The sequence below is a fragment of the Colias eurytheme genome, chromosome 15, assembly GCF_061535395.1.
Source record: "Colias eurytheme isolate Ceu_HAF_F1 chromosome 15, ilColEury1 Martin Lab GWU primary, whole genome shotgun sequence".
NCBI lineage: Eukaryota > Metazoa > Arthropoda > Insecta > Lepidoptera > Pieridae > Colias > Colias eurytheme.
Window position 1 is genome coordinate 1,532,231 of NC_142994.1, and position 56,454 is coordinate 1,588,684.

At 32.6% G+C, this 56,454-nt stretch overlaps 1 protein-coding gene across 1 annotated transcript; it reads right to left on the minus strand.

Moving 5' to 3' along the window:
- Positions 1-25,439: 25,439 nt before the first annotated feature.
- LOC149902126 (uncharacterized) lies at positions 25,440-47,737 on the minus strand. The gene is made up of 7 exons (XM_090110426.1): positions 47,490-47,737; positions 36,226-36,431; positions 35,479-35,632; positions 30,811-30,928; positions 27,193-27,359; positions 26,648-26,710; positions 25,440-25,691 (listed from the first exon to the last, which is right to left on the minus strand). The coding sequence occupies exons 1-7, from the start codon at positions 47,524-47,526 to the stop codon at positions 25,618-25,620; spliced, it is 819 nt and encodes a 272-aa protein (XP_089966552.1). The 5' UTR covers positions 47,527-47,737; the 3' UTR covers positions 25,440-25,617.
- Positions 47,738-56,454: the final 8,717 nt, after the last annotated feature.

Consider the following 56,454-nt stretch of genomic DNA (forward strand, 5'->3'; position numbering starts at 1 on the left):
GAGTGCGTTAGGAAAAAAGGATTGCCAGGAAAGGTGTTGCCAATATAAATGTACCATAGATTACAAATAACTATGACATAATTATTAATATTTAAATAATAACCTCTTGAAAAAAGGTTATGCAGATCATCAAACCAAAGTGTTGAATTTATAATAAACTATCGGTCCGCCCCGGATTCGCCCGTGGTACCTACATGTAACTATCTCTCAAGTTGGATCGAACTGCACATGGTGTGCGAATCTATACATCTATACAAATATTATAAAGAGGAAAGGTTTGATTTTTTGTTTGTTTGTTTGTTTGTATGAATTGAATAGGCTCCGAAACTACTTGGCAGATTTGAAAAATTCTTTCACTCTTGGAAAGCTACATCATTTCTGAGTGACATAGGCTAGGTTTTATCCCGGAAATCCCACGGGAACGGGAACTATGCGGGTTTTTTTTTAATCGGTGCTAGTTTTAGTGGTTTAGGAGTCCATTGAGGACAAACATTGTGACACGAGATTTATATATTATTAAGATTTTGCAAGCGTAGAACTGAAATAGGGAAAATTTTGTGTGCACATTGATTAAGCATAAAAAGCTGTTGTTAGGCATAGCAAGTAACCCAGTTGTAACCTTCGAAAAGATATGCTATTATAAATTTACGACTCCAAGCACTCGTTGCAAAATTAGGGCATTTGTTAAAGAGGGTTCGTGGTTGCTATGAAATTTTAATACCTTCTATAAATTGAAGTATATACTCTTGTTCCAGCATTGATTTTAACGACTTGATAAATAAAGCTCGTAATAGGGGTTTGTGATTTAGTAAACACGTTGTTTACAATTGTAAAATACGGAAAGTACATACTGTATTCATGGTTGTTGCGTTATTATATTGTAATTTAGTGTGAAATTAAAACATATTATTAATAAAAAATGTTGTGTGGTTTTATGAAACCACGGTAAAAGTGAAACTGTTCGAACGGTTCCGAACACTGCTTTGTGTAGCGCATGTCGCGTGACGGTCGGCTGCCGAGTAGGTATACCTACTCGGCAGCCGCGATACACGCGACATGCGCTACACAGACCAAAATGTTTGAGACGATGTAATAAAAGTTTCACTTTAAAATATGTATTTGTTCATTATTATCTACAAAATATGTGATACAGTTTCATAGACAAAAATGCTTTGCTATCTAAGTAGGTACGTCTCTCCGTTGGATTTAGTTTAACCCTGAATGAATTAACATAAATGGAATTCTAACTTTATAGCTTATAATTTGTACAAATAAAACACGAAAAATAAACACTTCTATGTTTTCATTCAATTTTAGTTATTGGCATTAAATTATATATTCAAGCAAAATTATTATATTAAAAGTTTCGAAACATTACAACCAGTATTAAATTTTTGATATTCCCTAAACATTTAAGATACAAATCCGTTCAACGTTATTGTAAAAAAAACAAACAAGCCTCTTCCAACAAAGGGGATTAAAATTCTAATTTTCGACGAGTCATCGTTACTGTGTTTCCCATTCTAGATTTTATAATAGTCCACGGAAATGCGCCGGATTAATCGAGAACCCATCTCCTCGATCCTTACATTGAAATAAAAAGAGAAATTTAATAGCGTTCCTTGTTTTTGCGATATTTTAAAGAAGAAGTTAGTGCGCAAATTAAGTTGAAAATATCGTTATTGTTTTGTTTTTAGCTGTTTACTTCGCTGAAAGTACAATGTGAAGGCAATAATTGCTACTATTCGTAAAAAGTTAATTATAAAATTATTAACTTTTCATTTATCTGATAATGCGTGTAATTTTAATGTGAAATATTTTCAGTTCTACCCCTTTAAGCGACTTTCAAAAAGCGTGGTTCTATGTTTGTATGTTTGTGTATGTAGGAAAGCTACAGTGTACGCCAGTTTTCAATATATTTCCCCTAGATAATTTCTTAATACATCTCTTCTGCAGTTGTTAGCAAAGAGTACTATAATAATACGGGTTGTTAGTCTTCATTGATATTGACCGGTAGGGATGAAAGTCTGTGAGACAAAAAAAAGACAAAAAAAAGGTGACTTCAGTTTGACACAATTTATTTTGGAAAGAAACTTCGTCAAAATAAATGTATTTACTTTGATGGTAATTGCTAGTAATAAAAGAAGAACATTTGTACAACCGAAGTTTTAAAGCTTTGTCCGGATTGACTGTTTTAGGGTATCAAGCACCAGATAAAAGAAAAAAACCTTCATAGGATTACATTACGAATGACTAGCTTAAGTTCGCGTATCAACTTCCTAGGTTTATACGCGATAATTAAATCTATTATTTGATTGAATGACTAGTGCGTTCATTGAATGACGACTTAAAATTGAATGACAAAAGGCCAACTCGTCAAGTTGAACGTTGAGTGGCGCTTGTAAAATCAGCGTTCGGCCTAGTCATTCAATCAATGAACGCGCTAGTCATTCAATCAAATAGCAGATTCAACCAGATAAATGCGACATCGATAATATAATTATAATAATATATAGGTATTATTAGCCTGTGTTAAATTCGGTTTGGTTCTATTTTTGTCTAGGTACTTTCTATACATATAAGTGGCTTCATTTCAACTCCATAATTCGTAAAACTCCAGGAAATCTTATAAAGAATGCAATCAACAAAATTTGCTATTCAAAAGAGGTCTTTAATCATAACCGCACACGATATATTTTCACATGTCACAAACGTAATGTTTGTGTGTAATCAAACTGGAGACACGAAGTCATCAGGGCGAAAAACGCTCAGCACGTGATCTGAAAAACTAATTCTTCTGTTTAATGGCTGATGTTTTTTGCGGGAAATATTGTGACGAGTAATGCCTTGACTTGAGGGATGGTCAATTTATTCTTCTGTGGGCGTTTGTTAATTTGGGTTATGTATGTTTGTTGGTTGACATTTTTATTTATAATGTACGTATGTAGGATTGCTGAATGAAGTAAGAAGTCGCTAAGGTAATGCGTAAAGTTTAGAATTACTTTTTGCTCGATAAAGATTTTAGCAGAAATCATAAAAAATATTACGGCGATATTATTAAAATAATATGATGTCTCCCCAATTCCTTGGAAACAAAGCCCATCAGTAAAAAGGAAAATAAGTTTTATAAGTTTTACATGAGCATTTCTTTGATTGTACTCTTGTGACTTAGCGTATGTAATACTAGCTGTGCCCCGCGGTTTTACCCGCAATGCTCAGCTCCTGTTGGTTTTAGCGTGATGATATTTAACTTTTAGCCTTCCTCGATAATACTGAAAAAAGTTCCTGAGATTAGCGAGTTCAAATATTTCATTTTCATTTTCGCTTTCGCTTTTCATTTTCATTTTCATTTTCACTTCAAACAAACAAATTCTATAGCTTTATAATATTAGAATAGATATAGTTATCGGCACCTACTATCTACATTTCCTATTTTTAGATTTATAGAACTAAAACCAATTGGTTAACGAAAAATCGGTAACCATAAAAAGATGACATGATAGTCAAAGGCAAAAATAACTGAGTTTTTGTCCATGGAATTACAATCCAAATCTAACCCCGGGAACGGAGAATTTTGCCGGAATAAAAGTAGCCTACCACTCTCGGTTTATACATAGTTGATACGTCACGTTATAGTGGATAGGACAGTATAATTTTGAAAATTCTTTTGTAGTACTTTAATTTAGATAATATAAGAGTGTGACAATATTTTACTTGTAGTATATGTAAGTAATGTTTTTGATACTTGTTGCTGCAAATTCATATGCTTTCTGCTTCGATCTACATATTGTAATTGTTTTTAATATTCCTTACTTAAATAATTAAACAAAAACTATGGCTTACGATGTTCGTTTGTTATGAAATAAATTATTTTAAAGCGCCTACTTATTGAAACTATTACTACTACTACTAACTATTACGACTACTATCGTATTCGAAGGTTCAAACCAGAAGGAATAATTATTTTTCTTTGATAATTTTGTTAAATATCCATTTTAATTCTATATTGAAAATAGTTTCATTTGAAATACAAAACCCATAATAATATGAGCATTACACCTTCGATTTTTACAAAAACACAGACATCAAAAGTACATCATAAACAGTGCAAAAGTAAGTCAATACAAGAGATAAGCACCAGCGAATGTAGTACATAACGCGAGTAATTACCACGGCTGGTAAATGAAATTTCGTATGCTAATTGACTAAATACAATTAAGGCAACGAGAGCTAAGATTGCTCAAGAACATCGTGAGTGGATGTAATGTATGCTGGAAGGGACCCTTAGAAAGTATTAGACAGCGTATGGATAAAGGCGATTGTTCGTAAAGTGAATGAATTATTATTAACTAGCGACCCGCCCCGGCTTCGCACGGGTGCAATGCTGATACTAAATACACTACAGAAAAACTGTGAACGTTGTATATAAAAACATAGCGGCCCGTACCGCCGCAAACGCTACGTCCCGCAATTTTTAAATCTGTAATATCTTCGAAAATATTCACTTAAATCATACGGTGTAAAGGGCCATATAGATGATATAGATCTATATTAAATGAACAATGTATTCAAGGTATTTAATTGGTTAAAGATTAATGCTGTATTGATTAAAATCGCATTGAAAATCAGCCATTATTTGTCGTAAAAAGTAAATGACAAAAATAAGTTATTGTGGGTTATCCATAAGAGATAGACATATACCATCGCGGACTTTTCCGTAGACCTTTTCAATGTGTACAATACTTAGTACATTATTTTGATAAAACTCGTAGGGTTCAGCCTGCGTTTGCAATGTAAGCGGAAAATATGTAATTTTTTACGACATCACATTAGAAACCTCAAAAATAACAGTACTTCTCTACTATTTAATGGATGTTATTATACATATAAACCTTCCTCTTGAATCACTCTATCTATTAAAAAAAACCGCATCAAAATCTGTTGCGTAGTTTCAAAGATTTAAGCGTACAAAGGGACATAGGGACATAAGGACATAGGGACAGGGAAAGCGACTTTGTTTTATACTATGTAGTGATTATAAATGAATTATTATGGTGTCATTTTAAAGCAAATTTACGTAAAATCAACCAAAAAAATAATATGTGTGGAAAATGTAAACGAGAGTTTTTAATACACTAAATAATTCGCGTTTAAATCCGCTAAAAGCCTTTGATTTCTAAAATGTCTAATGTATAAAGTCCCGTGTTACAATGTTAGTTACTATACTCCTCCAAAACGGCTGGACCAATTCTCTCTCTCGAATTCTGTGCATCGGGTAGGTCTGAGAATCGGTCAACATCTATTTTGCATACTCCTAAGTGAGTACATAACAACGTTTGCCGGGACAGCTTCTGATTGACCGTCTTTCAATTATTTGAACATTTCATCAAATGGTATATTTAAATAGTAAACTTCAATGTTTTTAATATACATTATTATATGAAGTGTCTCTTCCATATCTCTATGTAAAGGGTCGTTAATTAAATATCGCGTTAGGCGGCGAGCAGGTGGCGTCCGCGGTGAGGCGGTTGCGCTACACCTTTATGTGAACGTGCCTTTATTTAAGGCGCTTTGTTACTTTCATATATTTTATATAAAATATATTTTTTGGAAATATTTTGATGTGATTCAAAACCTGATAAGTTTTTCTATTTTTTTCAAATTTACTAATTTGTGTTCTAGTAAATTTTTATTTCATACATTATTACAATTTCTAGTGAGAACCGAAAGAGGTAATGATTCGGTTTGCGATGCTTTTAAACATTTACCTTAATTTACTAGCTTTTTCATGCAATATGATTACAAATATGACGATAAACAACTTTCCTTCCTAGAACACAAACCCCCTGAAATGAAACAAACGCTTGAATCGCATTATAAAACGGTCAAACAATTTCATACACCAAAATTCCAACGAAAACCCACAATAATTTACCCACGCAGAACTGAACACAAAACCTATCTTTCAGAACTAAACGCGAGCGCAGTCGGGTGCAAAATATAACGAGGAATATAAATAAGGTTTCAGTGTCCATGTTTCCGCCCAGTTGATGAAAATAATAAGCTTCCACTTTTTAATACTTTGACGGATTTTTAGAGCGTGCAACTGTAGTGCTTTGATCATTACGGGATACTTAATATCGTATTTTAAATGTAACTCAAGTAGATTAGTATTTTCTAGTGTTTGATTTTACGCGAGTATTACATTTAGAAATTATGGTCAGACGTTGGGAAAATAATCCCTACTAATATTATAAATGCGAAAGTAACTCTGTCTGTTACGCTTTCCCGCTTAAACATCTCAACCAATTTTGATGAAATTTGGCACAGACAATCTTTAGACCCTGAGAAAGAACATAGACTACTTTTTATCAAAACACCACGCGGGCGAAGCCGCGGGCAGAAGCTAGTATAATGAATAAATCCGTTAAAAATCTTTAATTTTCAAGTAGATTAGTTTGATATCTGTGTTATAAAGATCATGTACTTATGTTATTGCTTGAGCAAAGTATTGTTAACCATGTACTCATTTTAGAAGGAAATGAAAATAATTTTTTCAAATTAATGGTATTCTTGAATCTTTGTGCCTTAATCTGTATTATCGATGATGACAAGGTACGTGCGGAGCACAAAATAAAATAAGATAAATTTATAAAAAAAATAATAGCTTGTGTGCCGAGCACAAGTGTCAGAAGTGAAACTTTTTAGGCAAGATCATCAGGTAGACGTCAAGAGAATCGTCACCTTACTCCATGACGAGACAGTATTGCCGTGACCTTGAAATTTTACTCTCAACGTACCCAATGAAGTTTCACTTCAAAAACATATTTTATTCGTTAGTTAACAAAAAATATAAACAGTTTTTAGTTAATACTGATGAAATAAGAGTAGAAATACTTTTTATTTGCCAGCATGTATCAGTTATCCCTGTATCATAACTATTTGCCATGAAAGTTAGCTCTACAAGTGTTAGCAATGCGGTGAAACTAAACGTCTGGTAAGTTTCAGTGATTGTGGAAACCAGATAGTGTGTGTTTGGCTGAACGTGGTTAAAGACGAAGAAGGTAAACTGAAATGAAACAAAAGAAAATAAGGTTTCTTTTTTTTAATTCCATGACCTGAATAAATAGGTACCTACACAAATCATAGTTGGATTTATCTAACTATTTAGAAACACAAATGGATATTCAAATTTAAGCCACATATAGCCACATATAGCCTACTAGCTGTTCCCCGCGGTTTCACCCGCATTGCTCCGCTCCTGTTGGTTTTAGCGTGATGATGTATTATAGCCTTATAGCCTTCTTCGATAAATGGGCTATCTAACACCGAAAGAATTTTTCAAATCGGACCAGTAGTTCCTGAGATTAGCGCGTTCAAACAAACAAACTCTTCAGTTTTTAAAATATTAGTATAGATGTGGCTTATAAAACCAGGATTATAATTATTGCTAATCAATGTACCTTATTTAATTTTGTTATTTTTAATTTGTTAAAGAAATACTTTTATTTATACTAGTGCAATGCTTAGTAAGTACATGGCAATCATTTATCTATATCTATAGGAACTTATAATACCAAACATGGTTCGAGCGCAAGTGAAAGTATTCTTTCATATTACATTATAGTATGTAGTTATGAAGTACGTCATAATATATATATGTTATACCATCTATAGGGTTACGTTTGATTATTATCAGCAAAGGCATATCAAAGGATTCAATATGAGCAAGTCGCGTACAAGTTATTAGACTTTATCCCGATTCAATATAACGTGATCTGATAACGGCCTTTTGTGAAAATTGGAAGAAATTTGTGCTTCTGACGGGTCTTATCTCTACGTCACTCTTCTTTTGGGATTTTTGTATTTACAAGCGAAATGGGTTAGGTTTATTGGTAAAGGTTTTTCATATAATGGAAAGATGGACGTTGCGAATTATTTGAAATATGTCATGTTTGTAGAGGGTAATATTATAATAAACTAGCAATCCGCCCGGCTTTGTCTAAAATCGAATAAATTATATACTAAACCCTTCCTCTTGAATAACTCTATCTAATAGAAAAACTGCATCAAAATCCGTTATGTAGTTTTAAAGATCTAAGCATAATCTACATACCGACAGCGGCGGCAAGCGACTTTGCTCTACATAAGCATTACTTTTACTATTACAAAAACATTACATTAACCCACAACATACATAAAACATAAATAACATCACGTGATTCTTTATAGAGAATCCTAAGAGCTTAATATTTTTGTTACGACTATCACAATTAAGGTGAAACTAGTCTCTTAAAATACACTCTTTTACATTTCACAGTATGCCAAAGAAATAACCTACTTACACTGGAAAAACATAAGTTTCCTAATGACGCGGTGGAGTAAAAATGCACAAAGCTTTAAAAGAAAAACAACGGATACAAACATGAATACAGAGAGACATTGTTGTCTTTTACAATTATGCGCTAGCAAGGCTGTGGCATACTCGTAATAAGTTGCTTTAATATCATGCACGTCCGACGTCCATATAGGACATAGCTCTCTTGAACTATAATTTTGGATAGAGATTTTTATGCTAAATAATTTTATTACAAAAATCGTCTCATTATCAGTCCAATTTTTTTCCTATTTTAAGGTTAATGGGTTATTAGGCACCACACTGGTGTCCCTTATGTTCCCGTTCTTATATACTTTCACTAACTTTTATTAGCTCGATACTTTTATCATACATCGCCTCATTAGAATAATAACTTTAGTTGAGGGAAATATAATCGAAATCAATCGAATCCGAAAACTAATCGTATATAGTAGTCCAATAGACGTGTTCAACATTATTATACAAAACAATAAAATTACGACCGATTACGTGTTATTAGCCTGAAACCATTGCGATCTGTTTGCATATTAATATCATATAATACCATCAGTCCCGAATAAACACGGGATGTCAATAAATAAAGCAATGAGATGATAGAATCAATCTCGAATGCATAGAATAGTTTAGTCGAATCGCCGCAGGCCCTTGGAAGGGGCCATTACATGTACGATCGTTTATTTTTATGGGAAATATTATTATTGCTTACAGAATTGTGTATTTAAGTAATTAATGTTTATATTATTTTTGTGTGTAGAAATCCATTCTTTAGAAAATTGTTATAAAAAGATAAGTGATACATAAAATAGGCTATCTGTCAGAGAAAACCTCACGAGATAAGCCGGAGAAAAGAGTTCAACAATGGCTGTAAAAGTTAAAATAAAAAGACAGAAATACAATAAAATATTTATTGTTTCTTGGAGTAAAGAACCTACAAGGGATTGTTGAAAATAACTTTATAACATAAATTTTAAATTTGCATTTATTAATATGACCTACTTAAAAAGTTTGGTAAACGACATTTGGTATACATAAAATTAACTGTATAAAGTAATTTATCCCTGTTGAACACTGGCTAATATCTAGCTAACCACCAGCTTAGAATTTCATTATTTCCCACAATACGTGCTAATGTCGCGAAAACTTTTCTTACACATTAAAATCAAACACAAACCGCCCATTCTATAGCCACAGTATAGCGTATTGGCTAGGGATGTTTGCCAATGCGTTATTGTTTAACAACGTAAACACGGCCGGAATAACTATATTTTTCTAGAAAAGAATTCATAATGTCCTTTGTATTGTGCACAAAACCTTTGCTTTGTGATTGCTCTACTTTATTTAATATAATATTCTTTCATTTCTTTAAAACTGTTTAACTAGCTGGATACCCTTTTACTGTGACTGGGTATTAAATGTGAAGGGCATTTAATACCCAGTATGTATTATTTTGTTGTATTATTTTAAAGATTATAAGCATTAATAGTTGAAAATATTGCTCATAAACTTTTTACTTCTAAGCTATCTATAACATTCGTTATTACAGATGCAACATTTTTACAATAGAGTAAAAATATATGTAATTTTATTTCAAAGAATTTAGGACTGAAAAACGACGTTTTGAAGATATTTCAAAGTATTGTTCAAGAAAATGTCAGATTACAAACATTAAAGGTTATTAATTATCGTTGGCTTTTGTTAAATATATGATATTACTTAAGTTTGTCAAATTATTTTTATGAGTATGATTTTAGTTAGTAGGTATTTATCTGTTTGGCTAGATTCTGAAGATTATGCCATAAAAATATTATAAATCTTTATAGATATGTGTTGTTATTAGTATTAGTATATTATGATATTGTTATTTAAGACATAATACTAACAATTCGACATGAAAATATCCTTGAAATAACAGAACTATGATATGAATAAAAACATTTTTTATACTTATACACAAATGATTCAGAACAACATCTAGGAAATATGTTTACATATTATAAACAACTTCAAACCCACAACCACGATCGTAAGCAATACTCAGTTATAAGCGATGTAAATCTTTTGAGCGTCTAAATCACGGGCCATACATATAATTCCGAATATACCATTTTCAAGAGATTTTCCTCAAAATACCATGGGGAATTGTTTCGCGAACTGCGCTCGAATTAGAGGATTTACTGTATGCTTTGCAAAGGTAGGCATGTTACAGTTATACGCAGTTAATTTGTTAAATTGTGTGTAAAATAGCATTAAACATAGACGTTTAGTTGTTATGGGTTGAAAAGAGGCTGGCATTTCGCCTGCATTTTTGGCTTTGTTACCTCAGAACATTCGATTCGGTGAACCGATTTTGATAATTCTTTTTTTAAAGCTGGTGCCTGTCATGTGATTCCATTTAAATTTGGGTTAGGTCTGACAATATGGAGGTGGTTTTTAGTTTTTTATCAATAAATAATTGCCTATTACGCTTCCTAAAAATAAAAATAAAATAATTCTGTGTAAAAAAGTTTCTGCATTGAAAATAGAAATCTTGTTTTTATTTACCTTTGTAGACACTTTTGCGTCAGTCAACTGCTTTGCCTTTTTATTATATTAAAAAAAGTAAAATTAGGTTTGCATAATACAATATGTAATTATAAACTACAGCAATTTCAACGAAGAGTAATTACAGTTTTCTTTGTAAATCACGTGAAGCCAAACAATAAAATTTTTGCGGTCATTCTCATTCCAATGGTTAATAACTACGTTAGTTTTTTCGTATAAAACAGCATTATAATTCTACTTGAAATAAATTATTACATATACCTTCTACTACTTAGTAGGTACGTACTACTACTAACTTTCCACGGCTTCACTCGCCTGGTTGAAGCACGAACAATATGTTATTCACTCGCCTCCTAACCACTTCACACAAAACTCACATTAAAAGTCACTCTTTTGCAACGTGACAGAAAGTCAAACAAACAAACTTCCGCATATAAGGATTTGGTAGCTTTGTATATGCCTACAATCTACATATAGGGGGTGATTTCCACCCTGATCCTCGCTTGAATGGAACATTCCAGAAAATGTGTCGCTTATTAACCGAACCGGGGTATAAATTGTGCAAATTGTGGCTTATCGCCTCTTGAGTTAATGATCACTATAACAGTAATATAAAATAAAAAAGACAATTTTACGAGAAAATCGTATGGAACTTTGCAGTTATTTAATGAGGTAAATTCATAATATTGTGGTATCATCATCATCATCATCATCAGCCCATATATGTTCCCACTGCTGGGACACGGGCCTCCTATGAGGGTACAGGCCATAATCCACCACGCTGGCCAAGTGCGGGTTGGCGGATGACACATATCGTCGAACTTTTGATTCTTCGACATGTCGGTTTCCTCACGATGTCTAAGCTATTATTATAATAACAATTGGTACATCGGGAAAATTAATAACAGATAGAGGAACTACATACTATATTATCACAGTTAATGCAGCAAAAAAATGCAGCCCTAACTGTTGTAGCGTGGAAACAATATATGCGACCGTGTATATCGCGGCGGTAGGCGCAGTACGAGCGTGCCCGTACGCAGTTCACGCGAATGTTTATACACGGCCGATACGCTACGTGTGTGACTATACACACTGAGTGAACGCCTTCGTAGCTGGTTCACGTTCACTCCCGACGCTTCTGCTAGCGTCCGTGGAAACGCGGTGTGCCGTCACAGCCCGTATATAGTACGCGAGGTATTTATTTCGCGAGCAAAGCACGCGGGCTTCGCAATAATAACGCGGCGAAATAAAAGTCAGCGTTACTTCTTCAATGTAGAGCTTTCAAGGGCTGGTGAGATCTTCAATTCCGTACGTAGAGCGCGTTGTGTTCCGTTGACTGCGAGAGCTTGACTGAGCTTGACTCTACTCGACTTATTTTGCCTACGCTCGCCGGAGGGGTTACTGAGGTAAAGTTTTACCGCACGGAGAGCCGGTGCTCTCCGATCAAATCGAACGTTACGTGTACTATCTACCAGCCCTTTTCTTGCTCGTAACTTTATTAAATTCCAACATATGATAACACAAACAATTATTATATAAAACAACCAAAAATACCTTTACAATGGCATACAATTTGTCTTATAAAATAATCATTAACATACACAAATTCGAAGGTTACTACTAAACCTGCACATAGTTTGCACCACACTTTTACTATATTCAAATTAAATACCAATTCTCTTTATCTCACTCGTAAGAAATTATGAAAATTAACACGTAACAAAATTCTCTATTTTTAAGTATAATGAACATTTCCATAATATTTCCTCCTTATTACATTAACTGCTTCTTAAAGCGCACGCATAGTACGAATGCATACATGTAATGTAGCCTCATATGCTGCGCTAATATTTCGTAAAGAATTTTACAAAACTAAAAACTACGTATTATACATAATTCTACATATTAACAATCATTTCAAGAGTAAACCATAACAACGTCATCTTTTAAGTCATCACCGTAATATGTGAGAAGTTTCCATAGTGAACTATATTATACTAACTTGTACGTATTCATAACAAATTGTATCCAAAAATACCAAAAAATAAAGATTCAAGCTAAAATACCATTAATAGTCTAACTTACAATTAAGATACATATATGCGATTACAATTATGCTATATTTCTAACTTACAATTAATTAAGACATGCGGTTACAATAATTATGCTAGCCTATATCCACTAATATGTTTTAAAAAACATAATTATATATTTACAAACATAATGCTACAATTTAATAATTTAAAAACGTTCTATTTAAACAAAATAAACAAAGTTAACAATTATACACTACAGGGAGATAACGACAGTCATACTCGCTTCTCATTGGCTATCGTACTTATTGACCTGCTCCTATTGAGCACCGTGCGGTCTTTTTTGTCTTATTTTAAACTACACTAAATTATTTTCCTAAGCATTTATTATTATTTTAATAAACAACAACGTTACGTCGATCGCTAACATTCTCCCCCTCGTGCATAGCACTAATCTCTGTGATTAGCGATCGATGATATTCCACTCAAGTTGTAGATTGTTATCCCATCAGGATCAAATTTTCTATGTTTCCAATTCCCATGTTGTGTGGGAGGCCAGTGTACTCGACGATTAATTTCACCATAGTGAACATTCGGCTTTTCTTTAATTCTATTTCGTGAGGCAACTTCATTTCTAAATGTCTTTGTAGGAGACATATTATATTTTTTACATCGGGCTCTCTCTTTTATGTGTTTCTTTCTATTGTTAAATTTAATCTTAAAATCTTTACGCATTGTAGGTGCGTAATGTAAAATTTGCATGTCACTAGGGAATTTTTGTTTAAAATGAGGCGTCATATTGCCTGCACTTTCATAGAAACATGTATTCACAATATTTACTGACCTCGTGTTATTTTTGTCAATCCCATGGAGCACCCAACCTAGCGCTGTTCGTGATGCCACCGGTTGTCCTGTTCTTCCTTTTCGTATTTGTTTAGACTCCATGAGTCTCCAATTATCTTGCCCGATAAGTAACAAAGGCGCTTTAGCCTCGTAATAAAGTTGTTCGGCAAACTCACGTAGATGGCGACACTGTTCGATACGTTCTTTTATAAGAAACTGCGGGGCTAGTTTTAAATTGTCCACTGTACACACTTGGTTTATTTGTCGCACTTTGTCACTATGAACACCTTTTAATTTTAAGTTCAACATTACAGATTGACTATTTACAATGTTTTTCCCACCCACAGTTTGTAACACAAGTTTTGATTTTACACCACTAGCACCAATACGATTTGCTACTGATGAGTCTAGCAACGTCACTGTAGACCCTTCGTCTAATAAAGCCATGATCTTTTCAGAGCCCTTTGGCCCAAAAACTTGTACTTCAACCATTTTCAAGTAAGCTCGGGACATATTTGTTGCACACACGTTATTTACTGCATTCGTCGTTATTGGTTCGCGAGATACACTTTCGCTATTTCGCTCTTGCACGGCGTAATCTACATGCAAAAGCGAGTGATGCCACCGTTTACATTTTTTACAAGGTGGTTTTCTACAATTTTCCTTTCTATGTTTTCCTTTTAAACAATTGAAGCACACACGATTCTTTTTTACCACATCCCAACGTTCATGTGTGGATAATTTAATAAATTGTGGGCACTCACTTAACACGTGGTCTTTCTTGCAGTGAAAGCACGTGTTTTTACTTTCACTGATACTATAATTTACCGTATGTTCATTCGTTACATTGTTTCCTTCACTATAATACACATTCTTTCGATTTGTTCTCCAACTATTTGTTTCGCCAAGACTCACATGAGATCCACATCTATCTGCTTCCCGATTCAACCATTGTGAAACACGTGTTATATCGGACACACTATGTTCTTCGTCGCCGATGTAGTCATACCACCGATATAGAAACGATTGTGGTAGTTTATCTAGTATTAATTTCACAATGTGTGGCGCAAACAAGTACTCGGGTCGCTTAAGACCCTTAATAGCAGCCACACTATTATTAATTTCGCTCGCAAACATACATACGTCACGTGGATCATCGGTTATTCTTCTCAATGCTTGTAATTTGTTTAACTCAGCTAGAACCAAAGCATCTGTTCTACCGTAGCGGCGTCTTAGCGAGTCGATGACGTCATTCGGCTTAGCGGCTGAATAAAGCAAGCTTTTTATTGCTTCACGTGCACGACCCTTTATTGCCCTTCGTAATCTTGCCATGTTTTGTACATCATTAAACAATGGGGCTGTATCGTCATAAACTGTCTTGAATGCTATCCATTCATCACTAATGCCGCCAAAGAACGGCAATTCGTGCATATAATTCGGTTGCGACGCCGCCGTGTTATTTTTTGTGCATATAATCACTTCTTTTAATGCATCTGCTAATGTTTGCACTTCGATAGATTTTGATGTAACATTTTCATTTTTTATGTCAAGCGAACATAAGTTGGTGTTGGCAGCGCGCTCTCCCTCCAATACCACTGTCTTTTTCATATTTTCACAATGCTCCGTCGTAAATTCGTTATCATCAATCGTAGAGTCATCAATTTCTTCATCGCATTGTGCGATTTCCAATCTAACACGCGATAAACGTGCAGCTGCTTGTGCTACTTCATATTCCCGCTGTAGCACTTCCTGCTCAGCTTCCAAACGTCGTCTTCGTGCAGCTGACTCTGTGGAGCGTACTGACCTCGCTTTTTCACTCATTGCCCTGTAATAGCACGCAGAGGTCTCTTCCTTATTCTCGGCAGTCTGTTGTATATCCAATTTATCTGTCGTCATAGCAATATTAGTCGGCGTTTGTAAGGACCGACTATCATCCTCTTTGCTTGACATCTGACGACCTTGTGGAGTATTCTTTTGCGATCTCGTAATTGGCATTTTCACGCGTTTTCCTTTTCAATCGAAGGACCATAAAATACAGTATGTGGCCTGTATTTCACCAAATTGTAGTATGCAGAATCCGGCTCGAATGCACCAAAAATGTTGTAGCGTGGAAACAATATATGCGACCGTGTATATCGCGGCGGTAGGCGCAGTACGAGCGTGCCCGTACGCAGTTCACGCGAATGTTTATACACGGCCGATACGCTACGTGTGTGACTATACACACTGAGTGAACGCCTTCGTAGCTGGTTCACGTTCACTCCCGACGCTTCTGCTAGCGTCCGTGGAAACGCGGTGTGCCGTCACAGCCCGTATATAGTACGCGAGGTATTTATTTCGCGAGCAAAGCACGCGGGCTTCGCAATAATAACGCGGCGAAATAAAAGTCAGCGTTACTTCTTCAATGTAGAGCTTTCAAGGGCTGGTGAGATCTTCAATTCCGTACGTAGAGCGCGTTGTGTTCCGTTGACTGCGAGAGCTTGACTGAGCTTGACTCTACTCGACTTATTTTGCCTACGCTCGCCGGAGGGGTTACTGAGGTAAAGTTTTACCGCACGGAGAGCCGGTGCTCTCCGATCAAATCGAACGTTACGTGTACTATCTACCAGCCCTTTTCTTGCTCGTAACTTTATTAAATTCCAACATATGATAACACAAACAATTATTATATAAAACAACCAAAAATACCTTTACAATGGCATACAATTTGTCTTATAAAATAATCATTAACATACACAAATTCGAAGGTTACTACTAAACCTGCACATAGTTTGCACCACACTTTTACTATATTCAAATTAAATACCAATTCTCTTTATCTCACTCGTAAGAAATTATGAAAATTAACACGTAACAAAATTCTCTATTTTTAAGTATAATGAACATTTCCATAATATTTCCTCCTTATTACATTAACTGCTTCTTAAAGCGCACGCATAGTACGAATGCATACATGTAATGTAGCCTCATATGCTGCGCTAATATTTCGTAAAGAATTTTACAAAACTAAAAACTACGTATTATACATAATTCTACATATTAACAATCATTTCAAGAGTAAACCATAACAACGTCATCTTTTAAGTCATCACCGTAATATGTGAGAAGTTTCCATAGTGAACTATATTATACTAACTTGTACGTATTCATAACAAATTGTATCCAAAAATACCAAAAAATAAAGATTCAAGCTAAAATACCATTAATAGTCTAACTTACAATTAAGATACATATATGCGATTACAATTATGCTATATTTCTAACTTACAATTAATTAAGACATGCGGTTACAATAATTATGCTAGCCTATATCCACTAATATGTTTTAAAAAACATAATTATATATTTACAAACATAATGCTACAATTTAATAATTTAAAAACGTTCTATTTAAACAAAATAAACAAAGTTAACAATTATACACTACAGGGAGATAACGACAGTCATACTCGCTTCTCATTGGCTATCGTACTTATTGACCTGCTCCTATTGAGCACCGTGCGGTCTTTTTTGTCTTATTTTAAACTACACTAAATTATTTTCCTAAGCATTTATTATTATTTTAATAAACAACAACGTTACGTCGATCGCTAACACTAACCTTACCTTCAATTTGTTAACGCATTCAAACGAAATGCGTCTTACATTCATTTACTTCATTTACTTCATTCATTTACTTCGTTTAACTAATGTTATAGTTAATTTAAGATTTTCATTCAATAAATCTACTATCTTTTCCTTAACCTGTACCTTGGACTCAAAATAATAACTAGTAGCTAGCCATGGAGTAGGCATTTAGACTGCCGCAATAGGCTGGTCAATCATTCTATTTGCAGTCTTATTCAATAATTCAAGATCTCAAGTCGACACGACAGAACTGCATTTATATTTGGACTTTGGACTTTGCTAACTAAACGGTAGGCTCAGACAGGTTTAGAAGGATTATTTAAGGTTTTAGTCTTGATAATACTGGTTATCATTAGTCGTTGTAGGAAATACGGTCGCTTATCTTAATATATATAAATCTCGTGTCACAATGTTTGTCCGCAATGGACTCCTAAACCACTTAACCGATTATAATAAAATTCGCACACCATGTGCAGTTCGATCCAACTTGAGAGATAGGATAGGTTAAACATGTAGGTACCACGGGCGAAGCTGGGGCGGACCGCTAGTAGTTTAATATGAATTATGTGCATTGTTGTTATGGTAACTGAAAGATGAAATTTTGTAATAGCAAGACTAGGCATTAACTTATTAAAAAATAGAGTCAATTTTTAAGTCATAATTTTAACTCAAGATTGAAAGAGACATGGTATTAATTGCTCTAGTTTATTTTTTACATTACTAAAATAACTTACGACGAATCGACATAAGTACCTATTTAATATTATAATCATCTATATACGTACAATGTAGATAAACAAGTCTTTAACTTTATATTTAACGTATGTAGGTATTTATTTATTTATGAATTACACATTATTATTACAAAACAATATAGGAAATGTGGTACAAATTAGTGAGGTACAAAAATTTTGCACAATAGGCGGCCTTATTGCTACACAGCAATCTCTGCCAGGCAACCTGGTAGGAAAGGAAATGTGAGAAGAATAAGGATAGCGCAAAAAAGAAATAAAAGAAAGAATATATTTAAAAAATGCTTACATACTGCATAAACTACAATATATATAATATATATATAGGTACATGTGTACAGATCGTTTCTAAAAAACGTTCCACTACAAAACGGACCAAAGTACCAAAATACACTACACTATAAACAATCCTTATCATTCGACTTCCTTTGTAATTCGATACCAAGCCGATATCGAACAAAAGATGCCATACATGCATGATGCAGTGCTTTCAGTTCAAAAGACCCACTGTATTGGTACGGGGCAAATAAAAGGCACTCTCTGTATGCATGTAAATCTGCCCCAGGCTACGATACCGTACAGATTGAAACGTACGGCTTAACATTTTTATTGGGTGCACTCCGAAAATTCAGGATTAGCGCTGTAGATCGCTATTGATAAATTGAAGTCTAAGCTATCGATTCATATACCATTTTGCTAAGCGATGTGGTCTTTTTATCGATGTTGGTAACTGCTTTTTAGTTCGGGTGTTCATTGTTGAATTTATTGGAAATATTGGTAACTATTAATTTTTATTTATAATAATTTAGGCAACCAATTGTGTTTCTTGTTGTATTATATAATACAATCATTTATGACAGGCGCAGGAAAAACCGAAGTATTAAATTTATAAAATTAACTTCATAACCAGATTTTAACACATTACATTTTGTATGCGTTTGGTTAAAATCTGGTTCCAACAATACAATATTAGTAATCTGAATTTTCCTTCTTCTCAATAACAATTACAATCCCTTTTAAGCGTAATTATAACAGTCTATAAGCAACATATTTTATCCTAAATTTTTAACGTGAATCAATTCTGTTTTAAATAATACATTTGCAATAATTCAATCCACACACTCAATTCCGTGAACTCTAAAAACATTGTATAAAAAGTTCCCACATTAATTAACATTAAAGATGTATACCGAAACTTAGGTAACTTGGCAGTGTCCTAACTAAGAATAAATTGAGATTTACGGGGACTCGCCGACTAGATTTGCGCTAACTACTAGTTTAGTTGCAAAACTTTGATAATCTGCCTTTGCGTCGAGGCTCTTGTTTAAAATTATGTTAGCCATTTGAAAGGCTTGTGCTACAAGTAATAGGTTTTGTTATGGATGTTATATCATAAATGAATATTTATCTGTATACTTATAAAATGGTTATATTCATTTATGCATGCAAGTTTTACAAAAAAATATGTTTAAATAAAATTTATTTTCATGCCGTTGATAATAATGTGAGTAAATGAAAAGTAAAATCTATGCATATAAATGTATCACATAAACTAGTTAAATAATAATATGATATTTGCAATATTTTAATAATGTTATTTTAGTTATGTCTGGCACATAATGAAAACTGTTCTGCATCCAGTGCTTCTTTACCGCCTTCATCAGTTCGTCTGCCTTGTAAACTAGTATTTATTCATTATTGTCTCAGTAATACGGACTTGACTTATTTTAATTGTCAGTCCAAAACACGCGCCTCAATCGCCAGACAACTATTGAAGCATACAATATAATAATTAAAACCAAATTACCCCATTATTCCACTTTAAACATTAAGTAATCCGTCATTACGAAAACGCAAATAGTTAGACCTGTCCGAATTATTTGAATAGAAATTAATAGTGAGGTCGGCTAATGGGTAAACAGAATTAATGCTGATAGGAATACGAAAGTTTTAATGTATTTTGTTTGTCCATATTTCACGGTAACCACCTAATAACGCGAATCTGTTTGTACTGCGTGTATCGCAACTTTTGTTTGATGGTTTATACGGTTTTTACGAGCTTGTATATAGTTTGAAATTAGTAATAACACAGATATACACATAGAACACTCTGTTACAAATAAGTAAAGCATGGTTCACGCTGCACTGTGCCAGGGCTGGGCTGTGCCGGAGCCTAAAAATAAATCTATATCTAATCTATATCTAATCTGATTTATAAATCTATACTAATATTATAATTGTTTGAAAAATTATTTCTGTGTTAGATAGCCCATTTATCGAAGAAGGCTATAGGCTATATTATATCATCACGCTAAGAACAACAGGAGCGGAGCAATGCTAGTGAAGCCACGGAGCACAGATAGTGAAACATTATCCATCAACGTTTCAACGCTGCGCCGTGCCCCGTTTTGGTCCCGGCCGTGTAGCTTCATGCTCGTGGTATAGCGTTATCATGATTAAGGAAAACATCGTACAAAATAACAAAAGTTCTATACATAATATTATATAATATAAGAACAATTAAAAAATGTAATAATGTTGTCATCTGCCATAGTTTTTGCCTAAACTATCATAATAATTATGTATGCTTGTAGCACATGAGTAAAGAAAATCTTGTAACTATGTGTCTGCTATGTGAATAATAATAGAACGAACATGCTTTCATAAGCTCAACAAACTTAACATTCCATACAAAATTCAAAATAATGAAAAAAAAAAACAAGTTGAATTCAAACGTTAATTAACCTAATAATATTTACTTCAACGCTGTTTTACAAACCGTCGAGCCGAGTCTTACTGACCCGTATTTTTTGTTTCTCTTTGCTTCTTTAATATTTTTTAACTTAAACCGATTATGTCAGATAAGGGTTCATTGTTAGCCTCATTTTTTGGTATTATTCATTGCTTTTCCTTCGTGATTTATTAAAGGATTTTAATAGCTTTGATTTAAATTATAATTTATTGCAAGGATTGGGTATTACGGCAGATTTGGTTAAATACAAATATTGCTTTAATGTTGCAAGAATTGAAAAACGGAAGTAAACGTAAAGAATAACTGTGTAGTGTGTACGTTGCATTTTGTGTTTTGATTACAATATGATTGAATGTGATTAAATAAAAAAATTAATAAATTAAATAAATTGATTATGCATGTCAATAGTTTGATTTTTTTGAAGTATGCTAATGTACATACCCTTATAATAGTAGAAGTTAAACATAATCAAAGAGTAAGAATAATTGACATTCAATTGTATTAAAGTGTTATTATTCTCACTGTAGGTTTGTCTTATATTGTTTATCTGCTGGACCTCCTTCAGCTAATAATAGCTATATAATAAGGCCCAGAAGTCCTTCATAAGCATTGAGTTACTTAGTAATTCATAAGGTAATTTCCTGTCTTTCCTTTTCATGAAATTCTGAATAATCTTTAAATAGATCATTGAGAACTACACATTACCGACATTACTTTGACGATCATTTTGGTCATCTTGACTGATCATAAATTCATAATAACTGTAAATTATTTTATATAGTTATGTATGGTAAATTTATATTCGCAATAATGCTTCTTTTCTTCCGGACACTCTTGCAAAATATGTAATGGCCGATGTTTCAATATGTAAAACTTGTGTGAAATGGATTCCCTTATTAAATTTACAATAACATTATTTTACTTTCCGCGACTTAATATTTTCCGCGTTTTATTTCTTTGTCTCCAATCTTAAACTGACATCACTGCAATTAAAACTTCAGCCAAAGTCGAGTTTGAAAAAACGCGAAATTTCCGTCTTCCACATTCGGCTGTCCCGAGCGTTGTGAAATACGTTTCTCGAGGGAAATTTATTCGTGGTTGAGATCCTAAGCCTTTATAATGTGCCTTCAATGTTCCAGCCCAGAATTAGTTGGGAAATGTGAACATATTTTTGTGGCTTAGGGTATTATGTACTATATTGTTAGTGGCTGGATAAATTATGCTGTGCGCGTGTATCGTTTATACGTGTGGCTTATAATGTAATAGGTACCAATATTATAAAAGTACATCTGATTTTTTACTTAAACTATATTTTTGTTTAAATTGTAATTGTTGGACTCTCGAATTATACATTTGTTCAAATCTAACATAGCGATATATTATATTTTTGTGCTCAATTGATTGTAATATTGTCAGATAACTGAATCAGAACAAGTGGATATAATTATTTTTAATAGATTAATAAACTTAATTTAAAAGGAATTATGGAGTTTTTATTTCTAAGCCATGTTACAATGCATAACTACCTATTATATAATAAATTTGCCACTAAAATATTCCACAGGTGGTATTTTATATTCCTTTGATGATCTCACCATAAGCTTTCCAAAAAACACATTAGATCGAGGTTTATTATCCTTAAGAGCCGATTTTTCAATGCTTGGTTAAAACTTATCCGTCCAATAAAGTATTACACGATAAAATTAAAATGTAATATGTATACTGTCAAATACGGGCAATTAGAATACGTTTTTAAAATGGTAGTTTTATACATTATTCGAAGAATAAGTTTTAACCAAGGATTGAAAAATTAGCCCTTAATCATATCAACACAGATGAAGAACAAAATCGAAACGTAAAATACGTTGTTTTGTTGTTTTAACAGCAATGTAAAAGTTCCGATGAACCGGTGACGGCTATCCATTCTATCAATGATTTGATTACTTTGCTACGAAAATTCTCAATATGCGGTTTTCAAAATTGAACTGCGCCTATCACGGAGAGTAGCAGATGCAGTTCAGTTTCCAATTCGCGCGAGTGTATAGGATTGGATTGGGAAAAAATAGCAGTCATTGTGTCCGAGTTGACGGGGTATGGCGAAATTGACGTTTTAACTCGTGCCCGTAGAAAAACAATGCTGTTAAGGAATTGGTTACAATATTATGTTTATAGGTATAGTTGTAAATGGTTGTAGAATATATTTATTTTATTTATTGGTCTGCGTTTAATGCAAGCATCCTTACTGCGTTTATAGACGTTAAGTTTGTCTATAATTTATTTTTTATTGCCTTGATAACACACATGCAAGCCCGGAATGAGTGTCTCATAATACGTAGACTATCTCTAGTTTCCTATCTTTCTAATTATAAATTATTATAAATAAAATATGTTTCAAAACATTACAGAGTATCACATTCTTATAGCAGTACCTATTCATCTGAAGTAGGTTATTACTCCAATGTATACTAGGCATATTGCAAAAATACAAAATCATCACACACACCAGTGTTGCATGCGATGTCACTGCACAGTGCAATCGTTTGAAGCTACTATTTCTAACTCATTACCATCGCTTTTGTTACAGCCACCATCTTTTGTTTCGTGCTCCATTTTACCTATATGGGAACAATACTTTTGATTTCGCGTTTGTCCCAAAAACCTGTATGCTTTGGCCCAGATTGATCTAGCTGTGCTTTGACTTAGATTATTCTGGTTTTGTGTTCGTTTTTACTAGTAGTATGTTACAAGGCAATCAAGATATCGAAAAGTATTGCAAGAATAGCATTTTTTTTATGTCATAGCAAGCAAAGGGGCAGGTGGGCCACCTGATGTTAAGTGGACACCACCGCCCATAAACACTTGTAACACTGAAGTGTTGCAGGTGCTTTGCCGGCCTTTTATGGACAAATAAGCTCTTTTCTTGAAGGCCCCAATTTCGTAGTTGTTCGGGAACACCGCAGGGTGCTAGTAGTAGCTAAATTCAACAATTTTTACAGAAATATTTAACCAGGAAAAGATCACATGTTATACAGATATATTGGATGAATGAATGAAGAACGGAAAATTCTTTATTGCACACTAAATACAGGATATATTCATTATTCATGTTATGATTGTATTCAATAAGCTTATGAAGATTCATATAACAGGTTCTATATGATACAATTTTTGGTATTTATTTTCTTGGTATATATAGTAGGTAATCATTTTGCAGAAAATAAATTCAGTATAAATATATACTGAAAGAAAACATAAACACATGGAAAGTAAATAAAAAAACACAATCATTTATAAATATTTTATTCTCGACTAGAAGAATATTTCTTTGGAAATTATTGTTGATATAAATACAGTAAGGTCTTAGTTACATTTTATGTGAAATATAATTTTATTTACAGCCCTTATGAAGAATTATACATAGAGATTTGGTTGAAAATGTTACTTTGGCTAATAAAGATCTCACAATAAATTATACAGATATATTTACAATATATTAATGTACAGTTAGGAAACAATATAATATGTAGGTACTATTAATTTTCACAAACTTCGAAAATAATGTAAATGATATTTTAGCATTAAAAGGAGTTAAAATTATTATACAATACAATTGTTACGTGTAGAAAATTCTTAACATAATAGTGAAAAAATTTCGATGTAGGAAATATAGGTATGTAATTCTATCATCTAGGAGTATCTACCTAATTTATAAATTATAAATAACACATAATATAATCTCCACATTAATACATTAGAATAGGTTTAATTCGTTGTTTCAATCATACTAATCATTTCCTCTATATAAATCTAAAATAATTGTACTATATTATAATTTATTCAAAACGTAATAATAATATAAAATTCCAGGTAATGCTGAAACGTTTTATCAGAAAGTGCTAAAATCCGTTGCTACCATTTCCTCTCACAATTTAAAATTAACATAATTAAACGAACTTCCGAAGAAAACTGCCGGGAACAAAGTTTATAAGAATTTAAATTAACTTCGTAATATTGTAATGAAAGCATAATAGCTATGTGACTTGGAACACGTTTTACTTCTGGCATTTTATTTTAACGAAATTCGAATGCTTTGCATTGATATAGGTTAATCTATTTTTTAACCGACTTCAAAAAAGGAGGTTATGAATTCGGCCGGTATTGTTCAAAAGTTATTTTACGACAAAAATAATATATTTTTAGATTTTTATAAATCATCATCATTATGCCATATTTGGTCCCATTGTGGGTCACAAGCCGTTTACCTTATTGGTATATAAAATTGTAGATTATATTATCTATACTAATACTAATATCATAAAGCTGAATAGTTTGTTTGCTTGAACACACTAATCTCAGGAACTACTTGTCCGATTTGAAAAAAAATATTTCAGTTCTTATCACGCTAAGACCAATAGGAAAGAAGGAAACTACGGGGCACAGCTTGTTATTTTTATATTATATATAATAAGTCCTTGTATAAATTACAATAAACATTTAAGCCGTAGTTATAAAAATACTACAACCTTTTTCATTAAACATAAAAGATTCCCGCCTTATACTAATTTAGCACAAAGAAAATATATAAACTAAACAACATGTATCTTAATAATTTTACTCTTCATGTATAAAATGCTATTTACAAAATTATGTACAAATATAAACTACTTATTTACATTATAATTACTTATGTCACGTGATATTTAATGTAAATTGAAATAAAAACATGACAATGATTAACGCCGGAGTACACTGCTTCATGAAACCTGAAAATAAATAGTTTATTAACAATTATTAATATCATCACTACATAGTATAAAACAAAGTCGCTTTCTCTGTCCCTATGTCCCTATGTATGCTTAAATCTTTAAAACTACGCAACAGATTTTGATGCGGTTTTTTTATAGATAGAGTGATTCAAGAGGAAGATTTTAGTATATAATTTATTATGTTTTAGACAAAGCGGGCGAAGCCGCGAGCGGAAAGCTAGTTACTAATATAATAAAGTTTAATTTGAAATACTAGTTCGAATTGAAATACATATCGTTTCGTGTCGAATAAAAAAGAGCGTGTGTTCTGAGCACACGTGTCAGAAGTAGAACTTCTTTGGTAAGTTTAAAAATAGACCAATATTCGTCACCGTACTCCATGACGTGACGGTATTGCCATAACACGGCCTTGCAATTTTACTCTCAATGTGCCTAAAGAATTTTCACTTCAAAAGATTTTAAATTACGCGGAAAATCCGCTTCTTGTATCACAAGCGAAGTCGCGGGAAAAGCTATATAAACTAGTCTCTATTAAAAAGGGGTTTCTTCAAAGGATCTAGGCTTCATCTATGTCGTTATTACTCAAGATATTTTACTTTACCATTTACGTTGTGTGAAGAATACAGAAAATACGAAAATTATGAAGATATGAAAAGTCCATAAAAAATTTGTTGCAATAGAGCCGGGGATAAATGCGTAATTAAAACTGTGTAATAAAATATTTTTCCTTGAGTCACCTTGCTATAGCAAAGACTTTAAATAAATCTTAACTAATATTGTAAAATAATGTCTTCGTTATAAAATTCATGAGGCTATCGCTATAAAGGAGTAAATAGAAGATAAGAACCTAGAAACTTATATATAAAGAGCATTAAAAGGCCGATAGTTCATAGTATGGAAAACGAGAAAAACTGCAGGCATTAAACTAGTATTATTTAATTTTAAATAATTACCGTGATCTCTTGCTGTTCTTGAGTTTGCAGAGCCGGGAGGATCATACGTTGTCAAATGAGGATCTCAGAACAGGAGAAGGATAGTTTATTCAACCTTTGTTTTAATTTTAAGTGCGAAATACTAGCATACAAAATTTTGCATAATTTTTATCTTAATCGAATGATACCTATTAGTAGATTTTGATAAGCAACATTACATTTTCTCAAATGTTAATTTCACAAAGAGTTTTCGCTACAATACAGCTACAGCAGAATTATTGAAGTGAAACTTCTTTATCGGGGTTGGAAAAAAATTTAGTGTAACATTTTTTCGCTACGCGTGACATTTTTCCGGTTACGCGCCATCTTTTTCTTATCCCTACCACGCGTGATTCAACGTATTTCTGTAAAGTTGCCTATAGTATATTATTATAAAAAAATTAAGGTCATAAAGAAGTTTCACTTCTTACGTGTGTACACTAGTATACGTACACATTTTTTTCATGCTCTCTGTAGAGTACTCTCATCAGTAGAGCCTTCTACAGCTATATATAATTAATACATACCTCTATAAAATATATCCCGTTTCCTGCTATAATAGTTAGCGAGCGGCACCTGCATGTCGCACAATATTTCCACAGTGGGTGGTAAGTGCTGGATCTTCACCACTGCACTGGTCAGAGCCGTGTAGCGACCCTCAATTAGGTTCAGAGAGGATTTTGCGTTTAGTGGCCTGTAATGAAATTAATTTCGGGTTTTTAAGTGAAAACTTCTTCAGAGATGAACAGAAATTGTAACACTTTTAGTTTTGGTCATTCGTTTTCTTGTGGTGAAGTAGCTCATGACTCGACATCACGGTATATACACCAATACGTAATATTATATTACATGATTAATAGCTTTTTAAATTATAAATTCATTTCAAGAACTTATCTATACTACGGAATATATACTGTATAGAAGACAATATCTATAATACGGATCTCAATAAGGACTTATCCTCAGTTAAACACAAGGATTAGGATAGAATACCTGCCGGGCGAACAGATTCGACGTCGAGTGCCGTACAAGATGTCGGACTTAGCCAACTTGCAATCCGAATTATTTAGACTAAAACTCCGAGTTTGGGAACATACGGGAACAGGGAAAATTCTGAGAGTTGACTTTATTATGAAAAGCTATGTTTTGTTGGCTCTTTGACTATTTTGTACTTAGTGTATATTATGCCTCGTTTAAACACATTTTTAATTGTTTGATTGTTTTAAAGATGAATTAAAAATATAAATTGGTGTTGCAAGTTAGCCTTTATATATTTTTAATGAACCGCTGTTTTTAAGCTTCACTTATATTTCTATTATTTTAATATTCTGTTGAAACCGTCGAGTAAATAAACCTGATTTGTCGATTAAATAAACCTGATTTCATTGTAATTCTTCATTCGTGTTTAGATATAAATTCAAATCAACGGTACTCGTTAACCCATTTAACCCGTATGTATCAAGACGAAGGAACGTACAGTGTTTCGTATTATTCGCTGCGATTTGGACTTCGCAAGTTTCCAAGATGTCGGCTGCACTAACGGCTTGTTAGAATCAATGAATATCGGCTGCGATTACGGAAGGATATACTCGAATATCCAACTGCTTGGCTTTTGGACTGGCTCTTGTGTAATCGAGCGAGTTAGAGAGCCAGTGGATGAGCCAGTGAGCGAGTGAGTGCGTGAGTTCAAGCGAGGCTTCTAAGGCTCTGTGATATGAATTGCAGGATTCTAACTCAAGCTCGATTACATGATAGTCTTTGTAGCTTATGACTGTCCTAGCTATTGGGAATGTCCTTAAATTACAATTGAACTCCTACTTGAATTAGTGAGGAACTCGAATGGAGATCTTTTAACGTGATACACATTTCGCTTTCGTTAGTGCTTTACATACAGGAGAAAGCCTCCTGTTAAATTATACTGAATCTACATGAACGTGTTCTTTGAGTAAAAAAAGTTCATTATAAAATAAGGTTCTTTATTCAATTATTACAAGGTTATTTAATTTTAATATTAAGCTTATTGTTTGTACGGGAAAATGAAGCATTCATTTACTAAACTATAATATAAAATGTGTGCGTGTACTAGTGTACACACGTAAGAAGTGAAACTTCTTTATGACCTTATTTTTTCAAAAAATAATTTACTGTATGCAACTTTACAGAAATACGTCGAATCACGCGTAGTAGGGATAAGAAAAAGGTGTCGCGTAACGGAAAAATGTCACGCGTAACGAAAAAATGTTACACTAAATTTTTTTCTAACCCTGATAAAGAAGTTTCACTTCAAAAAAGTTGGCGCGTAACGCAAAAATGTCACGAGTACGGCGTAACGCAAAAATGTCACGAGTAAGGCGTAACGCAAAAATGTCACGCGTACGGCGTAACGCAAAAATGTTACACTAAATTTTTGTCCAACCCCGATAAAGAAGTTTCACTTCAAAAACTCGATTGCTTATGAGTTATGACAATGTAATAGGCGAAATGTGAAAGTGGAAAATAAATAGATTGATTTTTACGTAATTAACACGTAAAGCTTTTCAAGTAAATAAGGATATTAGTGCGAAACTTCAAGGCGCTAATTAGTGTTGCAGTAATTTTCAAGGCTTCTTAGATCTTATTACTAGGTTAATATTATATTTGCTAGTTACATGAGAGCGATTTGTTGCTAAATGAGCTTATAAATTAGTAAATTTTCAATTAAATATTCAGGTTGATGTCATGTAATGTAGTAAAAATATATAAAAACTAGCTTTTCGCCCGCGTTTTCAAAGGAAAATCCGCATAGTTCCCGTACCCGTGGGATTTCCGGAATAAAACCTATCCTATGTGTTAATCTAAGTTACCCTCTATATGTGTGCTAAATTTCATTATAATCGGTTCAGTAGTTTATGCGTGAAAACCATACATACATACAAACCTTTCCCCTTTATAATATTAGTATAGATAAAACAATAAAGAGCAAAATGGAAGAAATTAATAGATACGGAGGGAGAATATGTTTAAAAGATTCACAAATTAAATGATAAACCTCTGTAAAATAGATTTTTCAAACATTATTGCACGCCTCATAAGCGAAGCGTTGAAGTGGGTACTACTGTCACTTCGCGCAAAACATCTGATTTTTCAAACTTAAAATGTCTTTATGTATCATACATTGCACTTGTAAGATAATACATACACACACATATTAAGAAAAAACACTATTTTTAACGTTCATGATATTTTTGATGTCATTTTTGTTATTTAAACTAGTTAAAAAACAGTTTAAAAAAGTTCTGTCTTGGACGTCCGTGTGTCTGTATGTGCGGATCCTTTTTCTTGTTAACACGATAGCGACCGAAATACTTTACTAATCGAGTCTTTTTTTTTCTCTTACGCTTGAGTATGCTCAGGAATAGAACCCTTTCATTTTTCAGGGTCTGATTCGATGTGGTTTAATTGTTATTAAATAAACAAAAATAATAATTAATAAATATTTATTAAAAAAAAATTATGAGGCGTGCACTTTTGGATTTTCAAAATTTTTTATTTTTAATTCTACATGCGTGGTTGCAGCAGTTTATTTTAATAAATTAAAACCAAATGTCAATGAATTAAATTCGATTTTGATTCACTAAATTTAAACATAAAGCACATATTTCGATAACAACAATTTATTATATAATTATTGTTCATGACTTAATAAATCGAGTACTTGTACCATAATTAAAATATCACATGATGAACTACAGTATTGTTAACATAATGACGTTTTCAGTGTTTCATTATATGATTATAATTTAATACTTAATGTTATGAACATGGCGTGCAATGGAAATTAAAAATTTATTGAATAATTATCTGTTTCATCGGTTGACATTGCTTGGGAAGATATAGACATGGTGATTATGAATTAGAAACAAACAATAAAAGTGCACTTAAAATACTTTTTATGGTTATGTCGTTTTATTTTTAACTAGGGGCCCGCCCCGGCATCGCTCGTGGTACATGTTTACTTTTTTTCTATAGAGACCATAAGAACAATCCTCGTATTTCAGTAATGTAAAAAATAATTAAAGAATCAGTCGTTCTCGAGTTTTGCGATTTAGCGATTCATTTTTATTATTTTTAAAAGGGCAAAATTATAATTATTTAAGAATATTTACCTGTTTCCCGCCAAGATGACCAGCTCTGGTTTCGGGAATACTCCTTCCACAGAACATATAATATTCAAGTAGCCGTCATTCAATCTGTCCATGATCATGTCGAATCTTTTTTCTGGCACTAAAACAGAAGAAATGATATTACCTATAGTAAACCTAATATTTTGCTATTATTCATATGAAGGCATAAATAAGAAGGGGCCGCGGCCGGTTTCAAACGTTTTCTTACGTCTTGAAGTGTTTTTAAAAGAAGTATAGTTGTATTTATAGCACAAATGAAATTTGTTATTTGATCTGAAAAAATACTCCTATTTATCTTAGTATGTTATTTGATGTTTACTAATAATAAATAGGCTCTGTTATTCATGTTATCGTTCAAACACCGCTTTTTACAAAACGATGTTGTCACGTCACGAATGTTGAATCGATTTACATGACATTTGCTCATTCGATCGGGAAATAATATGAGTGTAAACAGATGGCAGCCATGTTAAAAATCAATACATTTAACATATAAACGTTTGTGCTCACGCCATCACTATTTTATATATCACTGAGCTTAATAGATGGTGCATGAATGACTAGCGCATTCATTTAATGTCGACATTCAATTGAATGACTAGGCCGAACGTTGATTGAAGTCACTCAATGTACAACTACATTCAAGACCTTGAACGTTAAACAATGTCGTCATTCAATGAACACGCTAGTCATTCAATTCAATAACAGATTCAACCAGATGACTACGACATAATAATATAGATGGCCTAAAACTTTAAGTACTAGGACAGAAAAAATAGAGGCGGGATCTGGATTTAAATCTTTCGGTTGCGAGTCTGGGACTAAGTAGACTTAAGAACACGTCTTAGATGGAATTTGTTCTAATCTTTCTATAAAAGGGTCATTCTTTTTCATATAATATGAACGTTTGCTCATGGAAGAAACCGATGTATGTAGTATTTATTGACTAGAACATCTTATAAGTTAAATCAATGCTTATTAAAAATATAAATCTATAGTAATGATGATGATACAAATTAATAGATAATTTAAGTACTCAAATATTAAAATATTAAACATTATAGACCAATTTTACTTAAATATTTTCCCTTCTGGAATTCCAGATTCTTAACCGACTCCACAATTCACAATAGTCGTAAATACTTATGAAATTAAACGCTTTTGAGGTGTACAGAACAAGATTGTCAAACTATTGCTTTACCTCAAAGGATTGGTGGGGAAGTATTTCGGATGTCAAATGTCTGCAATTTAATCCACCATTTCCCTTTGTTCTATATTCTTACGTTTCAATATTTAGTTCATCATTTTGTATCGAGCATTTAGTATTAACGTTCACTGTCAATTATTGTTTAGTAAAAGTTTTCAAACTATCATAATATTGGTCCGGGAGCCAGCAGCAGATTTTATGACCAAGTTCCTCTCAAGCGGTAATTAGTAAAATGCATCAAAGTATAGTATTATGAAGCCTCGTGAACGTCAGCTGGAGCTCGGTTGGGGGGAAAAGCGGTTGTAGCCTCCCGTATCAGCTGACGGTTTTTCCACCAAGATACAGCCAGCTGACATATATATTTATCCACAGTTACATATAAGCTATCATCAGGTAAATTTTTGTTTGAGAGGAAATAACGGAAAATAAATTTTTCTTTAAATTTAAATTTCATGTTCGAGACACCAGCTGACGTGTTGTACTACACCATGTTGTAACCAGCTGACTATTTTTTTTCGTTGAGATATTGGGTTAGCTACAATTTGACAAATTTTTAGCTGAGAGGAAATGAATGAATGTATTTTTTTTCCTATGTGCGTGGGAGGCTACAACCGCTCACCCCCCCAACCGAGCGCCAGCTGACGTTCACGAGGCTTTATAATACTATACTCTCATGCGTCTGACGAATTATCTCTTGAGAGGAAATAGTTAACCAAATTTGCACCTGGCTCCCTAACCATATGTGGTCAAAGCAAAGGTTAGAACTTTACAATAGCGGTAATAGTTTGTTTTATTGTTCGTCAAATAGTAATTTTGGTTGCTAAATTTAGCTTCTTTATTGATATTAATAATAACTTTATTATTTGGTAATAATATGTGGAATACCAATGGCAGGTCTGCTAATTATTCATTTCTTTTAACCCATTGAGCCCCGAACGGCCCGATCGGTTCACGACACAATAGATTTTCTATTGTGTCTGTGATTCCGGGTCCTGAGTTATTAAGAAGTTCTACGAAATATGATTCACTAGCTGCGCCCCACCGTTTTATCCGCATTGCTCCGCTCCTATTAGTCTTAGCGTGATGATAATATTCTTTCTTCCTCGATAATCCAATTGTGAAATAATTTTTCAAATCGGCCGTGTGCTTCCCGAATCTATCGCGTTCAAAAAACCAAACTCTTCAGCTTCATAATATTAGTATAAATGATAAACGTACATCAGAAACTGCGGCAATGATAATGTAAGGTTGTAATATAGATGTCGTCGAATTGCAGCTACAAACGAGCCTGTTTTCTAAACAACAACGGTTGGGACACGCAAACTGTAATGGATACCCGCAGGTGGAACGTAGATAGATAATGTTCTGGAATCTTCTTTTTTTAAACGATTTTTATTTCGCATTGACTTGCAACAGGACAACTTCTATTTCGGATTTGTTGTTTGAGATTCATTTTTGCTTATGGAAATAGATAATAGGTACAAACGTCGAAGTTATGGTTTTTTTTAAATAATAACTAAGAATTGTACACTTCAGTATTAAATGTGGTAACGGTTTGTAACAGACTCATTTTTGTAACGATATCGTCGAAAACCTGTGGTCTATTAATTTTACCTACTTGTTATGTTTTTCTTGGCTTATTTTTCAGTTAAAATAGCAGTTAGAGGCTAGTTAGACTATCAGTTACTTTATCAGCAAGTCGTGTAACCCATATTTTCTGAAGATACATTTATGTTTTTGTCGCATCCATTCCACAGTTATCTTTGGCCCATATCTTGTTGCTTCAAATATTGATGGATTTTACGGTATAAGCAAAACGGTCATTTGTATTCCATTAGCCTGTTTCCTTTCTATTGCCTGCATACTCATTCATCTGTTCTATTAATTCTGGTTGTATTCTTTTGATATCAGGCTCTTTATTTAATAACTAAGTACCGTTTATTTATGTGTACTAGGGAATTATTTTTACGGTATTAAGTATAAATTAGTTAGTTTATAGTATTTGAACTGATCTATTTGTAAAGTTTTTTTGTTTTGAATTTGCAAGGCATTAATGTTTATTTTAAAACTAGCATTCCGCCTGCGGCTTCGCCCGCGTTTTCAAAAAAAAACCCGCATAGTTCCCGTTCCCGTGGGATTTCCGGGATAAAACCTAGCCTATGTCACTCAGAAATGATGTAGCTTTCCAACAGTGAAAGATTTTTGCAAATCTGCCAAGTAGTTTCGGAGCCTATTCAATTCATACAAACAAACAAACAAAAAATCAAACCTTTCCTCTTTATAATATTTGTATAGATTAAAATTTAAAATAATATGCTGAAGATCTTCAAATACGTTTATGTAAAGTGTAAACAAACAAATCTGTACGTTTGCGATACAAGGTTAAAATTTAGTAACGTATTGTTATCGGATTTACAAGTCGTCATCTTATTATTATAATTATAAATTTCAAAATATCGTTATGTCACATTATTTCATTTAAAAGAAGAAAAACTATAATAACAAGCCTTGCCTGTAATAAAATATCCACATTTAATACGTGAATGTCTTTTTATATCATAAATTTTCAATGATTCTTAGCACACATTTTCTAGAACATAAAAACAATACCTAGAACCATAAACAAATTCCATTATCTTCTAATGAATATTATAATGCGATAACTTCAAGTCTTCGTTAATATTATTACTTGAAAGGAGGAAAATTATAATATTAAATAAAGAAGAGTGACATGTAGAGATTAAGAGGAAATTACTTTGCTCGGAGTCTCGTTACCTTGTTTACAAAGCTATTTGCATAATATTGTATGTAAGATTAGTTGGCAACTGGCAAGTCAATTTAACGGAATTGAAAAAAAAATGTTACAACGCTTGTGCATTTCATTTAGCTGAACGTGATTTATGGAATTTACATGTTTTCTTTGAATATAGCGAACATAATACTTAACACAATCGTTTTGAAGTATTAGTAGATATGTGTAATGAAAATGTAATTTTATAAAAAAATAACGTCTTTAAAATTAACCATTACTAATTATTCTCCTATTATTTATATCGTAGACGAAAAAGTTTTAATCTTTAGAATTTTGTTAGATTTAACCGAATCAAACGGTTCCAGGAAGCGGTTAGTGCATTACATTACTTTTGTAAATGAATTATTATTTACTTTATTATTGTTTATTTTGACTATTCAAATGCGCTTCTAAATATCTAGTTGCAGCAATAAATGTTTAAGTTAAAAAAGAGCGGGTGTGCCGAGCACACGTGTCAGAAATGAAACTTCTTTGTCAAGATTAAAAGATACAAAATCGTCGCCTTACTCCATGACATGACAGTATTGGCACAGTATTACAATATATTGTAATACTGTGGTATTGCCATGACGTGGCCTTAAAATTTTACTCTCAACGCGTCTAAAGAAGTTTCACTTCAATAAATACTAACCGAATATAGTCATAGGCTTCGTCCTCTCATCTTCAGCCAGGAATGTGGAGACAACGCAGGTGTAGTTCCCAGTCAATTCGGTACTGGGTTCAATGATCCGTAGCGCCCTGTGTTGAGTGTACGGGTTGTTGGAGATCTTGAAAGAGAGGTCCAGCTGGAAGGTAGCGTAAGACTGATTAGGTAGTTCTACTGGTTTTTCTTTGTACATATTTTTAAAGGTCATATTTTGTATTGTTATTTTATGATGAAACTGACTTCCAGGACATTAAATAATTTAGTAAACTACATTCAGGATAGATAGACATTATTAATTTATGTATCGTTTTCAAATTATCTAACAAATGTCACTTAATTGTGCTTTTTTTATAAACGTCCTTCAATGCGAAAAGTAAGTAAGTAAAAGCTCTCCCATTACTTGTTACCAAGTGAGCGTTTTTATACAAATTGAAACTAGCTAAAGCGAGGAAGAAACCGTTAATTAACATTTAATTTTATTTCTAATTGAAATTAAATCAATTAGACACAACGTACTAATTAATACGACACATTTCATTAAGCTTCATGAATTTTACTCAACATTTTATTATGTTTATATTACCTTTAATATGCTTCTACCTACCACGCATTGACGTAATATAATTTACGTAAAAAAGTTATCACGACTTTTATATAATATCACATTACATACATCATACGAGATTATCACCCTAGTTAGTTAGTTAATCAGTGTATGAATATATATTTTACCTTATTTTTCAGCACCCCCAACGCTTGCGGCCTCTGCGGGGGGATCCACTGATACACGGGCTGCGATCGCTCATTGAAGAACCACTTGACGACCAGCCCTGTGACGTTGGCGGTGACGTAATCGCAGTCAAGCGTGATCGTGTCTCTGGTGCCGTACTGGAGGACTTCTGGTACCCGCATGTTGATTATACGGACGGATTGCACGTCTGTAATGTTTGTTATCATTATTTATAATATTATATTCTATCCTATCCTACTCCTTCTATGCGAAAGTTTATGAGGCTGGATGTGTATGTGTGTGTTTGTTACTCTTTCACGCAAATACTACTCGATTACAATGAAATTAAGCACACATAATTATAGAGGGTAACTTGGATAAACACATAGGATAGGTTTTATCCTGGAAATCCCACGGGAACGGGAACTATGCGGGTTTTTCTTTGAAAACGCGGGCGAAGCCACGGGCGGAAAGCTAGTTTATTATAATCAACACATATCACAATAGAAATAGTGATCAGATTATTTTTGAAAAAAGGAGCTGCAGCCGTTTTTTTTAATTTATGTATTAACACAGTTATTGGGCCATTAACATAGAGAAGTAAACACAATTAAGAATAGTAGTTTTGACAATTATGCATGTATGTATTTATGAAAACTATTTAGTGTACCTACATATATTTTTATACGTACATTGGTACATATTATTATGTTACATGAGGAATGAGTATAGAATGAGTATATTATTATAACATATTCGGGCATTAATTTACATACTATAATAATCTATAATTATTTTAATTTAATTACAATATTATGAGTCTGAAATACAAAAAAAGTTTTCGTAATAATATTTCTGACTCGATAAACAACGAACGACCTTGCATGTAAAACAACATGATTTGAAGCTTATGAAATAATAAACGGAAAAATAAAAGGCCATACGTAATTATGGTTTGAATACAAAGTAAATAAGTCGATTCGGAACGACGAAAAGAAATTGGGATGTATAACCGTCGTAGGCCTTTGGGACATCAAGTAATTGAAAAGTTTAGCAGAATAAACGTCAACGAGTTTAGTTAAACGAAAAAAATTTAATTCTTACAAAAAAGGAAAATTTCGCTGGATTTTCTTTGAATGAGAAATGAATATGGAATTTGGGCAAGCTTAGCGATCATTTTTTTAACAAAGCAATTTGAATTGGGTTTGCGTTTTGTTTTTAAATGTTTTACAATGTAAGAGGACTATAAATGTTGCCGTATTTTGAGGTTCTGTAGCAAAAGTTTAGAAATAAATTTGAAATTAAGAACTATCTTACAAAAAATACAGATTTAGATAGTAATGTAGGAAATAATCGTGAACTGATACTTAACGTCTCTATCACGTATATTCAAATCGAGTCAAAAAATACAAATATTTTACTTTCAATATTCTAAACATTCTCAAAGGATTTATCCCAACGGTAAAAACCCAATTTGATTCAGAACAGCTCGCCCACTACTGTTAAAACTGACCCTAAAGTCCATTATAAATCACCAATCCAATATAAATAGGCTTGGAAAAGAGAAATAGCAGTCATTTGCACCTCGGTATACCTATGTAAATCACGCTGCCAACCTTTTTCATTTTTCCCACAATAATCCGGCATGAAATTGAAGGTGTATCCTTTAGGGCATATTAGGTACCCGTTCGGCCGAAAACATCATTATTGAAACCAGATGGAGTTGTTCTGAGGTTCTTATCAAATAAATTTGAATGGTTATATTTTTTGTCGTCAAATCTAAAGAGATGAGGTCTGTCTAGAGATAATTGCTTTCGGATTTGAAATGCGGAATTAGGGGGTCTGTTGTTATTTTGCTTGGGTTTTTTTTCACTGTGTCTATTATTACGAATTGTGAATAATTTGGATTGTAGCTAAATTTTCCCGTAATTATTAGATACTTCGTACTTGGCTACCTGAATATACCTATACATTCTACTATAGTTTTTTACTATCAGCTTTTTCAATTATTTTTACACCTATGTATATTCTGTATGTCGTTATGGTGTGACTGTAACATAATATATACGGGTATTTGAATATTTTACTTAGATTAATACTTACTAAATAAATATTACTTTGTCCTTAATGGAGAGTACACTCTTGTATAGATAAGCTGACTGACCAACTTTAATAACTACAACAACTATACTTTAACAACTTTTTTTTTGGCTTCAGTTTGTGATGACTAAATTAAAAATAACCAGCGTATCTTTAAAATTGTGGGTTGTACGAAACATTAGCATTCTCATAGTCATGGTGAGTAACTTGGATAATATTCCCGCTAGATTGCGATATGTTTGCGAACTTTCCTGTATGTTAGTTCCGCTTCTGATTACGATAATGCCGCGAATTTCAAATGGCACTTTTCTTTTTGGCTTTAAAATAAGTTTGGAGTGGTAACGTTCAATTGTTAAGATTATGGTTGAGGTTGGAAATAGTAATTTTTCGACAACAACAAATGCGACATTTGCACCAGAAATAAACATTACTGTGTATATGTTACTTACTACATACTTTAAATAATATAGAAGAAAATTATATTTAATATGCTGTTTCGAAGAACGAAATTTCCGATTGAGAAACTCAAACTTTTTTAATGAAACGATAATGGTTGTAATTGCCTTATCCATTTTTACATTATTGTCGGCGGGAAAAGCCGTGAGTAGCAGCCAGTTATCAACAAAGCATTCAACATTGATACCATGTTTTTTAAGTTGGTTAGAAACACCTGTGTTGGAGGTATATCGCACGGCACGCTTCGCCGCACACCCTCGTTGCGCCGGCGCAATCATAACTCACTATTTTTCTGCCTGCAATATGGTACCGGTGCAGTTTTTACTTTTAAACTTTGTAGTTTGATCCCCTATCATTGTAAAAAATGAATAGTTTAATTTGCGTATTGTTCTATTTTGTATACAATATATGAAATGTTAGGTTTCGGTTCATGAATTATTTTTAAATGATCATCATTAACGATTTCGTTTCATGTAGATTGTGTCTTAAGCTATAGGACAGTAGTATTTATAAAATAAAAGGCACTACGGGGTCTACAAACTAGACTTTAAGAAGAACCCAAAAAACCTAACCACATCCTCTAACAGGATCAGTATCAGATGTTTTTTCTCCACATTCATCGTATTTCGTAAAATATGCGCAGGAGTCGGAAGCCCACATCCTTAGAACTTCCTCCCGTGAGATAACTTCATTACCAATTTTTTATAAAACATACAGTAACCATGGATGTTGACCCCATGGTACAAGTTTATTATGGCAACCTTATAAGTATTTATCGTTCTATACTTTATTGTAATACAACAAAATACATACAAAAAAACAATATGATACAATAGTGATACCTATAGCACATGTGCAGCCTTATCGCTGTGCAGTTATCTCTACCAGGCAATCAGAGAAAGGTAAATCTATACACCTATAGTGGTGCCTATAACCAAATGTGGATCGTCCGGCTTAAGATATACCTGGATAAAAATATCTCGATCTGTCTCAGAGAACCTATCTACTTATAACCTACTTGACAATATAGAATATTAATGAGTGAAACAGATGTGAAATGCATCTGCCCCACACCCCACAAGGGGACCTTAGTTTTAATTATACAGGTTCATTTTTGGTTCCATCAGGTGAAGGTACCGTACTGTTACTAACATTAAAAATTAGATTATATACTGTTATAACGTAATTATATAATTAGTAGAAACCGTAAATATATTTTATATACTGTATTCAACCTTATTCTTACACCACAAGCTTATTATCAATGCAAAGATCGAGACGCTTCATAATTTCAAGCCATATGTGACAAGGACGGCGCATATATTAATATGTGTAAGAGCGAGATCGCTATATGACATGTGTTTCAAAATCGCGAGCGGAACGAAGACGCGTGCGCAGTCGTTCCACTTAGCTGGCAAACCGTTGATAATAAGAAAAATAGAAGGGTGCCATATTGTTTTAAGGCTGTGCACTCACTGTGCGATAAGAATTTTTAAATTTATAATTGAGGAAGTAATTGTGGATGAGTGGAAAGTTTTTATAGGAATATTTATAAGTGTTTTTATAGGGGTCACCGTAGAACAGTTTTTTATTAGTATAAATTTATGTGAGCAAATTAGTGACACACGTCATATTTTGCATTTTTTATGGTCTATAAATTGTTTATATCTCCAAACAATTAAAATACAAAATTTCTATAAAAAAAATATAATGCATATATTTCTGTATTTTATTAAATAGTTATGTATATTTAGAATCGAATTAAAAATTTTATTATCTGAGTTGTAAAATTTATATTATCTAAATACAATATTTAGGTAATGATTAGAATTATAACATTCTTTGTTTTATCTATTTGTAAGAACGTTTGCTTTACACGAGAACTTCATAAATATGTATATAAATAACAAACAAAAACGCGCCAAACAAAGCGCATCGTTCAAAAGAAATTGCATCGCGATAGACTATACAACGTGTGTTAAAAAACCGCGCGTGCTCAGAGACCACGCTTCCTGTTCGTTATGGCACCTTTGTGTTGCTCCCAGCCGTGAAAGCCTTGTCGCGTGCTAAGACGATCAAAAGTTTTATATTACACGGATGACGTTTGCCATGTTTGTGGTGTCTTTTTTAATCTGTGTGTTGTAATCTGTTGTGGATATAAATTTATAAAGAATAGAAAAAATTCGATCACGAGGCGGGACTCGAACCCGCATCCTTCGCGCCATTCCGGGGCGGATGCCTCACCAACTCAGCCACTCGTGACCCGCCCGAGTGATCGAATTTATTCTATTCTTTCAGTTTTATGTGTCTGAAGGGACACACCGCGCGCCATCTATTGAGATGATTAACAACCATTTCAACCAATATGAAGCACTTTTCAGTGAATACAATATTGTAACGATGGAACACGACCTTTTTTGTTGAATTTATATTTTTGGTTTTATGGCATTCAAATGCTTTATAAATATAAATTTATAAAGAATAGAAACAGACACGAGTCCCGCCTCGTGATCGAATTTTTTCTATTCTTTATAAATTTATATTTATAAAGCATTTGAATGCCATAAAACCAAAAATATAAATTCAATCTGTTGTGGATTTAGACTGCGCTTTTAGGATCGCCTGTGACTTCTGTATATAAACGTTTATTTATCTTTTTAGATATTTTTTGGATATAGTTTTTTAGATTTTACGTTTAATATTTCTACACTCTAATCTGTTACTACTAATTACATAGATAAATAGGGACGATTTTAGTGAACTTAAAACAGGTATCCTGGTATATTTTGAATTTTCTATATTTTACTACGCCATTACAAGGCTAGGTTTCTACTTTCTAGCTTATTGTTCTAGTGGTTTAGAATAATTACGCACACGCATTTTATTTCGAAAATTTCAACTAAACTTGGAGTGTATTGAAAACTTTTGGTTTGAGTCGACTTAATAATTCAAAAATATTGTCTCAAAAGTAGCGACTTATTAACACGAGACAGTCATTTTCAGGATCGCTCGCCTTCGCAAGAAGTTCGCTTATTCTTTAGAAAAATTACAAAAGAATTTCTCAGTTGGAAAATACAAAGGGTTTTAAGAAATGCATGGAAATGTGGAATATAAATTACTTTTGCGAAAAAATATTTGCTGATCTTTTTTGCGACGATGCCACGTTTGAAATCTTTTGCGTCAGCTACAAATAGAATTAAGTTTTGTTTTTATCTAACGCTCAGAATGTGTAATTTATGGATAATAATTTAAAATGTATGTATACGGGCTTTGCATATTTTTCATTATTATATTTTATCCATGTTATACAAATACCAATATCTATACTAATTAATATTATAAAGCTGAAGAGTTTGTTTTTTTGAACGCGCTTTTATTTCGGTATTAGATAGCGGCAGCCCATTTATCGAGGAAGGCTATCTTATCTTAATACTATTATAAAGGCGAAAGTTTGTATGGATGTTTGTTACTCTTTCACGTAAAAAATACTGAACCGATTACAATGAAATTTAGCACACATATAGAGGGTAACTTGGATTAACACATAGGATAGGTTTTATCCCGGAAATCCCACGGGAACGGGAACTATGCGGGTTTTCCTTTGCAAACGCGGGCGAAGCCGCGGGCGGAAATCTAGTATTATATAATCTAACAGGCACGGAAAAATGTAAACCATGGGACACAGCTAGTATTAGGTGATAAATTGTTAAAATGTATTTAATATGTTAGATCCCAGAAATGAAGACATTATATAATATAATGAACCAATCAATAAAACACCAATACCACAAGGAATAATTACCAACCAGTAATTATATCATTTTTTCAGCCGTGGCCTTGTTTTAATTACATTTAAGTATTGTTTTCATTATAAAAACACGGAAGTTAGTAATAACGTAATTCCACCATGCATAAACTATTTAACCCGTTGAGCCCCAAGCGGCCCGATCGGTCCCAGACACAATAGATTTTCTATTGTGTCTTTGTTTCCGGGGCCTGAGTTATTAAATCATATGCGGATAAGGATACCTACCAAAAATAAGTTCAAGAAACTTGCATTTGTAGACATAGTTAAGAAATTAGCATATTTTTTTTCGATAACTGCTAATAATAATTTCTACAATTATTTCCACAAATAGATTTAAACGTCGAATTTCAAATATGAAATTTCAAAATTCCTAATAAACCTCTTGATCTTGGTATAGAGATGATTTAAAATATGAATAATTTGCGATGCACACAGTTCGAATGCAATTAGGTCATAACTCATAAGTATTCAATAATCTTACTCAGTACTTTAAAAGATCCTTCTAGGAAACGAGAAAACACATAGATACGTGTACATATTCACAGCAGACATGATATACTATAGATCGTTTGAGTCAAAATTAAACATTAGTACCAAATACAAAGCATAGAAACGTCTAGAAAATGAAATATTGTTGGTAATGAATGCAACAGCGAGTGCAGTCAGGCGTCACATCTTTGATGAGGCGGCTGCAGACAAAATGCTATTAGGGTTCTGGCAAACCAAGGGCATAATTGTTTTGGATATTATTGAAGCTAGAATAATATACATATTACTTTAGATTGGTTTTTATGTAGGTGTGGTGTACGCCGACTATAGAAGTCTTTTAAAAAGAAAGATTATCTCATGATTTTTTATTTTATCTTTTATTTATTTATTGGTTTACCAACGTTTGTTTACATTTTACTCAAAAATTTTAAAACACAAAAATAAACTTGATAAAATGTTAAATGTAACAAACACTTACAGGCAAATACAGCATGCAAAAATGTTAAAGTTAATGATATTTGTAATAATAGCCGAAAATTCCTATGCATTTAAATTTCATCGATAAAATTAATCAGCTGAATTTGTTCGAACTAAAAATCTCCATCCAGTATACCTTACAAACTTTCTTCATTATAATAGTAGGGATTGCACATAATGAAGTAATATTTAAATGAAAACCATAAATAATCTGTTATTTAAGTACATGTTTAAAATTCATAAGTTCTCCGTTGGACGTCAGCCTTATTTTAACATTAGTTTTAGTTTGAACATTAAAATTCAATTTAACTTTTGTTATAACACCAAGTTTTACGACTAAATTATAAAATCTAATCTTGACGTCTTGCAGTTCATCGACTTATAAATAACTTTTCATTAGGAATTTCTAAGTCTTGACTAATTCTATTATTTTAAACTAAAGCTCTGTGTCTTCTAAAGTAGAGATAATGTAATTTAATAATAGATTTTTGTTTGCGATTTTAATTATAATTTAATTTATAATATCAGATAGGTAATTATAAATTTATAAAAAATAGAAATAATTCGATCACGAGGCGGGGTTCGAACACGCGTCCTTCACGCCAATCCGATCTCGTGATAGAATTTTGTCCCTTTAGTTTCTGTGATCTGTGATTTTGTCTATTGTTTATAAATTTATATTTATAAAGCATTTGTGTATCATAAAACCAAAATATAAAAATCATCAGTAAATTACTCAAATGTGTGGAAGAGCTTTTGCAATTTTCTTAAAAAAATCAATAACCTAAAATTTTATGATCACGAAATCTTGTGAATCAAAAATTCAGAACAAATTTTAAATGAAGTCACGATTGTGATTATATAACTCTTGCTATGTGCCTAAGCTATGTGCAATGTACAAGAAACTTCATTTATTCGTTTCGTTTTTATCTGTTCTTAATTTGGATGCCAATTTTATAAAATACGACTAAAGAATGAAATAATCAATTGAAGGCAGACGCTGGGTTATTACAAAAATTGATATTCTGTATCATTGATAGATTAATCTTCGCTCATATTATTTAGCAGAATCGAATGCAGGATTTACAGGTAGTAACATATGCGCTAAAGATTTTCTCCAAAGGGTAATTTTCATCATCATTTAATTAAATTTCCCATGAAATTATATAAACAATAATTTGACTTACAGTTTCGCGACTCCTACAATTAAATTTGTTTCCACCGTCGGTTTTTTAGGAATGCGGATAGTAATTTAGTAGCGAACCGTACGGTGACAAAGATTTATCATTTATATAGAAACTCACAGCCGAGTTACTAAGAGACGCGTCTGGAATCTGAAATTCAATTATTCCCTTCTCTTCGTTACCGCGAGATTTTGGTTAAACAAATTTTCTAATAAATCAACGGTGAAATTTGTCAGTGTGTTTTTTATTTGGCATAATATGAAAGTGCTTATAAGATGTGTGAAAACGTCAATATTGATGCTCTTATTGTACAAAAAAATTAAGTATCGACAGAAAGCTGTTATTAAATAAATACACAGTAATAATGCAAAAAAGGAATAATGCATGACTAAGTAGATATTATGACAATTTTATTCCATACATAATCATATTATGTGAAGCTGAAAAAGCATCATCAAAACTACGAATTACAGGCAAGCTAAAATATGGAAAAACATTACAGCAACAGAAAATAAATTATCATCAATACGTAATTCTAAAAATAGAAGGGCAGTTAATAATAACATTCGATTCAAATCAAGTTTAAAAATAGGTTTAAATTAACCACAACACAGGTTCATTACACTTGATGAAACTAAAATCGATAATCGATAATGATATCGATTCTCAGGTCGGTGCACTCGATTGTTAATCGAGTGAGTGCTAACAAACACATCGATTTACGCGACTGACGCTGTCATTGTCGTGGTCGCACATTTAGATGTCAAAATGTCATTTGATACTAACCTTTACACTATACGACACGATGTAAGCTTTAATATTATAAAAAATGAAAGGATTTGTTGTCTCGTATGTTATATTTTTTGGTAATGGATAAATTAACACACAAATAAGGCCATAACCTCATACTTATCAAAAGTCAAAAGTTATTAGTCAATCAGTAACGTGGAGATTAAGTAGCAGAGCTATAGATATACCTATTACCTAAGAAACAAGCCAGTTGAAACTGGCTATAGTCATATGGCTTCATAAAGTTTATAGGAATTTATACATATAAAAAACAATAAATGCGGAAGCTTTTGCACCTACTCTACGAATCTATTATTATAGAATATTGCCCATGTGGTGACACCCTATCTCTTTTGTGGTTGGCAATACGTCGACAGGTAAATGTGTGTTTGAGTGAATATTTTATTTATTAAGATGTATACTTAATTGTATATCTATACTTATAATAAATCTGTAGAGAGGCCAATTCTGTACATGAAATATATTTAAAAAAAACTATGAAGGGGTGATAAGGGATCGCTACTGATGCCAAAAATGCAATCAGTAAAATTTTTGTCTGTCTGTCTGTCTGTCTGTCTGTATATTCGTTATAGAAACAAAAACTACACGACGGATTTTAACCAAATTTGGCACAATTATTCTTCATACTCCTGGGCAGGTTATAGTAAAAGAATCATGTAAATCGGTGTAGAAACACCAAAGTTATACATAAAATACGCTATAAGTCATCGCGCGTGAATTACAGAATCATGCCATAAGGATTATTTTTGTGTATCAGTTGCCGCGTTCGACGCGCTTCGCGGCGGGAGCTATAAAAAGGCGGCGGGTCCGCACCCGTTTCGCGTTGTCACGGCATCACGTGTGAACGGCTGAACCGATTTCGATAATTCTTTTCTATTATATTCCTTGAAGTACGAGGATGGTTCTTATGTAGAGAAAACGTAAATATGTACCACGGGCGAAGCCGGGGCGGACCGCTAGTTTTTAAATATAGTTTTATGCTTAGAATGAAATAAGTCTTTCATATTAAATTTCAGATACTAAAGGAGCAATGATAATAATTATAATAATACCAAAAATCAATGTTTTCAAATTCCCTTTGAAACAAAACGCTAATTCATACAAAGTATATTATTCATATAAATAGTAAAACGGAATATTTAAAGAACGGATACGACAATATTATCGTAAGGTATGAATTTAAAACAGTATCTGAGCAAAACAGTTGCTCTTTTGAATACTAAATTAATCTCCTATCCTCTTCACTTATTATTTTATAGGAACTACTATCTTGGAATAAGGCATTCCGTTTTTGAATTTTAATGTGTTATGGACTATGTTTATTTCCTCAGTTTAATGTGGTTTCAAAATTATTATCTGTGTCTAATGCTTCTAAGTGTTTCTTTATAATAAATAAAACATTATGCATTATATTTCTTAAAAATATTTGGTACAGTACAGTTTTCAGTTTTCAGGTGTAGTTATGTAATAATACCTATATTCTAATATTATATCTTTAAAAATTTACTATGAAAATTAAACAAAAATAATTATGTATTTATAATTAACATATAACTGCAAAAGGTGATTTTATAGAACCTGAAGGTCACTAGGTTCGATTTCGCATAAACAATATTTACGTACAAAAATCATGAATCAAAGTTTGTAGTGATGTTCCTTCTCATTCTGTCTTATATTAAACAGTGTGAGAATGACAGAGATAACAGGTGTTTGGACGTCTGAAAGACGTTACGAACATTTTACACGGGCGAATTGATATCCGTTAAAAATCTTTATTTTCTGAATGTAGGTATAAATAGGAAAAATGTAATAAAAGAAAACATATAATAATTACGTATTTTTATATATTATAATACGTTTATCTTTAAGTTTTTTGTAATGTAAGTCAATCGCAAAAATTAGATAGGTATAGACTGAAAAAAAAAATACTTTCTTTACTTACATTGCAATATTATGATTAACTTTAATAACCACCACATTGTCGAAATCCTTTTTAGTCACTTTCATAGATAATAAATTTACTCACAAATTCACAAAACCATAATAATAATTACCGTTACAAAAGTTCAAACTTCGAACGATAACTGAACTTAAAAAAAAAAATTATAAAATGACAAAAATATAGAAAAAAAGTCGTTATAAGTGTTCCCAACGTGTGTGGGGTTCGAACCCGGTTCAGTAACTAACCGCTGGAGCAACTGACGTCCGGTGGTAAGCGAAGCATATCGGAAGTATGTTGTAATTCCTATAAATTATTCACTCGTTAGTGTATCTGTGGTATTTTATATCTATGGCACATGATAGTCTATGGCCGGTGCAAATTTTGGCACGCTTTTTACGGTTGTCAGTGTCAAATGAAAATTTTTGGCGCGTTTTTTCTTCTGACAACTTGTCTTATATTCACGACTTTTGTGCTAACTTAAATATATATGTTATAGTCTAACTAGCCGAATGCCCACTCATAGGTTGGACTGGTCAAACCTCAGATCTGGCATAATGACTTTGTAAAGCCCAAATAAATCTAATATTTCGGCCTTTTACTAGTTATTATTCTATGCTTTTACTAAACAATTTTCGTCAGTCGTTGTCTACTTGTGGCGTCTTATGCGCGTGCGATGCCTATGCTGCCTTCGCCTACGCCGGAGACTGCTTCTGACTTCAGTCAAAGGGTGAAATTCAAGTATATTTCGAGGATTGCCCGATGGCTTTTGCCAAACCTAAGATAAACCAGTCCTTCCGCGAAGAGATAATGTTTCGGGATTTGACTATAATTAATTAGAAATAAATGTTTATTATATTTTAATTTATTGATTTTAAAATGGTAATTTTTCGATTTATATGTATCTAAATTTAATGTTTTTGGACATGATTTATCAATTATTAATTAATTAGAAATGAAGTAAGTATATTATATTTTAATTTTTGTATTATAATTTTTGACATTGTTATAATATGCATGTATTTTTGAGTTATTTTTGATTTTGTAAAATGATAATTTTTGATTCATATGTAGGTACCTAAATTTATTTACTATGGACTTCATGTGTCTGCAAATAAATAGTTATAAAACGAGAGTGAACAATACCTTGTTTGATTGAAAACCGGAACTTTTGACTTTTCGTTGACATACCACCTTACCACGCTAAACCAAAGTCCCAACAGTGCGTAATGTTGTCCAGTCTAATTGTACAGCTTTATGTTAATATACTAATTGTTACATCTGATCATATCAGGCCAATTACTGATGCTGACACATTTGACATTACCATACTGATATGCATTGTACTGTAACATGTTTATTTCATTTGGACAAAACAATGTAACATATCTATCTCTATCTCTTGGGAAGTAGGACCATCACAACTTTTTAAAACAAGAAACCATTAACACAATTATTGACAATAAAAAAGAAGAATATTCCTTATTTAAGTTGGATGAGGTTATTGACAATTATTAAAGTGGTCGTATCTGCCATCAATTTATACTGACTAAATAATTTACTACAGTACTTACTACTTTCGATATCCATTGAAATAAAAAGAATACGCAATGTATCTTCTAATACAGTTACAATAGAAAAATGTCACTTAATAACATTGAACTTAAGGTCAAGTTCACAGGGAGTCCATAGTGACAATAGATCGGTGACCATTCTTAATTGATATTTATCGGTTGACTTCATCCGGTAGCGAAAGCTTAAGGTGATCGTTCACTATAAGCTGTTATGATATTAACATAATATTAACATGAAATAGAAAAGATTCGACGATGAAGCTTTTTTAATTTTTAATTAAATTTATTTATTTTCTCACATCACAAATGTACAATCAACACATACATTGTTAATCTATATATCTTAACACTAACATTTGTTGTGCTATTTGTTGAAGCTGGATTCAATTCGGCATTTTTGCCCGTGTTTTTAATGTTTGTAATTTTTAGTTAGTAGAATTTGAAAACTATAGTAATAATCCTAAAAAAGAAAACAAAATTATCTTGAGTTGCATATTTAAATAGGTAATAAATAGTATTATAACACTCACAATTAATTTGACTGACTCTAGATTGCTCAGGTTCATTTCATTTAAGAATCTATACTAATATTATAAAGCTGAAGAGTTTGTTTATTTGAACGCGCTAATCTCAAAAACTACTGGTCCAATTTAAAAATTATTTCATTGTGGGATAGCCCATTTATCGAGGAAGGCTTATAGGCTATATTATATCATCACGCTAAGACCAACAGAAGCATCAATATAATGTGGTTAATAACATGGACACAATCGTGCTAGTAAAATGCTTTAATGATTAACATGGCTTATTTAACAATTATTATGAAAATACCTCACTCACGTCACCGAAAAAAATTGGAAACGGTCTACTCATCTATTCTCAGAATTCATTACAATCCGTTACGTACAGAACGACGAAAAGATTAACTTTCGTAGAAGGATTTTATTCAATTTCTTATACTAAAAACCGTGTGAAATAAGAAATAAAGACGTCAATGGAAGCTCACCCTTATCCAATAAATCGGATTTGTTCCAACTGATAAAGACTCTAATTGAATCTTGAATGTCCCTCACACATTTACCGCTTCGTGAGTGTAAATCTTTATTTAATACCAGTTAAGGGAATTTCTATTACAAATATTAGTATGTAAGGACATTGTCCTGTAATTTAGTACTGTTCAATGTAAGCATCATATTTGTATAGTAGCGTAATATTGGAAAACTAAAAAAAAAGTAAAAGTAAAAATGTATTTTATAGATAACTAGCGGTCCGCCCCGGCTTCGCCCGTGGTACATAATATGAAAAATAGATGTTGGCCGATTCTCAGACTTACCCGATATGCACAGAAAATTTCATGAGAATCGGTCCACCCGTTTCGGAGGAGTATGCAGACTAACATTGTGACGCGAGAATTTTATATACATATAAGATTTTAATGCTGTACTGTTTTCGGTAATAGTGAATGTTGAGGATAATTAATATACACACAAATAAAAAACACACACTATGACGTAAAACTTTTAAATATTAAAATCAAAATACGGTAACACGGATATCGAACATTGGAATGTATAAGGCACGGTACACATGTTGCGGATGTCCGGCGACGTTTCCTGTGCCACGGATGAGCGACGACCCTAAGTTCTGTACTGATCACTTATGCTTATCATTGTAAGTTTTAATTTGGATAGTGTGTGTCTTAATGCTGTTTAGACGAGGCTTTATAATATAAAGAAGGGAATAAAAGATGTGTATGTCGTGAGTCGAACACGTCGAATATATTATTATTTACTAACTTTCTAAATTATTGATTTAAATCTTTAATTAAGTATTAAAATTCGTGTGGAGTAATAGACAGTTTAATGTACGTTTAACTGTAAATATTTTGAAAATCGCGATTCGCAACAATTGGAATGGCTCTAGTCATTAGCTGGTGGCCCTTACCTATAATATGTTACCTATAATATATCAAAAAGTGTCTAAAGTAAATATTTAAAAATTGTAATAAAATATAGTATACTTCTAAATACGAGTAAGAGAAGAAGAAATAATTATGAAATAAATTGTGTTATAAAAAAAATCTCCAAATTAAGTTACAACAATTTTACACTACAAAATGACTAGAGAACTATACTATAAAGTAAAAAGGCTAAAGGTGGCTAAAGCAACTATACTTAACAAAACCCACATACATTAGTATAGAGAAGATAACATAAACATGTAACACGTACACACATAACGTTAAAGTTATGTACGAACCGGGCCTTATCAATGCTGCCGTCCTTTAACTAGAAAGCCGTTAAGCCCACGAAGTGAGTTTCGAGTAAATGGCAAAAAACACGGAAATCGTTATTTCTTAAAAATTATGACACTTAGAATAATTATTGTGTGATACATCGATCGAAATTTAATTATATTATATATAAATAATAGTTTTTACCCAGAAACTGTTATAATTTATTTTTAAATTCAATTTTTCTCGTTTAGTTCAGCATATAATCTGAAAATTTTAACTACTTACTGGACAAGACGGCCGTTAACATACCATAGCGACTTTTTAGCTAAGTAATTTAGTATTTTTATTTTCATTTTGGGATTTTTTTTTTATTTAGTAATAAAATGCTTACCTAAAACGTCGTTAAGCTACTATAACTACTTTTAAGCTATGACTTTCGCTTTAATTTAAATTTCAAAAACTTTATAATCAACGGTTAAGGGCTTTTAGATGCTTTTGTACTATGATTCTATATAGTTGTACTAAATTTTAATCTTACTAATGTTAAAAATTTGCTGCTGTCTTAGGCTTTGCTCTCGGGAATTACATCCTCTAGAGTCTAGGTCAACCAATGGAAAGGAAAAGGATCAAAAGCTTTTAGGTTTAAGTATTAAGGATTTAAACACTATCTAAATTAATGGTTCTTGCGTCTGTTTGTGAGTAACAAGTATTGTAACTCTTTTACTAAATGACTCTTTTAAGTTGTTGATAAAATTAACCTTTATTTCTCGTCATGTTCACGTTTATTTCATTACAGAGGCTCACTAAGGGTTAAGATTATAGATAAATCTTCTCGCTTTTCTTTTTGGAACCGTATTTTCATTTAGAATTGCAATTATAACGTTATTTTATAAATACTCTTCTGCGAAGCCATCATACGAGTCACGGATATGTGAGTACATATAGAACCACAAACAATGTAAACATAAATCGTTTCCTGAAAAAAAAATTAAGACTTATGCACGAGGTTTTTGAAAAAAACACCCTGGTTTCAATAGGGCTTCAAGCTCGACTTACATGTGGGATGCTCTTAATAAATAATGTAGAACCGCTTATCAAATGATTAGAAGACTCTTTCATCCACATTTAGAAAATATAATATACCAGAATATGTGGAAAATAGCAGGAGGTAGAAAACTTTTTATTTGCTACCATGTAAAAAAATACAAATCTTAATAATCTAATATAAAGAAAAGAAAAAATAGCAATATTGGCAAAATGGTCTCCCCGTCAGCGGGTCAAAGGTAGTGTACTCATAACAATTTTTGTATCACCATCTCTAGTACATTGCTTGACAGTCGATTACTAATTCCACCCAAGGGGTAAATTTATTACATTATTAATAAATAGTTTTAAAAATTAAATAGTATAGACTGCCTATGTCCTCTTTCTCGGTTACAGAGACAAATCAGAGTCTAAACAGAGAAATACGATTGAAAGTTCGCAATGTCGTAACCATTATCTACCAAATTTTCGTAACTTTGACTTGTTATATTTTCCGTAATTTAGCTGCTAGATTGTTTAAAACTTAGTAAACTTGATCAGAAATAATACGTCTTGTAAAAGAAAATCAAAAGCAATCGGTACTCTGCTTGGGGGCGACATTATTTCATCATCACTCTCATCCCCAAAACTGATGCATCACCAGAATCGGATAACTGCCTTTTAGCTAAAAAATGAGGGTTAGCTGCTTTGTAGCTAAGCAAAAAAGTGTTATTAGAATTTGTCCTAAATAAAATTACTTAACTAAAAAAGCGTTAAGGGCGAGTAACTGCAAATAAGGTAAGGATTTCCATTGGAATAGTTATATGAAAGCTTATCATAAAGCAGTTATAGTCCTTTTGCGTCTCTATAGTCAAGTATAATCTGATAACGTACTTTTAGTCAAGTAAAAAGCTAAAAAATAATTATTAAATCTTTCGGTTAAGGTACTTTAAAGGAAATTTAGCGAAGTAGTGTTGGTTAGACGCTTTCAAGTTATGGAATCGCTGAAAATTGTGTTATTTAACGGCTTACAATATTTTTATATCTCTATAACTATTAATGCTAGAGAAATGATTCTTAGACAGAAAGATAGAGAATTTTGAACTCTGTCACCCTACATTTAAAACTGAAAATTGACCATTTGTTGGTTAACGGCTTTTTAGTTAAAGGACGGCAGAATGTACGCCACGTACGATTTTTACCTTCGAAGCGATATTGTAAATGAGATGCGAGAATTCTATTAAACAAGCGAATTTGTGCATGTTATGTTTTCAAATGGTTGTATGCTTGAAGGACGTTGAATTTGTAGATTTTATTAAGTTACGCTAAAGTGGTTTCTATTTTTAACTATGTATAATAATGCTTTCTCTATCTAACTACTACTAACTAATTCCAATACATTTAGAAAAGTAGCGGAATAGGTGTAATATACATAAAGCTTAGACATAAAGGTTATATTTTAAGCAAAAATAATTTAGCACCATAAAGATTATTTCATTCTTAATCGAGATTTAGATCCTTCTAGAAAAATTGTAACTACATTTTTTCATAAACAAAGGCTGCTTTTATCTTCTACGACCGAAGTGTTTAATTTAAAACCTGTGTAGGTACATAATATTGGTTTTGATGACATCCCCTTTTCAATAATTATTACTGTCTGCCCCAGCTTCGCCCGTGGTACATATTTCGCAATAAAAGGTAGCCTATGTCCTTTCTCGGGTATATCAAATTATCTCCATACCAAATTTCATGCAAATTGGTTCAGTAGTTTAGGCGTGATTGAGTAACAGACAGACAGACAGAGTTACTTTCGCATTTATAATATTAAGTATGGATTTATTCCATCACAATTAGTTTTATAATCCAAAGTTAAAAATAGCAATTTTACCCCAAACTTACATTTCCCAATATCGTCACATACATGAAATTTTATCTCCCACAGATACGTACAGATAAAAATGGAAAAATTAATTTCAATCACCATGAGTCCTGTAACGTTAGCTGTGACCTAAAAGCGGTTTCATCTACTCGCTATGAATTGAGCGGACTTTTTGCTTTTACGCGCCGCTCCTGGTTCCGTGATGAGTGCGTGGTTGGTGACCATGTTGGAAGGTGTAAAGGGACATTTTGAAAGGTTTATGAGACCGTGGTCACGCTGCAAAGTATACGAAACGTCGGGATAATAATATAATGAATAAATCGCGTAAAGAATTAGGTACAATCTTTAATTTCTAGGTGTTTATGTAAGAATTGTGGTCCGGAACGAGGCTGAGAGATCTGCTTCTGAGTTGAACCTTAGATTGTTAGGCAATGTTAATATTTTTTTGGCGCTTCCTTCTTCTAAGGAAGCTAGATTTATTTACAAAATTGTTAATCTTGGTATTAAGCGTAGATAGTTGTTTTTTGTAATGCCAATGAGGGTGGCATGATCATGGCGTGATCATGTTTGATCAAACCGTTGTTAATAAAATAAAGATAAAAAAAAAGAAATGTGGTTAGAAAATGTAGCACTCATCATCATCATCAACATTATGATGTGGATGACGTGCTATGTTGTCTGTACAATGTTTTCTAATGTGACGAAAAACACATTTCACATATTTTCAGGAGAGAGAAATCGCTTGGTAGCCAAAGCCTATTATATAACCATTGTAGTCTTGAAAAAATGGTACACAATATTTGTAAATTAAAATAATTTAACACAATCTAGATAAATTTTTAATTCCATTTTTCTTGACCGCCTCACCCAACAGGTATCAACTATCAACGCTCTATGGCAGCAGTTATAAATATGTAATCAAGGAATTATAGCATGTTCACTGGTGTATAACCAGTGAACATGCTATAATTCCTTTCCTTCCTTCCTTTACACTTATTACAGGTGAAAAAAAAATCATAGTCCCATGTTACTTGGACTACGCAAAAGTATATTCACCGTAGTTTTTTCACACGTAAAATGCAGGCGTATCGGGTTTGTGCGAGTAACTCTTAGTACAAGTGTATTGATGGTTCTTTTACCAATGTTCCGGGCAAAATGAGGGCAAGTTTTAACTTTTTACTTTAGTAGTTTTATATTCAGCAGAGAAACTTTTACACATGAATAGATAGAACAGATAGTATAAAACTATGTATCAACAATAGGAAATTGATTTAAGTATTTTATAGAAAACTAGCTGTACTCCGCGGTTTTACCCGCAGTGCTCCGCTCCTGTTGGTCTTAGCGAGATGATATACATATAACCTATAGCCTTCCTCGATAAATGGGCTATCTAACACCGAAATAATTTTTCAAATCGGACCAGTAGTTCCCGAGTTTAGCGCGTTCAAACAAATAAACTCTTCAGCTTTATAATATTATAGTACAGATATGTCATCATAGGTTAATCTCAAAAGAAAATAGGTAAACCAAATTTCATTTGCTTTTGTACTCTAAATATTCACATTACCTAAATAATCATTCAATTATTTACATATTTCTAACTCAATTCACAATTCATATTGCCTTATTGACATTAAAATATACACGTTGAACACAAAATAAACGGAAATAGACAAACACTCGCTATAATAATGCACTAAATAAACCATTACACATATTTGCTGAACAATCAGTGAATCCGCATGGCAAAGCACTAATTATTGTACTAAATAGCGCTTTGGAACAACGTATTGTATATATCTCATACAAGTGCGTGCTAGGCTCACTTGTTGCGTATTTGGCTAAGTCAATATCAATAGAAGACTGCAATTATAATAGGATTTCAACGGTATTATACGTAAAGTCAATGATGTTATAGAGATTAGAGGACTAGTGTGATGGTAAATATAAATAGTATGATAATAATACGATACTGAGAGTGTGTTTTGCGTTAATTATAGTGGAGAATGCATTTAGGCATACCCAGGGCACTCGGGGAAAGAGCCCTGGGTTATGTCGGACTCACCCTGCTGAGTGCACCTACCGACTAAACTCCACTGTGTTCCGCCGTGCCGCTTTATTGACGTGGCCGCGGGTATTCGGTAGAACCGCGTCCGCAGACGATTAAGAGGACCTAAGCTACTATTGAAAAATAAAGATAATAATCAGATAACAGTCGAAGGTAATTTAAATAAATTCTACACAATTTAACTACTT

Excerpts from the sequence above, each read along its gene's own strand:
- LOC149902126 (XM_090110426.1), bottom strand. The coding sequence starts at position 47,526 with ATGTGGTGGTTATTAAAGTTAATCATAATATTGCAAT. Across the intron at positions 36,432-47,489 it reads GTTAATCATAATATTGCAAT|ACGTGCAATCCGTCCGTATA; the intron begins GTAAGTAAAGAA and ends CAAACATTACAG. Across the intron at positions 27,360-30,810 it reads GTCATCTTGGCGGGAAACAG|GCCACTAAACGCAAAATCCT; the intron begins GTAAATATTCTT and ends ATTTCATTACAG.